Source organism: Zingiber officinale, unplaced genomic scaffold, assembly GCF_018446385.1.
Source record: "Zingiber officinale cultivar Zhangliang unplaced genomic scaffold, Zo_v1.1 ctg178, whole genome shotgun sequence".
Taxonomy (NCBI): domain Eukaryota; kingdom Viridiplantae; phylum Streptophyta; class Magnoliopsida; order Zingiberales; family Zingiberaceae; genus Zingiber; species Zingiber officinale.
Window position 1 is genome coordinate 240 of NW_024589868.1, and position 71049 is coordinate 71288.

Here is a 71049-nt window from a genome sequence, read left to right on the forward strand (position 1 = left end):
AAATAAATATGTGTAACGGATTCTTTGCAACTAACCGAAAAGAAAAAAAAAATGTAGTCATTTATTTTAAGACTCTTGTGGAAACTATTTTTTAGGGTATATTTGATAGTTATATAAATTAAGCGGATAGATTATGACATGTTTATTTTATTTGAGGTAATGAATATTAAAATTAATTATCTATATAATTTGTTTTTAAAATAAATATTATGTAGATAAAATTAAACTACTGCTAAACTAAGAAAATATATAATTAATTTTGATTATCTCCATTTGATTTGAGATTTTAAATCTGATAAAACATTAAACATTGTTTTAAAAAATTATTTTTATTTAGTTGTAGTAATAAAATGATATCATTAATGAAATTATTTATTTGATTTATCTAATTTTTCTATTAATTTAAATTATTTAGTTTATTTAAATTATTCAACTTAAATCAATAATCCAAGTCATTTGCTTGAAGAATTTATTAGCGCAGTTTATTTTAAAATTTGGTTCAATTTCTTTACTAATCATTTGTCAAGTTTATTTAACTCAAATGACTTAATAGATTCGACTACCATTACCTAATTAATTTATTCATCTTGAGTTAATGAATGTAGAAAAATAAAAATCTATTTTTATTTCAAACTATCTAACAGTATTCAATGACTAATTAATAATATGGAATAATATTTTAAAATATTTGATTATTATTGCGCCTACACTAAGACTATGTTTGGTAGAAGGTAATCCGCCTAATAATATAATCAAATATTATAAAATACGAATTACATTCCTTATAAAATTTAATGAACGCTAAATAAAATAATTTAATTATCCTTATAATCAAATATTACAAGCTTGATTCCTTTACTTCTAATCTTAGCTTAAAAGTCACGTTAGAGGTCTTGCGTGATACATAACAATTACTATTTATAGATCGTTATCATAAAAATAAGATCCAACGTACCATAATAATTTTTTAGGACATTATTTGTTATGGGTCTCGTATATTACAAGGTATATCAGAGATCTTGCGTGATGCATAGCAATTAATATCTATAAATCTTTATAATAAAAATAAAATCTACCGTAGCAATGAAAGAGAGTAAATTTTCTTTTGAAAGGGTCCCCTTAAAATATAATTGTTATAATGTGTTTCTATCCTGACATTGAACCTATTAAATAAAAATTATTATATTATATTATTTTTTTATATTTATATCATTAAAAATTAAAAATATATTTATTATATTTAAAAATTACTGATTATATATAAATTAATTTTATAAAAACTTTTTTTTTAATTAGTCTCATATATCCATAAATAATATTGCGAGTGAAATTGACCTCAGATCAAGGTTGACCAAATTGATCGAGCTTGGATTGGCTTGAGCTTAGATTTCGATATTTTATAATATACGAGAGAGAAATAAAGTTGGTCAAAGAAGACCATATACTTACTTGAGAAGTCCAAGGGGATGTTGACAAGAGAAAAGTCTAAGTGGGTCAAGGAGGATCATACACTTGGTGATCAGAAGTTCAACGAAAAGTTGGTAAAAGAAAAGGTTCAACTGGGTCAAGGAGAACCGGACATTTGGTGATCGGAAGCTCAACGAGAAGTTAGCAAGAGAAAATTTCCATGTGGATCAAGAAGAACCGGACATTTGATGATCGGAAGTCCAATAGGAAATTGGCAAAGAGAAAGCCCAAATGGGTCAAGAAGAATCGAACACTTTCCTTGAGTGCGGAAGCCCTAGCATGTTAGGTTTATTGGATGCTAACAATGTGGAAATCTCAGTAGGTCAAGGCTGATTAGATATTGAGTAACGGAAAGTTGATTGGATCCTAGTTGAAGGACTTTATATAAGCTCATTCCGGGCGCTTGGAACCCTTTCGAGTGTCTAGACTGTTACGGGCGTGACGATCTCCAGTTGAAGCTTCATTTGTCAAGTTTATCCACTTCCGAGCGCTTGGACCCCCTCCGGGCGCCTAGACCTTTGAAGTAGATTTGGCCAGTCGTCGCACTTCAACTCAGCTTCGAGATGATTTTTACGGTCCTGGCGCTTGGACTGACTTCGGGTGCCTAGATTGCCCGGGTGCCCCAGGCACCCGCCTAGGCAAGATGGTTCGAGCGCCTGGACCCTCCTTTTTGGCAACCTCTTCTCTATAAGAAAAATGTTAGTCAAAGTACCAGAAAACAATTTTTTTTTTTTTTGCAAAACAAAGTGAGCCTGATACAGTAAAATATGAGTAGTAATTAGATCATGTGTTCTTGAGATCAGGATCTAGTCAAGGTCTCAACTTAGGTTTCCCAAATGGACCTAAGTTGGACCGACGCCTATAGTTCCCTCAATCGGAAACGCGTCCTCACTTGATCTCTCCTCCAGTTGCTTATCTTCACTTACCACTTGCAGTTGTTTGACTTACCTTTAACCCACCAGGTCTTCCCATCAGTTGGCAGGTCCCGCGAACCTAACCGACTTTGGTCGATTGTCAAGTCCCGCGAACCTATCTGGACTTCCCACCAGCTATCGGGTCTCATGGACCTAGCTGGATTTGAGTCTGGTGTCAAATCCTTCAGACCCGTCATAAAACAGCCTGGTCTCACGAACCTACCTACACACTTAGTAAAGCAATTAGATCACAAAACACTCTAACTTTAATCCTCTTATCATTCATCAAAACATGAGTTAGATCATTAGTACAAATTGCACCAACAATCTCCCCATTTTTGATGCAATTACTATCTGCGTTCAAGTTAGAAAAAATAACAATATTAAAAGACAATATGTAAAAGTAAACAAATGATCTTAATTAGTTTGGTATATATTTTTTTATACGCCTCGAAAGGGCACATACTTTAGCTACTATCGTGAATGGAAGGAGCAGGTACAAGCAAAGCGACATCGAACAAGAGTATAGTGGAGACTAGACTATACTGGCAGTAGTAGTAGTAATAAACTCTACCCCTCAACAAAGTGGTGAATGAAGAGTATACATGACCCCTTCAGCCATGTTAGACTAGACTATAATTCAAGGCATTGTTAGACCGCATTTATGCTATTGACGTTGCTTTGATGCATTTATAAAGAGTGGCATGCATATAAGATAAGACTAATTAAGGGATCGCTTTAAGTTAGTATAGCAGGGAAATTGTATCCAAGGATAAGATCGACCCCCACGGAGCGGGAGAGAGAGGAACGAGTGAAACTATATTCGACAAGGGAGGGCTCCACCAATAGGGAGAGAGAAATATGACTTCAGGATAGGATCGACATTCCCATAAGGGATAGAGAGGGTTTCGATAGATAGGCTCGAGCGTAAGCGAGAGGAATGATTTTATGGGATACTGAATTAATAATCAGTTCTCGCTTGACTTTCATTTAGGGTTAGATCTTTCTACATTTTTAAGAGAGATGAAAGATGAATAAATGTGACTCACTTGCCTCCTCATCTGACTACGCAAGAGGAAAATGATTGAAAGAGGGAGATTGCAAAAGTCGATTCAATCGATAGTGAAAAGAGTGATTTTCATTTTCATTAATCAAATGGTGTCATAATTTGAATCCAGTTTTGTCGAAATAGGTAAACGAGACATACCTTTTTATTGACGATTTGTCGGATTCCTCATTCCATAAGGAGTGAGAATGACAGGGCAAAGAATGCAAGGAACGAGCAAAGCAACGCCGATGTGAGAGATCACTTTATCGTAATGAAGGGAGAAAGGAGTCTACCCCAAAGGAAATTGTATACCTAATCGAAAGTGACGTTACAATTAGACTACATTATATTAAGTTGAGCGATAGAGATGTCTCCACTCCTGACTCTCAGGAACTTTGAACCGATGTGAGCAACGAGCTAATCTAATTAAGTCTGAAATAGTACCTGCTACTGACCCACAGAGTGAATGGCCCGTTTGATAGTCATAAATGGTCCCGTCGGATAATCGTAAATTTCCCCAAAGGCACATTTAAACTCCTGTAATTTATATTCCCAGCTAGTTGGCACCAAATCATGAATGGCTATGGGAATTTCCATGAACTCTTTCCAAGTCGTTCTACAAAATATATAAAGATCTTTCCAGTCATGAATGACTATGAAAAACGTAGAAATATCTACTCATGCATGCAAGTTTTAACTTTACGAAATTCTTCTAGTGGAGTTGCTTTAACTAAAATTATTTCAAATTCATATTTTCCTTTTTCAAATTTATATTCTTAGTTTTAAGCTTATATAAAGATTTGGACATAGACTTTATTCTTAAATATTGTTGATCAGGAGTTAAGAGACATACCTAACTTACTATGTTAGATTTGAAAGTAGATTCTCCCCCTGCATCGCTGCATTCATATGATGTGACTCCCCCTTCATCGATGCTAGCTTCCGAGTTGCTTGGTTCTTCGTGACAATCCATCAATGCTAGTCCAGCATAGGCTTCTATATCAGATTCGGATAAAAACTTTCATTCCAAGTAGTCTTGAGATTCTTGTGCTTGGTTCGCCTTAGCCCTTTATCTTTCTCCTTCTTGAGCTCTGGGTAGTCATTGTTTTATGTGTTCTTCTTTTTGACAATTATAGTATCGAACCTTTCTTTTACTTCTTGGATTTTTCCTAGTTTGCATCTTGACTCGTTTCTTGCACCTGCCCATCTAGATTCATGTAGTTCTAATGTCGAAAAAAGACCTTCTAGTATACTTATCTCTAGGTCCTTTGATATATAATAGGCATCTATGATCGAGGACCACTCTGGAGTTCTAGGAAAGATATTGAGCACGTAGCAGATTGAGTCGCGGTTGGTTACAGTTTCGTCGAGATTGATCAATGTGGTGATCAGCTCCTTGATCTTCACGTATAGTTGAGCTAGCGTCTCACCTTTTTCCAGACGGAGGTTTCTTAGTTGATTCCGAAGATTGTTCCATAGTGCAAGCTTCACTTCGGATGTGACTTTATAGATCTCTAGGAAATTTCCCCATGGTTCTATAGCTGAGGAGTAGCTTCCAATGCGGTTGACTTCTTGAGACGGTAATACGCTTAGCAAGTGGTATTCCGCTCAGCTGTTGGCTACTAAGTTATTTTGCTACGTTTTAGTCCACATGTATTTTTTTTCTCCTCTCCTTATTGATCCTTAGGAACTACAAAACCGTATGTGATTATTACAAGTATTTTGAAATCAATTTTTAGGAATACCTCCATTCGACATTTTCAGTGTGTGAACTCCACCTTAAACTTTAGTGGATTGATGTTTGGTCCGACCATCGATTTTTTTGCTTTTATCAGCAGTTAGTCCTTCTAAAGCATCCTCGTTCTTGTACCACTTGTTGGTCCCGGTGCGACCATCAAGAGAGGGTGAATTGTCTGAAATGATAAAAATACCCTTTTTGAAACTTTCAACTATGATTAAAACAAACTCTTTAATAAATGAAACTAAATTGCATAAAATAAGTATGAGACAAAAAAAAAGGATTCATTTAGTTTGCAACCAGGGAGGTTACTAATCCAAGGCAAGTGAAACTCAACTAGTCAACTTCTTGTTCAACACAAGTCGGAGGTGAAGAAGCTTCGTATAAAATGCTGAACACACTTTGAAGAACATAATGGAAAACTCTAATACAAAAAGTGTTGTGTACAAATGAAGAAGACTAGGGCTCTGTTTATACTCTACTAGTCGTTTGTTAATGTGGCATCTCCAGGAACCTAGACCCTCTCTGGGCACCCCTAGCTGTGCAAACTTTATCTCCACCTAATGGCTTTACAACAACATGTAGATTGAATTTTTTCATGTTCGGACGCTTGGACTATGTCTGGGTGCTCAGACCATTGCTGCATGCACTCAAAAGTGATCCACAACAACGGCTCTACGACGAGGTGCTCGTTGGGCGGCCTAGTGGTCTTGGTGCTTGGACTAGGTGGTCCGGGCACCCGGACCAGTCGGCCTTTTGCTGACTCGTCTGGCGCCTTCTCCGGTCCTAGCTTCATCTCCGGTCGCTTGGATGATCTTCCGGCCTTCCAGAGTTGAGCTCACCCAAATACAACTTCAGCCTTCTCCTTGAGTAGTCTTTTGTTTAGGCTTCTCGTCTCTCAGAAATGTCGTACACTTCCTTCGTCTGCCAACGTACTCTTCCACAGCACTTTGTCCCTTGAATACATTGAGCCCGTCGACTCCCTTCCCATGTCATCTTTCTAGCTAGCTACGTCTTCCGCTCGACTTCCTGTGTTCCTAAGCTATTCCACACTTAGACATAAGGATTAAACACAACATGACCCAACTTAACCTAGTTGACCACATTAAAACTAACCCGAGGTACTTATACCATAGTTCTTGTGAGTTTAATTTAAAGTTATACTTTGTAACAAATTTTATATTTATTACCAAACTTGTGTAATTTTATCCCAAATTATTTGTGTATGCAGAAGCATGATCTTGCCTGACAGCCCATATGTATAGAGGTCTTTTTTAAGACCCACAAGACAAAAGATGGGGCATTTGTCGATTCTCGATTCCGAGTCTCACACGTAAGATTATTAACTTTGTTATATTTGTTCATTTCTATCTTGATTAACTTTAGTAATTGTGACAAATTGGATATTAATCAATATTATATTTTTCCACACAGGAGCAAATGACAGAGAAAGTGGCTCAAACATCTTAGCCATCATCAGAGGGGGAGTCACTGTTTCTTCCACCGACACACTAAATGAGATATACTATGATGTTGTCAGTGGAATGACAAAAAACTCCACCCTCTACGGCCTTGGCTCGCAGGCCAAAGTGACATTTGATCGTTTGAAGACTCCTAAGGCTCATGCTAGTGTTGGCCCCGGTGTAGCCGGCAAGAGGGGACTGAATTGCCTACAGAAATAAAACAACTCCTTTCTCATTCTTTCGACTTTGATTAGTAGGCACAATTAATTTAAACTAAATAAAGTGAATAATTAAAATAAAAAACAAACAAGGAATTACTTAGTTACAACCTATGTGGTTGATAATCCAAGGCTTTGAAAATGCTCCACTAGAAAACTCCTTTGTTGAAGATGGAGTAGCCTCTTACAGACGTTGGCAGCTCACAAGAAAGATTAGGAAGTGATTACAAGACTTATAGTTCAGTTGTTATTGAATTTCTAGTTTCAGAGGTCTTTTTATAGCCCCTGGAAAACTATCTGTTTCTTAGAGGTGCCTTTAAGAGGATCCAAGGTGCCTACAAGAGGATAAACTTTTATCCACAACTCAACATCGCTGCTAACAAATGTGCTCGGTTGAAGATATCTTCAGTGAGCTCAAAGATGCCTTCGCATTGTTTATGTGTGGTGCCTCCCAAGCCATTAGAAATATCTTACATGAACCAGATAATTACGAAGGCACAAGGGTGACGTGGGCATATTTTTTACATGTACGGAGGTTATGTGACAGGCAGAAAATCCAGATGGTAAGCCCTCAACGAGGACGGGTGTCAGTCACTCTGAGACGGTTCAAAGCAGCGCTATAAATAATGGACTCATTGGAGCCCAAGTTGACTCCGAGATCGATGGCCGAAGAAATCCTGGAGCAAACCCTAGGAACCCACGAGGCCCGCGCCATGTCCTCCGTCCCCGGCGGCGGCGACGATCGATCTCCGATGGAGGCCGGAGATTCATCCCTCTGGCGGTCCCTCTCTGCCAGCCGCCTCAACGCACAGGCAGCAGAGTTCGTCCCTCGCTCCACGCAGCTCCCTGCTCCCTCCTCAGTGCCGATTCGCCATGGGCATGCTACTGCGGCGCACCCTGTGAAGCACGTATTCCACCAGGCGCCTCCGAACCCGACTTATTTTATTCCCAGCTCGAGTTCGTTAGAGTACTATGGGCCTGCGCAGCCAGGCGGATTTAAGGATCATGAGGGCGGACATACCAGCGCTGATCCTGAACGAACCCCTCAGGAGAGGGACGGAATTCCAGAGGAAGTTATCCAAAAGATCACGAAGCAGGTACGGTTGACTCTGCCTCAAGCATTAATGAGTTCCTAAGTTTGATTTCCTTATCGATATTGGGTTCATGTATGATATACTAGAATTGACATTCCTCGAAACATACACGGTGTTTCATTGGTTTTGTGAGTAAATTTAGGAGACAAACCTTTTGAACTGCTTGAGTGTTACTAATACTACAACACGTGTTGTTTGATAACATAACATCTAGTAGAATTATCAAATATTACTTGTTTGATAACACCACTGTATTAGACATATTCCAATTATTTAGCTCTCATATGAAGTTTTGTCATTTACATAGGACTGGTTTACTTGGAGAAAAGGGAGCAGAGAAACTCTAGTTGATAGAAAGATAATTCATTTTTTTAGCAGTAAATAACCAAGTTTTTGATCGTCCATATTTTCTTTCATCACCAGTTGTCATAGGGAATAGATCCTTAGTGGTCATTTACTTGGATGGAAACATTGTTTGTCGGAGGGTGTTAGAACATCATTTATGTACATTTTTTGTCCTCCCCTTCATCTTCCATCCAAAGTGGACCATAATGTATGATGTTTAGAAACAATCAAGGGTAATATAGGTGAGAAAAATAGGAAAGGAAGGAAACTGATGCAGAGAAAACAGAAGTAAGAAATATTAATAGAACAATTGAACCCTTTATTTCTTGTTTCTATCAAATACAAGTGGAGCAAAGAGATAGGATCTAGAAATATGTACCTTGCATTGCCATTATATCCACTACTGGTAGAATGAAGGAGAAAAGGTTGTTTGTTCATTGCAGCCACTTATCCAGTTTTGGATGAAATGGAAGAAACTATGTTCTTCGTATATCATGAGTTTGATCAAACAATAAATAACAAACTTTCTCTCATCTTCTTGTTCAGCTGTTACAGTCTAAAATACCAGGTTGTCACAGTTTCAATTTCAGTGTTTCTATTTCCTTTGTTTTAGAATCTTAATATAAACAAATATTTCTAACTTTTTAACTGTTAAACATATCCCTCCTGGGGTTTGTAATACCACACAATATTTTTGTTTCTTAGTCATTTATTTGATTTATGATCATTATCATCTTATTTGCTTCGTTCCTTTTTCAGACTGGCAACATTTTTTTTCTGTCTGTGTTTGTCTTATTTGCTCTCCTCAGTTCTCAGCTCTTTATACAAGCAGATTGCTAAAACTGGAAAGAAGACATATGTAGCTACGTATTTTTCTTTGTCCAGCAACTTTTCTCCAATTTTTGGTGAAACGGGTGAAAATATACCTTCTTTTAATCCTTATGGGTGAAGGAGATAAGATTAGTTCTATCCATTCTAGCAACTTGTCTACAGTTTTGCATGAAGTGGAAGAAACTATACACCTATCCTTCCATGTCATGATTCTAAGCCAAACAATGAAAGACAAACTTTCTTGTCTGCTTGCTCAACTCTAACCACCAGGTTGTGACACTTACATTTTCAATGTTTTTATGCCCTTTGATTTGCAATCTTAATATGGACGTGCATTTCCATCTTTTGAACTGTAAACTTATTCCTCCTAGTGTTCCTATGATCATGTACAGAGTATTCTATGTTTTATCCAGTCATTTTATTTCAGATCACTACTGTGTTATTTTCTTCTTTTCCTTTTCAAACTAGCTACTATTTCTTTTCTTTCTGTGTTTGTGTCTTATTTTGCTCTCCTTAGTACGACAGCTTTTTTGTTTAAATAAGAATGGGATATGGGAAAAGTGGCTTTCAGTAGGGTTTAATAAATGCTCAAAATGGTTAATTGCAGAACATATAAATATACAATACTATGCTTCTTTACATATTAGTACTTTATCATTACCATTTAATATGAAGTTGATTTTAGCTAAGATGGCCTTCTTATTTGTTAAGTTTCCAATTTGGATCTAACATTCTGCTACTATGCATAAATCTCTTTATGATGGAAGAAGTTGAAGTTCCCTTGTTGATGTATTGTGGTCGTCATCCTTCTTGATCATTCTGCACCATAATCCAGCCTTTTTCATCCTTCCAAATTACTAATCTGTTCGGCTTCCACTAAGTTTATCATCATTTATGCCCTAAATCTTTGTTGAACTAAGAATATCCATGTACTCTACATCAAGTTTTTTGAACCTCCATTTTATTGTGTCAAAAATGCTCACTTTTTATCAGTTGTATGCATTTCATTGTATAATTATTTGTGACGTAATCTGTCTCTTCTTGAAACAAATATTTTTGTCATGGACAGGTTGAGTATTATTTCAGTGATGCAAACCTTGCTACAACTGAACATTTGATGAGGTTTATCAGTAAAGATCCTGATGGATTTGGTAAAAAAAATCTTTGAACATTTATTTTGTTCTTTTTCTTGTTGGCTTTTATTGTGATGTAATAAACTTTGTGGCTTCTTTTTGCAAGGAATGCCTTGATTGTAGATTTTTTGTTTTTAAGGATGACCTAAAGCTACTGGCCACAACCCAACTCAATTGTTGTGTTGGTCAACTGAGCTTGGTACCTTAGTTGCAGTAACATATTTTTGTTCCTTGATTAATTATCATAAATAAAATAATCACTATGCTGCACTTGAATTATACACTATCGGAAAAGGTTCAAAATTTCATTTAACTGTCTGATCAAGATGGTATGATATTGGTATCAAATTTTCAATATGTATGATTCACAATAAAAGTCTAGGTTAGATGCCTCAATCTAGTTTGTTCCAACTTCATCCCTCTAATCTCCTTATGCTTAACCAATTTTTCTTCAAAAATAGAAAATATATTAATTTCATAGTCAATTGAGTTAATACTGGTAAAAGTTTTATATTTCCCTATGCTGTTCTTATTTAGATTATTAGATTCATATAGTTTATAATCATTGTTATGTTTAAAGTCGTGAATCAAGCCAAAATATCTTTGGTTGAGTACTTTTTTTTAAAAAAGGATCTGAATTAGATTAATGACTTGAACTCAGTTCTACAGGGTTTAAGACAATCTCCGTGAGTTAATTTCATTGCAAGGAACACATCCTTTACATAGGAGCAATAATGATTTTTTCTCGGTAGAGATCAGTAATGCTGCCAGATATTTTATGTTTTTTTTATATTTAAAAACTGAGTGAAATATTTTGATAGTATAGTGTAGACTATGGTTGGAAGTGTCGAGCCATGCCGATCAAGATGGGCGGAATATGCCACTTAGCCTACTGATTGGCACAAGACCAAATTCAATATAGGAGTGGGCAGAGATAGAGAGGGAGAGGAGAGACCGAGGGAGAAGAGGAGATGGGAGAAGGAGAGTAGTACTATCAAAGAGAGGGGCAGCGGTAGGTAGGCGGCCAATGTTGTGGACTTGTGGGTCGCGGGAGAGGAATCAAGGAAAAGCCCATGGAGAGTGAAAGGTGAATGGAATTAAATAATTTTAACCTTTTAAAAATACCAGCAAACTAATTGAATATCATTAATCATACTATCTTATGTTTAAACTTGGTTCATTTTAAGCATACAATCTATATATCAACATGACATTGACGCACTTAATTCTGCTGAGCTATTTAGCTGAAAAAATAAAACTTGTGTTCTTATCCACTTGACTGGTTATGCAAACAACATGGATATTCTGAATATTATAGTTTCCAAACATCTATGTTTGAGGAATTAAGAAGTAAGTTCTGAAGAGAGATTACTTAATCATGTGATTGCTTACTCTCTGCAGTGCCAATATCAGTTGTAGCAGCATTTAAGAAGATCAAATCCTTGGTTAGCAACAACTCACAGCTTGCTATGGCACTCCGAACATCATCAAAACTGGTAAGTTTATCTAATAAGCTACTTAATGCTCCTTGATTTTTTTGAAAACATTTCAAGTCTCTCTTTATTGGCTTTAGTCATTATATTTGAGTCAAATTACAGGTTGTAAGTGATGATGGGAAAAGAGTTAGGCGTCAACAGCTATTTACAGAGTCAGACTTGGAAATGTTGCAGGTGAGCATTTAATCTGGTCTATGGGCATTTTTCTGCTTGATCCTTGGTCTTATTCTTTTCACTTTTATCTTTTTTATTCCCCTAGTCTCGCATTGTTGTGGCTGAAAACTTGCCTGAGGACCATTGTTACCAGAATCTTATGAAGATTTTCTCATCTGTTGGCTGGTAAATCATCTTGTTATTTTTTTAATACTGTATGGATATGCTATTTAAACAACTTGATCTATGCTATCTAGTGTGAAGACAATACGTACATGTTATCCACCATCTGCCAATGGAACAGCTCCTGCAAATAATAAATCTACACGACTGGAAATGCTCTTTGGCAACAGAGTATGCATTTTCATCTTTTTGTCTTACAATTGCTAGGTTGCATTGTTAAATAAACATGAAGATTTATGTTATACATGACCACCCTGAAAAGTCTTTTCATTTTATCTGCCAACTACTAATACCATTGATTTAACGGATTGAAGATATGATAATTTACTACCCCATGGAAACGGGCTACATATTTGCCAGGATTATTTTGACTATGGGGAGCATTTTGACTATGAGGCCCCCAAGGAATGATGATACGATAGGATTGTTAATGGCTTAGGAGCAAAAAGATTTGAGTTTTGAAACTATGGGGAACATTTTGACTATCTTAAAACCCTGGGGACGTGTACAGCAAACCTATTCAAGGAAACTTCATTATGTTTGTCATGAAGTATATTGTTCTTGACTTGTAGTCCCATGCAAAATTCTCTCATTCAGCTAATGTATGCTGTCTGTAATCTTCTGATGACGTTCTCATTTCTTCTTTTTTTTTTGTCAGTTGCATGCATTTGTGGAGTACGAGTCTATTGAAGATGCTGAAAAAGCAGTATGCTTGATAATCCAACTGCCTTTTAAACATTTTGCATTTTTTAAGACTTAACCAGGTGACCATTGTTTTTTGTCATGCAGGTTGCTGAACTCAATGATGAGAAGAATTGGAGAAATGGACTCAGAGTTAAATTGTTTCATAAATTCTTGGTAATCATTGCCATTGATCATGTTGCTTTCACTTATTGTAATTCAAAATGTTCTCTTGATCTACAATCGCCATTCTCCACTTCCATATCAAGGGCTAGTTTTAGGTGACATGGAGATTCCAAGCTGTCTTGCAAATTGTTATTGCAACTCTTATGATAATTTAGGTTATCTATGAAAATATAGTTAGGACTTGTTATGATCATTTAGGCTTATCTTGCACTACTATCCCGCACGCTTCCGCTGAAAACTATCTCAGCATTTCTTTTCCTGAGCTGTATTGCATCCATTCACACGATCCAAACTCATGGCCACAACAGGTCCTCATACTAGGTCCTCTACTAAGTTAAAAAAAAAGTTTTTTTTTTCTGATAAAGTTTCTTATTTATTGATTCAGCAAGTCCCGGTTTTTTTATTATTTCTTTCTTTTGTTTTACTGGAGTTTATGCTTAGTCAATGCATGGCTTGATTTTCTTGTACAAATGTTTCTAACTGTTATTTATTCGAACTAGATGAAACATGGGGCAACTCGAGGAAGAAGGGGACAGGAAGGTGATTTTAACGGAGAGGAGGATGTTTCAACATCAAACCAATCAAATGAAAAGCTGGTTGGTGATGCCTATCACTCATCTGATGTGTCACATGATCATGAGGTAAGCATGCTCGATTCATTTGCACAATCAACTTCTACGATCCTATAAATTTTCTGAGCTTTCTTTTGGTTTTGGTCAATATTGTCTGCAAAGTCCAGTTGACCTTTGAATATATCTTCTTTAATAAACGTGAAGCAATTTTACTAGATATCAGTCATTTTGTAGCTGTTCAAATATGATATTCTAGGTCTATTTTCCAAACTCTGGTTAAATATGTTGGACAGAATGATGAAAATTTCAATGAAAAAGATGGTGCACTAAGACGAGGGAGAGGCCGGGGCCGTGGAGGGAGACGAGGGCGCGGCCAACATCAGAACAATAATCGCGGAGGAGGCCATCTGGTTGGCACCCCACCATCTAGTCATTCTATCCATTCTGATCGCGAACAACTTGTTGCTAACAAGCAACCTCCTGGTCCTCGGATGCCAGATGGTACCAGGGGATTCACACTGGGCCGAGGGAAACCAGTAATCTCAACTAGTACAGTCTAGAGGCATTTTACGAGTGTTCCTGTTTACTCTTTTTTCTTTTCTTTTTTTTTTTTTTTTTTGCATGGTAAAAGATTCGTATCAGCCAATCCACGACTCACAGTGCCACTGTTGGTTTTGGTGCCAACACATCCATCAGTGCGTGTTAGACTTTTATTTTTTGGGGTTTAGCCTGAGTTGTTGGAGTATCTGTTATGGGTCTTTCCTTTTGATGGTCGCATCTCCAAAGGTTAAAAAAAGAAGTCAATAGTATGTTGGTCCTGTGCTCGAATCAAATCACTATATTAGAACTGCTGTTGAACATAATATATATGGTCAATAAGGCAAAAACATTGTCATATTATTTTGAGTTCAAGTTTATATATTGTTTACTTCGCAGCTTGTGGAATATTATTTTAGGGTTATATGCTTATATCTAGTATTCACAGTTTCACCGATTTGTGCTTCAGAGTTGGAATCTCTCATTTCAGTCGATCTTCATCTGAGTCTGTTGATTTGTCAACATCAATTTGATTGAAATTTTTATTTATTATAAATGGCTGAGCGCATGGCACACGTACGTGGCTGGCTGTTAATTTTAAAGATCACCAGTGTCTTTCCCAGCAGTCAAGGTAGTGACGCTTGAGCATACGAATTCATATGCTAACTGCGCTTCCTATTTATATATCACCACCCGCATCACCATGAACCTATCACCTACAGTTGTGAATTCAGCGAGAACAATATTAAGCTCGAACGGGAGAGAAGCAAGTGCAATGGCAGTGGAGGTGGTGAACAAAAAGGTGGTGTTGAGGCGATACATAGAGCTAGGGGAGGCACCGACAGAAGGCCACATGGAGCTTGTGACGACGGAAACTATCATTCTGAAGGTCCCTGATGCCTCGCCCCCGGCCGTGCTCGTCAAGAACCTCTACCTCTCCTGCGACCCATACAGCCGCTTTCTCATGTCCAGGCCCCAAGGGGGTTACCCTACCACCTCTCCTGGCTCGGTATATGCCATAATCGACTAGCTTCAACTCCAACCAGCATTATCTTTTAAATCCTTTTCATCCTTTGCAGCCCGTGCCTGGTTATGGAGTGGCTAAAGTCGTTGATTCTACACATCCGGATTTTAAAGCAGGAGACTACGTGTGGGGGTTGACTAGCTGGGAAGAGTACAGTCTCCTTACACCAAAAGAGTCCCTTTTCAAGATCAACTACAGAACCGATGTTCCTCTCTCTTACTACGCTGGCCTTCTCGGTGAGTTGCTAAGTCCCACTGGCCTGACCTTGATTCAGCCCATCAAGAGTGTGTGAGCCCAGGCTACTGCTATTGTGGTGTGCAGGTTTGGCAGGCCTCACGGCCTATGTAGGGTTCTATGAGATAAGCTCTCCCAAGGAAGGGGAGCATGTGTTCGTTTCAGCTGCAGCAGGTGCTGTTGGGCAGCTCGTAGGGCAATTTGCCAAGCTCATGGGCTGCTATGTGGTTGGAAGTGCTGGCGCCGATGAAAAGGTTATTTTTGACAGCATTTCTCATTTCTGAAAATCATTAATCTGACATCACTTGGACTTCAGGTCAATTTACTAAAGGACAAGTTTGGCTTTGACGAGGCATTCAACTATAAGAAAGAATCTGATCTGGATGTTGCGTTGAAAAGGTTAACTGACACACTGGATTTAACAACTCAATGATTAGAGAGATCGATCGATCGATTGAACGTACTCTGAAGCCTCCGATTTTAATTTGTTGTCAGATACTTTCCAGAGGGCATCGACGTATACTTCGACAATGTAGGCGGGAGCCATGCTCGACGCCGCCCTTGGCAACATGAAACTTCGAGGCCGAGTGACCGTGTGCGGAATGATTTCGCAGTACAACCTCGAAACGGTGCAAGGCATGCGCAACTTCGTCTTGGTCATTTCCAAGTGCATTCGCTTGCAGGGTTTCACCGTGCTTCAATACGGACACCTGTACCGGGAGTTTGAGGAGAAGGTCGTGAAGCACGTGAGAGAGGGAAGCATCGAGTACTTGGAAGACGTAGCGGAGGGTCTCGACTCTCGAAGCGGTGCCTGCGTCATTCGTGGGCCTTTTCGAGGGCCAGAACATTGGCAAAAAGCTGGTGGCTGTTGCACGCGAGTAATCTTAATTACTGCGTGCGTTTGTTACGAGTGATGTTCGGAACATTCGCTGATCGGATGGTTGTAGTCTTATACCTGTGGCTTGCTTACAACGAAATCTCAGGGCAACTGTAATGAAAGTTTATGGGAGGTTTTTAAAATAAAAAAAGTTGAATACAATTTTTTGAAATATTATAGATGTGAAGTTTGAGGTTAATAATTTAAGAGTAGTAGTGTAAATTTAATTTAATTTTTTTTATTGAAATTGATGTAATATGTATGGAGTCATATAACTATATGTTATGAATTAGATTGATTTTATCCAAAAGCATGAAGCTGGAAAGCTGGGAGATAATGACTTCATTGATTGAACGTGGACTTCACTCTAATCTGTAAAGCAAATGATGTCAATGCCAGGCTAGGGAAGGTATCCTCAATGTTGATCCTCCGATGCTTAAGTCAGTTTCTGGAATATGGAGAAAAACGGAGCAACAGTAGTAACAGTAGAACTCAAGAATAACGCCTACCTTAGTCGATGAAGAACTCCCTTTATATAGAGCCCTGGAGGACAATGTGCGCGCTTCTCGAGACATGGGCATGCCCTCCCACATGTCTTATGAAAAGGCCTTCTCAGGAAAGTACGTCTGACACATACCTTAACAAGACGTACATATATTTGATGTGATAGTAAAAGCTTCCGTCGTACGATCTACTTGTCGACCATATCTTGTGTCAGTGACACTATCTCACAATTGATATCGAGAGATATTACAGTGGTCTTGTTGCTTGGGCGAGCGAGGTAGCCGCTCGACTGAGACTCTGTTCTATCCATGGCTGGGTCCCGCTACTTGGCCAAGCGGGGTAGCCGCTTGGCCGGGACTCCTCCGCTCTGTCGGCCATCATAGTTCTTCTATGCAGTGGCCGTATGGTAAAATATTTTCCCTCGTGTAGATCAGCTATGCGGTCTCTCTCGGCGTCCTGCTGCTCCGTATTGAGCGTCGGCTGTCCTACGTATCATCCCGAGCCAGAATGGGGTTCGGCTCAGACCCATCTCCTGTCGATCGGGGCCTGACTGGCCGACCGGCCACTACAATCAATCATCCTCCATTCAGCCCTTTGTCACCCTAGCGTTGGTCACCTTGACTTTGACCTCCACCCTAATAGTTGATCTCGTACCAAGTAAACCTTCCTATATGGTCACATCATATATCACAAAAAATTTCACCTAGTGCATCTCTAATGCCATTAGAGAGCTAAATGAGATTTTTTTTATCCTAATATATCACATCAATAATAATATAAAATATTATTGAAACATAACTATTAGTTGGAGCTCTAACTAAATTTATTTTATTCAATTCATAACATAAGTTACATGATTTTATACCTATTATATTAATTTAGATACAAGAATTTTTACTCAAAATATGAATCTCAAATCTCATCTTTTTAATGATTTAAGACTTTTTATTTAATTTTTAAATGTGATGTGATATATTAGAATCATTAAAAAAACAAATCATTTAGAGAACTGCAACTATTGAGATGTCCTAAGCTATGGACCTTGTGATAGGCGTTGAATAAAAGTTCCAAGTTATTTGCAAATGACAAAGTGTATTTATTACATGCAAAGTTTTTGTTCCGGAGCGCGCAGTTTCTAACCAAACAGAGTCCTCATCTAGATCAATTCTGTTATTTTGTTTCAAGCACTCAAATTTCACATTTTCTTTTCTAAAATAATTAAGCACGATATGAAGTATGAGGAGGAGGAACAAATTAAAGATCCATCCTCAAGAACATGACCATAGAGACCACCAAATTAATCGCAGGCCAAGAAGAATTAATTAGCACTTAATTCAGCAAAAAAAAAAAAACTTAAAATAATCAATCTTCTCCCGCCATTGCCATTCTACAGAGAGGACTAGGCCCGAGCTTCTTCCTCTTCATGGCGTTCCTCTTCCTCATAAATTCCATCTGGTTCCTCCTCTTCAGCTGCATCATTGCTTCCTCCTCCACCACAAACCTCCTCATCAACGTATCATCTGTCAGCGACTTGCCCCTGAAAACTCTCCTCATTTCCACTGAATTCGCCGTGCCGACGACCCGAGGCAACGGCGGCGCAAAGGCTTTCGAGCTCGGATAGCTGAAGCTCCTTCTCGGGGGGACATCGGTGCGAAACACCTCATTGTAGGATGAGATCGGAGCGCAAAAACACACTCGAGTGAAGGAAGACGCGACCTTCAAAGAGGAGCATTTCCTCAACTTTGACTTGCCGGTGTTTGCTGAATCCATTCTGCTTTCTACTGCCGGAGACTTTCTCACACTCTTCCATAGAATCACAACCTCCATCAACCTTTGGTACCATGGCTTTCTGGAAAGATTGATCGAGTAAAACGTAAAATTATTACTAAGAAAGTATATTACATTGATTGACAAAGAAAAAGAATTACAAGTTACTTGGGATCGACCTTTCTTGAACTGTCTGTGGATTCTTTTGATCTTGCATTAAGAGGGAAGGAATGCTCGACAGAAATGGAGGGGAGGGTGATGGAGCTCATCTGTGGATTCAAGTCGCAAGGATTGAGCTGTTCATTGTTAAGAGATTCTGAGCACAGAGTGCTCCTTTTCCTCTGCTTTCTTTTGTTTATTGTGCGACACTTTTGCTTTGGCATGATTTCGCAGAATGAGAGGTTAACAAACAATTGGAAATATGAAATCGAGGAGGAAAAGTTCTTGTCTCGCTTTTGCTAGAAACCATGAGGACCTTCGAAGATTGAAGAAGTAATTTATCCACTTGGTGTTATGCGGCAATGCTGATGTGGGTCTTGCATGCTTAGGTGTTGTTGCTGTAACTACAAACACTAATTATAAGTTAATCCTATTCTAATTCCTTTTTGTAGGATACACTTAGGATGATGATCTGTAGGTTACGTTGTAACTAATACAGATCAACAAGGGAAGACATGATACAAAGAAATTTTTTGCCATTCATAAAGAAGAATGAAAGAATAATAGGTAGAAATATTTTGTTTTAATAATGATCCGGTCCGAAAACGGAGAAGACATAAAATTGAGGATGTGGTTTGAAAGGTGATGAAGTGAAGACTCCACGTAAGCCTGCAACACATAGTCGTTAGTGTTGGACCGGGAAGGAGTTTTCGACGTTGGCCTTCCGACACTCAAGTTAGTCTCCGGCGAGTAGAAAAATGGATAACTATAGATAAAGCGTGTAGAAAACGAAGTTGGCATACCTCCGCTTGTAGATGAAAACCTCCTTTTATAGTATCACCGTAGTGTTCGTGCACACATCTCAAAGTGTAGACACGTTTTCCTAGGCGTCATAGGAAAAGATAAGTCAAAAATTGTCTTTTATACCATTCATTAAGTAGCCATGCAACTTCTTGATGTGACAACTTAGAAGCTTCTAAAATATGATTTACTTGCTGGACATACTCTACTGTCAGCGGCACAAACTTCCAAAAGGATATGATGAGATAGTTAGTAGGTCTACAAGCGAGGTCGATCGGCCGCTGCTCGACCGATCGGTCTTTGCTCAACCGATTGGTTGTTGCTCGGCCGGGTAGTCCCCATCCAGACGTAATGCACAATACTATTGTCCTTCTTTTCAGTTCGGTTGTACTGTTATCGAAGGGTTGTCCTTTGCCCGATCGGACATGCCTCCCGCTTGAGGGTAACGGTCCGAGGGAGTTGTTGCTTGACTATCAGCCTTAATAGTGGGTTTTCCCAGAGCGACCGTTTTGGCACGACTAGAGCCGACTAAGTTGTCACACCCGGCTGAACAGACGAGACCACCACTTTACTTAATTGGTTTGCTTTATGAGTCTGGACCTTTGACTGTTTTGACTTTGATCTCCATGTCTGTTATTTTTCTTCTACTTATATCTACTGGTAGGTCGCCTTCAGCGCCGCATCAAATAATAATAAAAAAAAATCAAAGATAGCATGGTCTTAATCTTAGATAAAAAAAATTGATTCTCTCACTATACATAATGACAAGCATAGATGAGTAAAGCATTGACAATTTGATAAAGAATTGGATCATATAGCAAAAGGCAATTCGCTCGCCCCCAGCGCCTCTGTCAACCCATCCTTAGGCCAACACGGAGGAGGTAAATCACAGGTGGCTACTAGCGATTAGTGCAAATGGCCAAGACATGGGAGAGGTTATGCTCGGTCACGCCGAGTTTCGATCCCAAGACCTCATGTGACAACACCCCATGTCTTAACTATCGCACCGCCTCAAGGGGACATAAAGAATTGGATCATGAGTCATAATTTGGATCATGAGTCATAATTATGTGGTGAAGCCTAAGAAGGGCTAAAAGCAATTAGAGTCAGTAGGGATGGAGAAGGCATGATCATTAAGGGGGTTGTTTTCTTCATGGTGCAAGTGATTGTGCTCATTGCATATATGGATTCCAGTAGCATGATTGAAATGAAAGCAACTATTAGATCTCTGATTTAGATTAGGTGGCAAAAGAATATGACAGGGAGGATGCAGCTTGTACTCAGCAATTATTGATGAAGGAAAATCTAGTTTTTGAAATCTGATGTTTCATGATTATTCTCAGATTGATGATGAACAAAACCTTTACAGAGAGGTGAATGCATCAGGTTGGATTAGTGGCTTAAAGATGTGAGATCTGATCTCAACAGATGACCAACTCTCAAATGCTTGCTTGAGCTCAATCATTTTTTATTTTTTAAAGAAATCGAAAGAATCATGATATCATTCATTTGTCTGGGTGTTTTTATTGATTAAAATGTTGTTTAATGTCATCCTTTTCACATGATTTGAGTAGAAATAAAATGAAGGAATTGAATGGAATAAAATACTTCATCTCTCTGCATTCCTCCAAGTAAGCAACAGAATTTTTTTCCTTTCCTTTATTTTCTCTCCTATTTCCATCTACCAAAACACAATATTAGTTTCGAGAGTGGTTAGACGGCCTGATCTATAGTGGGACGGGCCAGGCCGACCATTATTTTGACGGATTAAGAAATCTTCAATCCAATCCAAGGTCGATTGTGGATTAGACGGGTCATGAGCCCGCTAAAAATTAAAAAAATATAGAAAAAATTATAAATTTTAAATTTGGATTACGGATTAAATGGGTCAAGTCTAAGTGCCCATTGAATTTTCCATTTGAATTTTAAATTTTGAAAAAAAAAATATTTCTCAATTGGACAAAGCCAAACTTGTCATGGGCCAACCAACGTAGGTCACGAGCCCAGACGGATTGGTCTACTTAGATCTATCTTTAAATAAATTTATAAAATTTAATTTAATTTAATTTACTTAATTATTCAGTAGGACGGATTAATCCAACGGATCTCAGTTATCTCAAATTCGATTTTTGCATAACATTTTTTAATTAAATAACACTAAGTTAATGGTACTCACTAGTTTTTTTTTAATATATTATCTTCTGTCATTATTGCAGCTACTTTCTTTCTCTTCTTAAACGACGTTTTTAGACTTGAGATGGGGGTTATAGGTTATATTCGGTAATAAATTATAGATCTTTGTATCAAAAGTTATGATTTTTTAAAGTTCTAGACTCATTTGGGCTGCAACCATGTATAAGATGGAAGATGATCGTGCCAAGAAAAATCGACTGACCGTGTTCTTGTTGGTAGGCTTGGTCGCTCCTTGTCAAGGCACGCAATGGAGCACGAGCGTGTCAAGCTAGCTGTATTCCTGGATCCCCTTGCATCATTAATTGTTCATATTTTATTGTGCCCAAAAGGTTATTCATATATCTTCATAATGACATGATATTATCCACTTTAGGATTAAATTCTCGTGACTTTACTCTTACGCTCTATCCAAAATGTATCATACCAATAGAAATATTATGTATTCTTTTAAACCTATCTTTTTTAAATGCCTCCCATATGAGACTTTTGATTGAATTCTAACATATTTTATACCTTTGGATGGCAAACTTTTGCAACTCTACTAATGACTTTGGTGCATTGGTCCCTCAGTGAAATGATATCCAAGGCATAGGTTAAGAGGATGAAAAAGTGTGATGATAATGGATATAATAAAATCAGGAACCAACTTTGTTGCTCATAATGGCTGTTCTCATTATCCATCAAGAAGGGAAGCCCTGACGAAGAACATGCTCTGGTGCACTTTAAGACATATGAGTGAAGGTCTTTCATAGTATATTTCTACCATAGCAACCTCTGCCTCTTTTTCTTTCATAGTATATTTTACTTGCATGAGTCAAGTTCTTCATCGATTCATCTCCCTTTGCATTTGGTAGGAAATGATAACCTACGTTCAATCATTCAATAAAGCGAGTCTGCAACAAAATCATCTTTGCTTTTGCAGAGATTGCATTACTTTTGATCGCTACCAGTCATCATATGTACTACAGGTTTATCATCACCAGTGTTCTAAAAAACTCACCGAGCTTTTCCCCTTTCTTTGAGCAGAACTGAAACAGCTAGCGCCTAGCTTTTGCCCACAGTACTTTGAAGGCAATTTCTCCAGCACGATCTTTATTTTTTCCTCGACAAACTTCTAATGATTAGAAAATTAGTGTTGGCCTTGTCATTTTGTGAAACCTCATCGGTGGAATAACTAAGGAGCGAGATACTTGTTTGGGCGTTTGCCTGTTTAGTCTTTTAGTTATTGCCCCTGATGCCTCGCTTGTTGCTTTCTGTTCATCTTTTTCTCAGCTTCATTTAATATTCCAAATTGTTTAAATTAAAACTCCGTTTCTCTGAAGATAATTAATTAATGTGGAGATTCTTTAATTTGGGGTTTGACTCCGTTATGATCTTCTAATTCTTCCTCTAATGGCTGGTCTGTTCCTATACATTTGTCTGTGGTTCACCAACTTTAGGACAAAATGAAGTTTTCTCTTAGATAGATTGATGCAGTGATAAGAAGAGGTCCTACCTCGTAGAGGGTAGTTGTCATGGTAAAAGTTAAAGTTAAGACTGTCAATGCTCAATTATTATCTGCCGATCGAACGGTAATGCCCCGACCGAGAAGAAAGATACCCGATCCAACCCCACCTCTGACTCAGGCATGCGCCGAACAGTCGACGATGAATAAGGGAGTAGACGCTAGAGACGATGTGTATAAGCTGGGCTGAGCGGTTACCCTGTTCGGTCAGGCGGTAGGACTCGACATTGGTACATTGGATCTTCGACCGAGCGGACGTGACACAGGCACAGTGAAGCCTCAGTCGAGTGGACGTGACGCAAGTACAGTGATGTTCCGGCCAACCGGACATGACACAAGCACAGTGGAGTTTTGGCAGCAGCATACTCTGTTATCTACCGACATCCTTTTAGGAGTTAGTGATGCTGACACCGGGTATGGACAACCTGAAGATCGTATGACAGAAACTTTCACTATTACCTCAGAGATATGCTCGGCTTGTTAAAGTACTGTGTCAGAGACACTTTACTAACAAGTCTTTTCAAGGAAAACTTGGAGAAACGTGCTCGCCTTCGAGAATGTGCACGTTCGTTATATGAGCTCTATATAAAGGGTGGTTCAAATATCGATGAAGATAGGTAATACGTGATATACACTGTTCTCGTTACTGTTCATTCTTATTGCTCCGCCTTCTACTTCATCATCGGTGACTGACTTGAATGTCAGAAGGTTAAAGCTGGAGATCCCTTTCCTGGATCGACACTGACATAATTAATCTATATTACAGATCAGAATAAAATCTACATGCGATCAACAGGAATATCATATCCCTAATTTTCTATCTCATAGGCTTAAGACAGGATTATATATATATATATATATATATATATATATATATATATATATATATATATATATATATATATATATATATATATATATATATATATAACACAGCATTTTAATTATACGGAGACAAATGGCAAAGATTTGATAGTGCGATGCAGCACTTAATTATTTCTAAGGATGTTTTTTAGTAGCCAGCCGATTGAAGTTGACATTGGATTGGCATCACGCTCGACTCTGACCTTCATCAGAGTTCGAATTACCAACTACACTACGCTATAGTGTAGTGTATTAAATTACCTTACGTATACGAAATAATAATGTAATTAAATATTAAGCAAAGAAATATAGTTTTAAACGATGAGACTTGAACTCGATCGATTTGCCTCTTAATTATCCGAAGGCAACAATTTGACTGTAAATGCGCTCAGCGAGGCGGCGCACTCCTAGGCGTTGGATTCCTTGAAATTGTTGGATGCTGTGCCGGTCGGTCGTCGGAGACGGCAGCCGGCAGCCGGCGCTCGGAGAAGGCTGCGCTGATTCGGCACGCGGCAAAGGAAAAGGAAATCGACAACACATCACCTGGAGAGATCAGCTCGGATTCTGTAGTATTTATTACATATATTCCTTCTCAAAGTTTAACGAAACAGATTAAGATGACAGAAGACGCCTTTACGTCTATTTATTACTCACCTTCTCCGGCCCCGATGGCATAAACATAAATGGCATGACGCCGAGAGACCAGATCGACTGAAACTTAATTAATTAACATGCAGAACCCACCACCTCCGATCACGTCCGCTCGCCAACTCGACCTCGACCTCGATCCTTTATTATCCGTCGAGCCTGCCAAGCCGTGGGCCGCCGACCTCCTCCGCGACTGCGCCCGCGCCTTCGCGGACAAGGACTCTGCTAACCTGCACCGCCTCCTCTGGATGCTCAACGAGCTCGCCTCCCCCTACGGCGACTGCGAGCAGCGCCTCGCCTATGCCTTCCTGCAGGCCCTCTTCTGCCGAGCCACAGCCTCCGGCGACCACTGCTACAGCACCTCCCTCGCCGTCGCCGAACGCGCCGTCTCCTTCGCCTCAGCCCGCCGCCTCGCCCTCAAGTTCCAGGAGGCTGCCCCGTGGTCCACTTTCGGCCACGTCGCCGCCAACGGCGCCCTCCTCCAGGCCCTCGACGGCGAGCCTGCTCTCCACATCGTCGACGTCAGCGACACCTTCTGCACCCAGTGGCCCACGCTCCTCGAGGCCCTCGCCTCGCGCGCCGACGCAGACGCCCCCCGCGTCCGGCTCACCGTCGTCTCCTCCACGGCCGCTGGCGTCGTGGCCGAGATCGGAGCGCGCATCGAGAAGTTCGCGCGGCTTATGGGCGTGCCGCTCGAGTTCCGCGCTATCGCCGCCCCCGCGCTGCCGCGCCTCGCCGACGCGCTGCGCCCCGAGAAGCTCGAGCTCCGCGAAGGGGAGGCCGTCGCGGTGAACTGCGTCGGCGCTCTTCGGCGAGCCGGGTGCGGGGATTCGCGGGACTCGTTCCTACGGGCCGCGGCGGCGCTGCGGCCGAGGGTCTTGACCGTAGTGGAGGACGAGGCGGACTTCGGCGCCGCCGGCGAGTTCATGGAGTCCTTCGAGGAGTGCCTGCGGTTCTACGGCTCCTATTTCGAGATGCTGGAGGAGAGCTTCCCGGCGACGTGCAACGAGCGGCTTGCTCTGGAGAGGGAGTGCTTCCGGAGCCTCGTCGGACTGCTGGCATGCGAGGGCGGCGCCGACGCAGTGGTGGACGGTGAGCGAAGGGAGAGAGGGAGGCAGTGGTGCCGACGGTTGGAGCGGTGCGGCTTCGAGACGTTCGGCATCAGCGACGACGTCATCGATGACTTGAAGGCGTTGCTGAAGCGGTACCGGCCGGGATGGTCGCTGCTGCCGGCGGAGGGGGAGACGTCGGGCATGTACCTAACGTGGAAGGAGAATCCAGTCGTGTGGGCTTGCGCGTGGAAACCCAAATAATCTGGATTAACTGTCACTAATTATAATTAATATTCTTGGGCTCTAAAATATAGACTGTGATTGATGTTTGCATTTATTTTCAAGTTAATTTGCGAGTTCAATTTGTACTTAAAACTGGATATATACACATGCTATATATGCTTCCTAAGATATTGCTAATGCCTTGGAGTATCACGGCACATTAAATTATTCCTCGTAAATATAATTAATCATGAGATGAACAGATTAATTCATTGGTGCAAATGTGGCAGCTATAAGTGTGACTGTGTGAGCAAATTACTCTTCCCAATTCTAGGAACAGAAGTGGCTGACCTGACTTTGGATCAGACATGGATGCACTGCATCCCCTACAATGAGTGGGAAAAAAACTAATTATTGGTGATACGGTACATAATAATGGGATCCGATAAGATTAGGTAGTCAGAAGTCAAGAGAACATGATAGTCAGAAGTGGGCGTGATAGTCCGAAGCCAAAGGGACAGGGCAATCAACAGGTATGAAAAGAGAAAGTAAGACCGAGTGACGACGTCAACAACCTGATTTTCGGACGAGTTCTCACAGACCAGAACTTCAGATCTGAGACACTTGGGTAGATAGTCAGGGTGATACTTGACTTGGATTTGATGGGTTGGGCTCTCACGGCCTGGTTGTACTTAGGTCTAGTGTTCTCAGTAAGCTAAACTTCCGGTCAGCTAAATCCCGATCAACTCTTGGACGATCTCTCCACGACTCTCAACCCTCTAAGGTTTAGGCCAGGTGTTATGCCCAATTGATCATCCCGAACTACCCTATTCATGCTCGATCGGGACAGAATGCGCTACATGACAACAAGATTAGAGAATCGTAACCGTCTGTCAGAGAATAACTGCTAAGTGTACAGGGAATATTCCAACAGTCTACAGTCATCTACGAATGGAACTTTCCTTCAGTTTACAAGAGGATGTCACGTGTCCTCCATCACCCGACAAGTCCTGATACCCGACATTCTCTGACATCAGTCAAGCTCTAGAAGGTACGCACTGTCATATAAAAAGGGAGATCTTCTCCCTCACACAGATACGCTCTCTTACACATTCGCACTTGTCTTCTACTTTTTTTTCTCTTTCATACATTGTTTTTCTAGGGGGAAAGTACTTGACTTGAGCGTCGGAGGTCTTGCTCTGGGGACTTTTTCCTTGATTTCTTGCCTCTAATGTCCGTATGCTTGTTTGAGTGTGCGTAGAACTCAGGTACTTTCGGCTCAGTCATCGTTGTCCATCAGCACCACGTAGGAGCCCATTTTCGAAAGTGCATATGAGAAAAGTGTTTCAGTCGCTCCTCCATCAACGCCAACAACAATTCATCCGATCTTCATCTGACTCAAATTTCAGACAAGATGAATTGGATTTAATTTGGAGGAGCTTTTTACTGCAGTGACGGTGGTATGCCAAAATCATGCACGTTCTCTTCAGCTAGCTGCATGGATATTGGATCGGCAAATGAGCAAGTCTGAGATTAATTAAGCTGGCCGTGTGCTTGCGTGCATGTGCTCTGTCCAAATTTGTATACATAGAGGTGGAAGTTTGCGGTGTCCCATGGGGAAAGGAAGATAAAGGTTAGTTGCAAACATACAGATAGATGAGTGAGGAAAAAAAAAAAAACAGAGGTTGCTGATGGTGTCATTTCAAAATTATGTCTTAGTTTCGAGCAAAAGGTTTGCATATAGCTCCAGGCACCAGATCCTACTCTACATTGATTGAGGAAATTGTTTTACCTTGTCAAGTGTCGTTGCTAATGCAAATGCATTTGCCCTCAGATTTAGCCCCCCCTTCCAACAGTCATGCAAGCATCTTTAAAGGCCATCTATCTATCTATATAGTGTCTCGAACATATTAAAACGAATAGCACTAGACCCAAACAAACAAATTAAACAAACAAACAAACACCAAGAACTAGCAAAGATGCATGAGGACAACTCGAGCCTTCTAACGACGTGAGCTGCTTCGTTACAGTCATCATGTAAACTAGTCAATTCACCGATAAAGTAATTAACCACGGAATTCATCTTTATTTTTTATTTTTTTGGGTGAATTACATAGCTAGCATGATTTAAATCGAAGGAATGGGAGAAGTCTTGGTTTGTTGTTCGTGCTTATCTCTTTGGAAAGTAAGTGAACAGGTTGAAAACGTTTCTGTTCTTGTTTATTGATCCGGTGGTAAGAATCCGGAACCCTATAACGAGGGGTCAACACCACGGGGAGGTCAAAGGGCCCAGTGGCCCACCGGAAAAGGACGAGCCGACCGGATTTAGAAGAAAGGGACATCTGGTAGTAAAAGGCACCCTGGTAGGGACCAGGGTTCCGACGCTCAATGAAACAGTACATAATGACCGAGCGGAGGGACGGGCCGCCCGGCCGACGCAGGGAATTAAGGCCGTCCGGACGACGTTCTTCGCCCGGTCGGCCGGACGGACGTCCCGGCCGGGTGGTGGGTAAAGGAAGGGAACACCCTCTGACAGCCGTCAAGTCGTATGGCTACGCCATACCCCGGAGACGTGATTGAACTGTAGCAGTATGGTGTCAGGTAAGCTCTCTGACAAGTACATACCGAGGTATGGGTTGCTGACACGTCTGTGCCTCGGTGAACGTGCATTAGTTCTCTCCTCGCTCTATATATATAAAACCTCTTACTTCGCCGCAGATACGCGAAAAATCATCTCTGGAGCCACCTTTTGCATTATTTGCTTACCTGACTTGAGCGTCGGAGGGTCGACGCCGGGAACCCTTCCCGGCCCGACTTCTGTGCAGGTTCGCCGGAGATTCGTGCGACCAGACGGAGGCCTACGTCCTCGACTAGGAGCGTGCCACGTGCCCAGCGTCCTTTGGTTCGGTGATTCGGACAGGATCAATTTGGCGCCGTCTGTGGGAACGCTCCTGCATCCGATCGGGAACAATGGACGAAGCTGGACGACAACACATGGTAACGCTTTTGAACGAGGAACTCGACGCTCTGATCGAGACAAGGGCCGCTAAGCTCGTGGAGCAAAAATAGAAGGCCGCATCCGAGCGGCCGGAGCAGCAAGCAACATCAGCATCTGGTGGCCGAACGGAAGCACCACCTGCCACCGTCGCATTTCATCGGGCTCTGTTCCGAACCCCTGAAGCCTTACCAACTCACAGAGATAAGGGGTCTTCTTCGGAGGAAATGCCTCGACGAGATGACAGGAAGGGGAAAACCCCCCGAGCGGACGCGTCGCCCGAGCGGATCAATCGCCAATTTTCAGAGGCCATTCTACGAGACCCTCTGCCCAAGCACTACACGCCCCCGACGATCGGCGAGTATAATGGGACAACCGACCCGGATGATCACCTGGGTAAGTTTGATAACACGGCAACCCTCCATCAATACACAGATAGTGTAAAGTGCCGAGTTTTTCTCACCACTCTCTCGGGATCGGCTCAACGGTGGTTCCGGAGGCTGCCGGACGGATCCATCACAAGCTTCAAGGACTTCCGAACGGTCTTCCTCCACCACTTCGCCAGCAATCGGCGTTATCAAAAAACAAGCGTAAGTCTGTTCGCCATCAAGCAAGAGGCCCGGGAATCGCTTCGAGCTTACATCCAGCGATTCAACCAAGTGGCGATGGATATTCCAACGGCCACTTCGGAAACCATGATGAATGCCTTCACAAAAGGCCTAGTGGATGGAGATTTCTTCCGATCGCTCATCCGAAAGCCGCCCCGGGATTACGATCACATGCTACATCGGGCTAACGAGTACATTAAAGTGGAAGAAGCACAGGCGGCCAGGAAAAAAGAAACTCCCGTCGAGCGGCCTCCTCCAGCCGAGCGGAAACAGCACGCCGCTCATCAGCCGCCTAGAGGACCAAGGGCTGAAGCAATCCGATCTTCCCATGTCCGGTCCCATGTGCAGGAGGTAGCCGCCGCCCGCCCCAAACCGAAGAAGAGGTGGACCTCGATGTTCTGCTCCTTCCACCGGACGGATACGCACAACACAAGGGATTGTCGAAGTCTTCCCTTCGTGGCTCATCCTGTGCCACGGAGTGCTGGACGGCGATCTCCCTCAGTCGATCGGCGACAGAGAATTCAGGAAGCCGATCGGACGCGAGTTGATAGGCCACGGCAACAGACTCCCGATCGGCATCACTCTCCCAGGCGTGAGAATCGCCGAGCGTCCAGAGAACGGTCCCGACCATCCACTCGGGAAGAGGAAAATAAAAGCAACACTTCCCGAGGCGAGATCAATGTCATCGCTGGCGGGCCGACCGGAGGAGACTCCAATCGAGCTAGAAAGGCGAGCGTTCGGCAGCTCCAAATCCATGCCGTCGGTTGCAGCAGAGAGCGAGCAAGTGGACCTGAAATCAGTTTCGGGCCCGGGGACTTGGAAGGAGTTGAAGTGCCTCACGACGACGCTCTCCTCATCAATGCGATAATAGCCAACTACACTATTCACCGCGTATTTGTTGACACAAGGAGCTCAGTCAACATCATATTCAAGAGGACGTTCGATCAGCTGCAAATTGATCGAGCCGAGCTGCTACCTATGACGACCCCGCTCTACGGGTTCACGGGTAACGAAGTTCAGCCGGTCGGCCAGATCCGGCTGGCTACTTCGCTGGGAGAAGAGCCTGCTCAGGAGGACGAGAACAACAAACTTCGTAGTGGTTGACTCTCCCTCGTCCTACAACGTCATTTTGGGACGACCGGCACTCAGCGAATTCCGGACGGTCGTCTCAACTTTTCATCAGAAGATCAAATTTCCCGTGGAGGACCATGTGGGAGAAGTACGAGGAGACCAGCTAGCAGCTCGGCGATGTTACATCGAGATGGTCCGAGCAGAGGCCAATTCTGCTCAAAAAACGCCCCAGATCGAGGTAAACGCCATCACCGAAAGGCCACCCACTTTAATTTATGAGGAGAAAGAAGAAGTGTAGATTCATCCAACCCGATCAGAGGCCACAACCTTTATTGCGTCCGATCTGGAGGAGAAGCAGAAAGAGGAGCTGATCCAATGCCTCAGGAGAAATCATGATGTCTTCGTCTGATCGACACATGAGTTGCCCGGAATTTCGCCAAACATAGCGCAGCATGAGTTGCATGTCCGACCGGATGCTCGGCCGGTAAAACAAAGAAAAAGAGATTTCAGCGCCGAGCAGAACGCCATCATCCGGACGGAGGTGGAGAAACTTCTGGAAGCCGGCAATATACGTGAGGTGTAGTTCCCGAGCTGGCTTGCAAATGTAGTATTAGTCTCCAAGCCGGGCAACAAATGGAGGGTGTGCATAGATTTCCGGGATCTTAACAAAGCTTGCCCGAAGGATTTTTATCCTCTGCCCCGGATAGATCAGCTGGTGAACTCCACGGCCGGTTGTGAATTAATCTGTATGCTAGACGCCTACCAGGGCTATCACCAAGTGTCGCTCGCCCGTGAAGATCAAGAAAAAGTCAGCTTCGTGACGGCCGACGACACTTATTGCTATAATGTGATGCCGTTCGGATTGAAGAATGCTGGAGCCACATATCAGCGCTTGATGAATAAGGTATTCAGAGAGCAGATCGGGCGGAACCTAGAAGTTTATGTGGACGACATTCTAATTAAGTCTGTCCGAGCGGTCGACCTCTTCAAGGACATGGAAGAAACCTTCCGAACGCTGCGTAAGTATGGAGTCAAGCTGAATCCTCAGAAGTGCCTGTTCGGAGCGAAAGGAGGACGCTTCTTGGGATACATAGTGACCGAGCGGGGCATCGAAGCTAATCCCAGCAAGGTGAAAGCTCTGCAAGATATGCCGCCTCCCAGAAATACAAGGGAAGTTCAGCGATTGACCGGTCGGATAATTGATCTGTCTAGATTCATCTCTAAAACCGTCGACCGGAGCCTTCCTTTCTTCAAAATCTTGCGCAAAGCCACAAAGTTTCACTGGGATGAAGAATGCGATTGGGCGTTCGAAGACTTGAAGGCATATCTCAACTCTCTTCCGGTGTTGGCCAAACCAACGGCGGGTGAGCCGCTTTATATGTATTTGTCTTCAACCGAGCATGCGGTCGGCTCGGCATTAGTAAGGTCGAGCGGAGAAGAGCCTGTGTATTTCCTCAGTCACATTCTAAAAGATGCTGAATCTCGTTACACTGGGCTCGAGAAACTAGCATTCGCTCTGGTCCTCGTCGCTCGGCGCCTTCGTCCATACTTCTTAGCGCACACGATCGTTGTCAAAACCAATAGCCCGCTCGGGCGAGTGCTACTAAATCCAGAGGCATCCGGACGGCTCATCAAATGGACGACGGAGCTTAGTGAATTTGACATCCAGTATCAGCCCAGATTGGCGATCAAAGCTCAATCCTTGGCCGATTTCGTGACTGAGGTGCAAAGGCAGGAGTCGGAAGCTATGTGGAGAATATATGTGGATGGATCATCTACTCGGCTCGGAAGCGGAGTCGGAATATTGCTGCTCTCTCCCCAAGAAGAAAAGATGCACTTATCCGTCCGGCTGGATTACAAAGCTACCAACAATGAGGCAGAGTATGAGGCCCTCATAGCTGGCTTGCAGGCTGCCAGGCATGTGGGAGCCGGTCGGGTAACTATTCACTCGGATTCGCAGTTGGCCGCTCAGCAGCTCTCTGGCACCTTCGAAATCAATAGCGCTCGGCTTAAACTCTACGCTGAAGCCTTCGAGAAGCTCAAAGCTGAGTTTAGAGAAGTTATTGTCCAGAAGATACCCAGAGCGGAAAATCAAGCAGCCGATGAGTTAGCCAAACTTGTGAGCTCAATAACGCCGGTCGACATACAACAACCCATCGAAAAAGTACTGTTGGTAGCGCACGTCGACCGGATGAAAGGTCTCACATTTCCCAGCGATTGGCGGACACCCATCCTAGAATTCCTCCGTTCGGGCGCCACACCATCCGATGAATATGCAGCCCGGCTCCTCAGAAGGAGAGCCGGTCGGTTTACACTCATCGGAGATCAGCTTTACAAGAAAGCTTTCTCGCGCCCGTTGCTGAAATGCGTAAGCTCGGAGGACTCAGCTTACATCCTCCAGGAAGTACATCAAGGATCATGCGGGGGGCATCCGGGCGGGCGCTCGTTGGCCAAGAAGATCCTCTTGGCCGGATACTTTTGGCCAACTTTACAAACAGACGCCGCTCGGACAGTATCTACCTGCCTTTCATGCCAGAAGTATCACAACTTCTCCCACCGACCGGCCGAAGAAATGAAGGCGTCAAGCGTTTCATGCCCGTTCGACCAATGGGGAATGGATATTGTCGGTCCATTTCCGATGGCGGCCGGACAGAGGAAATTTTTACTAGTGGCGGTCGACTATTTCTCCAAGTGGGTGGAGGCCGAGCCGCTGGCAAAGATCACTGAACAAATGGTTAAAAAATTCATCTGGCAACACATCATTTGTCGGTTCGGCATCCCTCGCCGACTAGTGTCCGACAACGGGCGGCAGTTCACAGGGAAGATGTTAGAGGATTGGTGCAAAAGCTACGACATTGAGCAACATTTCACGTCCGTGGCCTATCCTCAGAGCAACGGTCAAGCTGAAGTGGCCAACCGGGAAATTCTTCGTATTCTGCGCGCTCGGCTCGACCATTTGGAAGTTGGCCGAATGAAGTGCCGAGCGTCTTGTGGGCCATCCGAACGACGCCAAAAGAAGGGACAGGAGTCACACCGTTCCATTTGGTATATGGCGGCGAGGCAGTCATTCCGGTTGAAGTCGGCGTTGAGTCCGCCCGGATCCAGAGCTACGATGATGACAACGCCGAACGGAGGAACATGGAGCTGGATTTGGTAGAAGAGGAGAGGGCAAAGGCGTCCGTTCGGCTGATGGCATACCGGCAACGGATGAAGCAGAACTACAACCGACGAGTAATCCCCAGATCGTTTCAGGTCGGCGATCTCGTTTGGAAGAAAGTCAAACCAGTCGGCGACGTTGGCAAGCTTGAAGCCCCTTGGGCAGGTCCCTTCAAGGTTATTGAGAAGCTCCGTTCGGGAGCCTATTATTTGGAGGATGAAGACGGACGGCAGCTGGAGCGACCGTGGAGTGCAAATCACCTCCAGCCTTATCGGGCTGGATGAAAGGTGCACGAATGTAATTTATTCTGGTGTATATGCTAGCTGCCTATGTACTTGTGATGCAGGAAGCAAAGAGATGGAAACACATTGAGCATTCTCCGCCGAAAGGATTACTGCGTAAGACCCCTTGCCGTTCGGCAGGGGCATATAAATTATCCGGGCCAAGCGCTCAGAGAGCGAAGGCCCCCGAGCCGATCGGCCGGGAGGGGTATATATTTAAACTCGTAAGCGAATGACCCGTGCTGTTCGGCCGGGCATAAATATTGTTCGAGCGCGGGATATGATACAAAGCCGCTCGGCCTGGTAAGGAGTTAGCCTCGGAAGGCCGACGAGCCCCGTCGTTAAAAATCGAGAGCCGCGCCGACCGGCTATAAATAACCGCGCCGTCGAGCACAGACGTTAAATATCGAGAGACGAGTCGGCGTCTATAAACGTCCGAAGGGAAGCAGACGAGCCCCGTCGTTAAAATCGAGAGCGCGCCGATCGGCTATAAATAACCGCGCCGAGCACCGACGTTAAATATCGAGACGAGCCGGCGTCTATAAACGCGCCGAGAGGAAAGCCGACGAGCCCCGTCGTTAAAATCGAGAGCCGCGCCGACCGCTATAAATAACGGCGTCGAGCACCGACGTTAAATATCGAGACGAGCCGGCGTCTATAAACGCGCCAGCGGAAAGCCGACGAGCCTCGTCGAAAATCGAGAGCCGCTATAAATAACCGCGCCGTCGAGCACCGACGTTAAATATCGAGAGACGAGCCGGCGTCTATAAACGTCCGAGCGGAAAGCCGACGAGCCCCGTCGTTAAAAATCGAGAGCCGCGCCGACCGGCTATAAATAACCGCGCCGTCAAGCATCGACGTTAAATATCGAGAGACGAGCCGGCGTCTATAAACGTCCGAGCGGAAAGCCGACGAGCCCCGTCGTTAAAAATCGAGAGCCGCGCCGACCGGCTATAAATAACCGCGCCGTCGAGCACCGACGATAAATATCAAGAGACAAGCCGGCGGCCGAGCGGCTCTCATCCAGCGAAAACCCCTTTGAGGTAAGGCGCGAAGCAAAGGATGGTTAATCGGAATTAAAGAGGCAAACAAGTTTGCGCTGAGCGGCTGATCAGGCGCGTAATGAGACATTAAAGATAATTCGCTTGTCTGGCATGGAGAGGTGCCGAGCGGAATGGTTATAAAGAATACTTAGTAAGTTCTTGCCACAATAAAAGGTGAAAGGAACAGAAGATCATCTATTACGCAAGCCAAAAAAGTCATTACAGAGATAGTCTGGGCCGAACGGCGGGAATACAATAAAGTTTATAAAAACGCTCCTCACACATCAAAATCAAAAAAAGCGTCGGGGATGGTGTCCATCACGCTCGCTAGATCCTCGGGGGGGATGGTCAGCTCGGCAGGCAGGTGACCTTTGGTCTTTAGATATCCCACCGCCGCCTTGATCGCCTCCTCGAACGTGAGGGATATCTTGTCGGTAAACTTCTCTCCGAAGCCCTCCGAGCAAAGGAACGCTTTCCTCACTTCGTCAAAGCGGACCGACTCCCCCTCTTGGTATTCCTTGAGCGCGGCGTGGGCGGCATCGCTGGCGGCTTGGAGCTCTGCCAAATCTCCGTCGAATCTTTGGAGATCCGCCGAGCGGCCCTCCTTCTCGGTGGCCAGCAGGGCGTCCAAGTCTTTGATGCGTTGTTCCAACCCCCTGATCTCCACCTTCATACGGTCCATATCATTGATGGCCTGTTGCTTCCGAGTGGTCGCCGTTTTGATCTCCTTCTCTCGTTGCTTGATCATCGTTTCAAGCCGAACGACTTTGCTCGCCAAATCGTTAGCTCTTTTCCGTTCGGCATCCAGCGATTTTTTGGCCTTCTCCAGAGCGGCAGTCGACTGCCCGTTACCCCCCGCGGTTTTTTGTTTTTTCAACTCGTCCTCCAGCTCGGCCAATCGATCGCTAATAGCGATCTGCTCCACCCAGTTCTACCAACAAATGTCCACAGGTTAAAAACATAATTCGAATATGCAAATAAAGAAAAGGAGAGCATACCCCGGTGGCCTGTTGAAGGTTGCTGTCGCCAAGCTGCCCGGGAGTCATCTTGGCTATGCGACGCCGAGCATCTATCCAAGCTTGGGCAAGAGGGCCCGTCAGAGTAATCTGCTGCTCGGGGACCATTGGCCGATCAGCAGCAGCCATGTACGCCTCTGAGGGGAGGCGCAGAACGGTCTTTATCAAATTCTGGCCGCTCGGCTCGCTCTGAGAAGCAGCGGCCTTATCGGACGGCCCACCGGCAGAAGAGGAGGGAAGCTCACCCATACGCCTGATACGGCGCAGAGTTCTGGAAGGGCTGGACGGCGGCACCTCAGAACTGGCCCTCGGAGAACCCTGAGGGGTTGGGGTACTCTCGAGGGAAACCGTCCCGGACAGCACCGGTGCGCCCGCGCTCCGCTCGAGCTGTGGCTCATCAAGTTTAGAAGCAGGGGCAGATTCTGGTCGTCGGCGCTTCCGAGTGCGTAGCGGCACATCATCGGCCGAACGACCCTCTACCTCAGCCTCGGTAGGAGGTTCCAGGTCGCCCGCGGCCTCATTGTGAAAGGCAGGGACATCTGAGGCTTCGGGGACAATTGGTGCCCCCTCACCTTCTCCGCCGGCCGGATCAGATGGAGCAAGGCCCCGCTCGGCGGCCTCCTTGTTCGTCACCTCCTCAATCTGAGCGGCCTTCAGTTTGAGCTTCTCGGTAGCTCTGGCACGCCACATGACTTCAGCTGCAGAAACAAAAAATAAATCAGTTAGAACAAAACAAATGGGAAGATAAGGAAACTTACTCATGCTGTAGGGCAGATCGGCTGGGATAGAAGACAAGCCGAATATATGCATTACTCCCGGAAGGAGCATCTCGTCAATATGATAGCGCTGACCGACTAGCCGTTCGGCTGCATGGAGATAGTCCGCGTCGCCTCTAAACTTGCCGAGCTCCGGTTGCGCGGGCATAGCCGTCTGCCACTTGGTGCGGAAAGTCAGCCGCTCGGGAAAACGTATATAGAAAAAATGCTCCTTCCAATGTTTGTTGGAGCTCGGCATATGATCAAAAAGCACGAAGCCTATCCTAGACTGAAAAACAAAGGTACCCCACTCGGCTTGCTTGGGATAGTAGAAGTAGTGGAATATTTTTGGGTCCAAGGGGATGTTGTTCAGCTTGAACAAAACTATCACTCCGCCCAGCAGCCTAATAGAATTGGGAACTACCTGGCCGAGCGGAATGCGGAAATAGTTGCAGACTTCTAAGAAAAATTTGTGGGGTGGAAAACGCAGTCCGGCCAGAAATTGGTCTCGAAAGAAAAGCACTGTGCCGGACGGCGGTTCATGAGGCCGATCGGCCGGTGTGACTAACACTATTTGGTGGTCGGTCGGCAGGTCATAAGTCCGGACGAGACGCAATGCGTCTTCCTCATCAAAACGGCTCTCCATGGTCGTGTACCATAGACCTGGAGCGCCGCCGGTCGACTGTGAAGTGCTAGTCATGGTCAAGGGACGAGAATATAGGATTCCGAGGGAAGGGGCGAGCTAAGAGTGGAGAAAAGCCGATTGAAGGAAACGGGTAACAAAAAGAAGAAAACGCTGGGAACAAGAAAAAAGGCCTTACAAACAAAGAAGATGATCGACGAAGGGCTGAGGTTTGCCGAAGAGTTGAGGGGCGAGGTCGACGGAAGAGAAAACGAGCAGAGAAGTGCCGGAGGAGAATGAAGCAGCGAGGCGGCGGCGGAAGCGGAGCCGCAAGCTTTATATTGCCGCCAGGAAGCAACCTCCACCGTCCGATCCAGGTCGTTGATAACGAGGTCATCATCCAGCCGTTCATTTCAAACGGCGGCTGTCCCATCGGAAGTGACGCGACCGCCATGCGCTGACAAGCGCACGATCGCCAGGCGTCAGCGAGATACTGGCTGCATTTAATGAGCTCCCCTTACCGTGCGCAGTGCACGTGATAAACAGTGGGGGGGGAGCATTGGACATGGATTCCGAGAGAAGCACAAGGCACGGACAAGATACTGTCGAACGGATGAGCATCCTTATGCCTGGCCGAGCGGACTAATGCAAGGATCATTGCTCAGTCAGATCGGCAGTCCAGTCAGTCGGACTTCGCCTCCTTCGACTAGACTCGAGGGGGAGGCAAGTGATCCGGTGGTAAGAATCCGGAACCCCATAACGAGCGGTCAACACCACGGGGAGGTCAAAGGGCCCAGTGGCCCGCCGGAGAAGGATGAGCCGACCGGATTTAGAAGAAAGGGACATCTGGTAGTAAAAGGCACCCTGGTAGGGACCAGGGTTCCGACGCTCAATGAAACAGTACATAATGACCGAGCGGAGGGACGGGCCGCCCGGCCGACGCAGGGAATTAAGGCCGTCCGGACGACGTTCTTCGCCCGGTCGGCCGGACGGATGTCCCGGCCGGGCGGTGACGCCATACCCCTAGTCTGGCAACGGGGTGTCCTGTTGTCCCATCGAAGACATGCTCGGACTGTAGCAGTATGGTGTCAGGTAAGCTCTCTGACAAGTACATACCGAGGTATGGGTTGCTGACACGTCTGCGCCTCGGTGAACGTGCATTAGTTCTCTCCTCGCTCTATATATATAGAGCCTCTTACTTCGCCGCAGGTATGCGAAAAATCATCTCTGGAGCCACCTTTTGCATTATTTGCTTGCCTGACTTGAGCGTCGGAGGGTCGACGCCGGGAACCCTTCCCAGCCCGACTTCTGTGCAGGTTCGCCGGAGATTCGTGCGACCAGATGGAGGCCTACGTCCTCGACTAGGAGCGCGCCACGTGCCCAGCGTCCTTTGGTTCGGTGATTCGGACAAGATCATTTATGTTTTACATTTATAAGATATAATTAAAAATATATTATTTTCTACCTCTTGCTCATAAATATTGAATATTTTAGAATAATATGTTATCGTTCATTATTTGAGGCCGGAATGCCGGCGTCATCGTTAATATATGAAACGTAGGTTTAATGAGAATTGAAAATAATTATTATGATGCTTTAAAAAAGTAAATTGCTTTTCCCCCCTCCCCTGACACGCGCACCTCCCCTCCCCCTCTCTCTCCCCCCTTTAAATGTCCGTTCTGCCCCTCTATCTTTTTTGATTTTTTTTTTTGATTTTTTTAGTTTTATTTTTAAATTTAATTTAATTTATTAATTTTTTCATTCATACTTATAGATTTTTAAATTTTTATTTAATTTTATTTTTTTAATCAATTTTATTTATTATTTTTCATTAATACTTATATATATTTTTAATTTATTTATTTTTATTTTTTAATTAATTTTGTTTATTATTTTTCATTAATACTTATATTTTTTAAATTTTATTTAAGTTTTATTTTTAATTAATTTTATTTATTATTTTTTAAATACTTATTTTGTTTTATTTTTAATTAATTTTATTTATTATTTTTTAAATATTTATTTAGTTTTATTTCTTTAATCAAATGCGTCGGGAGAAGAATTTGGAGGTAATTTTGATTAAGATTTTTATTTTTATGTATTTTCATGTTTTTTTTATTATTACATGTACTCTTCATTTGAAAAAATTATTTTTGTTCCTAAATTATGAATGTGTTCACTATTAATTATTAGCATTTTTGTTAGTTTTAAATATAAACTAAAAATAAACACAAATTATAAACATATAAAAAATTATTAAAAAAATAAAACTGATAAAAAATGATAAAAAAATTGATTAACAAAAAAAAATCAATAAAAAATAAAATTTAAAAAAATCAATTAAAAAAATAACAGTATTATGAAAAATAATAATAAATTAAATTAATTAAAAAATAAAAACTAAAAACTAAATAAAATTTATATAAAACTGAAAAAATAAGTATTGATAAAAATAATAAATTAAATTAATTAAAAAATAAAATTTAAAATATACTGAGAGTTATTTTTAAACAAAATTAATTAAAAAATTAAACTAAATAAAAATTAAATAAAATAAAAAAATGGAAGTGGAGGACACATGCGTCTTTTGACAAGAAGAGAGGGGAGAAAAAAAAGAGGTGTGTGTCAGATGCAGGGTGGGAAAAGCAGCTCTCTTTGAAAAAGCTTGGATATTATAATGAAGCAATGATTGAGCATTGTAGCGATGAGAGATGAGGAATGTGTGAGCACCCAGCAATAAATGCGAGGAATTCTCACCTGTAATTATTGTTGTACTTTACTTTTGCAGTTTGTAGTCCATTAGGGGAACTTTGACAAGAAAGGGTCAAAATAATAGGAAGGAATTTTCTGAAAAATCAAATCTGCGTGACTCAACTTGTGCGATAAGATTGCAACATGGCCAGTCCTTTTGCTGACATGGAAATGGTAGGCCTGTTTGAGTTTAGCGAGACAGCAACTAGGGGAAAGTACAAAGATCGAGCGTCTGCTCCCCTCACCTCTCCACTCCTATGCAAGCACCAACGTGGCCATGAAAGAAGCACTGTGCATGTGTGTTTTATTGTTGCAAAGATAAGGATATTATTGATTTGAGATCAGTCCGCAGTAGTCTTCGATGAACATTGTGAACTCGATCGTCGAAACCAGAAGCCCGAGTCGACTTGTGCATATTTAGAGGTGTAATTGAATCGAATCGAATCGAACTCTTGAATGTTTAAATTTGATTCATTTATAATCGAGTTGAACTTGAATTTTATTTAACGTATATATTTATAACTCATGAGCTTATTTGAATTTTTATCGAACTTAAATTAATATAAATTATAAATTTAAATATTTATTAAAAATTAAATTATATATTTAAAGAATATTATAATATTCTTATTAAAATTTATAATTTTATTCTAATAAATAAATTTAATATATTTGTCTATATGTTTCATAAGTAGAGTGTAAAATCTATAAATTTAATATCAAAATTATTATTATTTTTATTTAAAAGTTGATTCATGAGCTTAATAAACATGTTCACGAGTTGAATATTATGAAATTTGAGTTTGATTTGTTTATCTTAACAAACCTCATTAAACAAGTTCAAACGAGCTTTTACCAAATCAACTTTGAATAGTTCACGAGCCACTTGATTCATTTACACCCCATGCACGTTTGAAAATTAAAGCTTCAAAATTTCGACTTTAATTAAACCAACTGATACAAGTTTTTTATGTGACACGAATATGCCCCCGGGACTATGGTGTAGCTGCAGGACATTCAGATTGTCACCCAGACATCCGTGGGTTGAACCCAGCTATGACCGATGAAAATTTTTTATGATGTCGAATCCGTCACTCCAGGTTAAACGTAGTACCTTCCCTATACTTGCCACTGGATCAAGGCGAGCGTACGTGGCACGAATCTCGGCGTGATTTTGGATAGCTATAGGGGTGTAATCAAGTCGAGCCGAGTCGAATTCTTGAATATTGGAGCTTGACTCGTTTATAATCGAGTCGAACTTTATTTAACGAATATATTCATGGCTCACGAGCTTATTCGAACTTTTATCGAGCTTAAACGAGCTTAATAAATATAAATTATAAATTTAAATATTTATTAAAAACTAAATTATATATTTAGAAAAAATTATAATATTATTATTAAAATTTATAATTTTATTCTAATAAATAAATTTAATATATTTATCTATATTTTTCATAAGTAAAGTGTAAAATCTATAAATTAAATATCAAAACTATTATTATTTTTTATTTAAAAGTTGATTCATGAACTTAACAAATTTGTTCACGAATTAACAAGTCGAGTATTATAAAACTTGAGCTTGACTTATTTATTTTAATGAGCCTAATTAAATGAGTTCAAACGAATCGAGTTTGCTCACGAGTGGCTTTCATTTACCTCTCTAGATAACTAGCTACTAGCTTCCGTCCGATGCGTGGGCAGGTGATCGGAGCCGCTGAGGTAGTAGATCAAGTGCATATGGTTGACATTGACCAGAGTGATCAGTCGCCGCTCGCGGTGCCTCTTCTCGCTCGCTCTTCCGGTAAGAAATTGGGAAGCAATCGCTGCAGGTCGATACGTATAGCTAGGGCTTCTTTTCTGAGGCTCGGTGCTTTTTTTTTTCCCTCCCCGAGGATGGCGTTGAAGGCGTCTGTGAGCTTTGTGCCACTACCGTCGTCGTCGTCCTCTCCGTATAGAGCTGCCCCCTCGCGGCGGGTTCTTTTGGTTACCAGAATGCTGAGGAACTCGTTCTTAAACGGAGGAGGTGCGATAGTTAATCAAAATCTTCTACCTTCTTTTTATTTGGAGTATTTTTTTTTTTTTTTTGGTTTTTGTTTGTGGAATTTCTTATATATTATTTTCTCTATTGGTTTGTCTCCGGGTGATTCATGACTACGTACAATGAATTTAGGTTTGTTGGTCCTTGAATTGGGTTATAATTGGGATATACGGTGTTTAAATTTTCAAAATGCCATTTAGGTATGTAATCAGGTAATTCGCTAGGGATTGAGTAGAAGCGAGGATTGAATCGAGTTGTTGTTCTTTGATATACACGAAACAGCAATATGCATCAGTTTTGAGATATTTAACTGTTCGACATAAAGGTTGGTTTAAATGCTTATGGATGTGATATATAACCGTGTTATAGACGCTTATCGATATGATGACATGGTGGCAGGATGCAATTTCAATAATTCAATTTTGATTTTGAAGATTTAGTAAAACGTTAGACCTTTTTTTTAACGAATGATAAAAAATGATAATGAGATAGGCAAGTATTGATTGATTACCTAGGTGAAGGAGAATTTAGCCGTAGATTTGGTTTTGTTATCATCATCTATTGTATTTAAGAATAGTCTATATTCAAAAGTATGTTTGCTAAGGAGGAATGCTGTTGATTATTTAACCAATAGGTGGTTGCTCTAGAATTTTTTTTTCCCTATCATTAAAATTTATTATAAATGCACATTTTTTTTAATACAAGCAGTTAAATCTTCAAGACTCATTGTTTTTTCCTATTTTTTATAATAGTGGGATCCCTAAAAGCTAGAGAAATAAATTCGTCCAGAATTAAGCAGCTGAAATGTCATCCATATGGTGGAGGTTCTCTCGTTGTTCAGATGAATCTTTTTGATCGGTTAGCAAGGGTAGTCAAGGTCAGATTTTGCCTTACAATTTACTTCTATTCTTTTTAACTCCATAAAGCAGTCATTGACTAACTTTGTCCTTGTCAAAACCTTTCAGTCATATGCAAATGCTATTTTGAGTTCAATGGAAGATCCAGAAAAGATTTTGGACCAAGCTGTTCTGGAAATGAATGATGATTTGACAAAGATGCGCCAAGCTACAGCACAGGTACCCCAGTTTACTTTTTATTTGACGTATCTGTTCTCTTCTACATATGATGCACTAAAATCTAGAGTGGACGGTATCTGTTCTCTTCTGCATATGATGCACTAAAATCTACATACTGGTCTGCAAGCCATTTTTTACATTCATGGATAATGTTGCACAAATTCCATATCATCTAATGGAAAAATTAGGGAAAATGAGCAAATCTCTATTTTAGGAGAGCTCAGATTATGTGAAAATTATTGCTATCAATATTATGTAGGAGTATATGTTTATTAAGAATGACAATGTCAAAACAAATAGCACTTGCATCTTTTAGGTCTTCCATTGCAGATGCTTCAGCAACTAAAATTATTCTCTTTCTACATGCACCAAGTCATATTTCATGAGTCTTGTGAGCTGTGGCACTCGCATGTGCCTCCTCCTGGGTATGTGCACATTGGAGAGCCTTGGCTGTAAATAATGGCAAGTAGTCCACTAAGCATTTTTACCTTCTCTCGTTATGGTTCTTGCACCATATCTACATCTGGCTGCAAGAACATTCATATGTGGCCCATGAGTTAGAATCACTATTCTTCCATTTAAGTATTTTTCACATTTTTGATGTTCAAGGTATTAGCATCACAGAAACGACTAGAGAACAAGTATAAAGCTACTCAACAGGCATCTGATGAATGGTAGTATTGGTGTTCCAAATTAAGATGTAACAGTTGCTATAGCAAAGATACCCCATTGATTATTTTTTTTCTCTTTAAATGCAGGTATAGAAAGGCTCAGCTTGCTCTTGGAAAAGGAGATGAGGACCTTGCACGTGAGGCTCTCAAGAGGAGGAAATCTTATGCTGTAGGTATCCTCAGGAAGTTTATCATATTTTGCATTGTATTTATTCTTCAATATTCATATGCTATTTAGTAATTTTGTTTCTGTTATTGGTTTGGAGGTTCTTTATTTTTATTCTTCATTTTTTTTTGCTTGTCCTAAGATGGAATGAATATTCAGTATGATACAATTTGGTTGATGTTTTTTAATGTAGAGTTTTGGTGTTTGAGAATCATTATTCTTAATCTGAGCTTCTGCTAATGATCTGTTGTCCATGCCAAGAATCATGTTCTTCTAAGTTATTACTAGGGTAAGCATGTTGCCTAAAAAGGATTGTTGTCCTTAGAGCAATTTTCTTTTCTTAATTCTAAAAAGAAACAAACTGAGTAAGTTATCGACAACTCTCCTCATGTTTATTAACTAGTTTTTGGTTCTATATATTTAAAGGTTGAGAAGTCACCTTACATACATAAATGTCATACATTGGAATTGAACCATCAAATCTATGCACAAACAGTGCAAGCTAAGGGATATTACTTTAGTACTCATGTTGATGCAAATATCTGGGATTTTAAGTTGAAGTTTGTATTATTTCTTTTGATCAGAAATTTGATCTTATTTTGAATGGTCTTATATTTTCAAATAAGCAAGATGTCCATTACAACTGTTCCTCATGATAAGTGATGGCCAAATCTGAACTGCATCCCAAACTTATGGATGTCCTGATATACAGACTGTACAAAACTGTTGAAATTGTCATGCATCTCCTTGTTGTCTCCTTTTTGGCCCATGTAGTATAAGCCATTTGATCCAATGTCCTACAGTATAACATATGAGTACTATAGAAATTGTAATACATCTCCTTGTCGTGTTATGTTCCTGATTCTCTTTATTTTAATTCATTTCAGGACAATGCTAGCTCTTTAAAAGCTCAGCTGGATCAACAGAGAGCTGTGGTAGATAATCTTGTCTCCAATACTAAGGTCAGTTCTTGCTAGACTGAATCTTGCTGATTTGCTGTTTCCTGTCACGTAATTTGCTCTATGAGGTTGGTTTTCTTTTCAGGTTAATTTTTCTGAGAATTTTTTCTCTCTTACCTGTATTTCTGATTATCTGGCTATATACACTTTGTTGACATACTTTTAGTGGTATAACAGAGAGCATACGTGATCCATTTCCTAAGATCTTGATTTCCTCTGCATCCTTTTCTTGTTAACTAGACATTATTGATGGTACTTTTGAATGGAAAGCAACTCTCAATCTTGCATGATCTTATATATATATATATATGATCTTTGTCTACTGGAAAAATTAGAAAAATCATGTCCTTACTCATGCTCAAGAAGCTCCTCTACTAGGTTAGTTAGTTTTCATGATCTATCCAAAAAATCTGGTAAGAAGGTCCTAACTGTGTTTATTTTATTCTTTCCTTTTCTTTCTTTTGTTGTTGTAGCCTTTAGTAATGTTTAGTAATGTTCATTTGTTTCAAACTGAATTGAACCACTAAGCTAACCAAAGATACAAGATTAGTAAATTTACAAATGTTGAAATTTTGGTTGTTCAGGTTAGTTTTCTACGAACTTATAAAAAACAGAACCAAAGCAAAATTTTGTTTCGATTTGAAATTGAAACTAGGCTAAACCCAATTTTATTTGCAAAAAAAAAACATTAAAAAATGTTAACATTTTAGTATGTTTCATTTTTTTTTTTTTGGGGGGTGGGGGGGTGTTTGAAATAAATAATGAACACTTATTCTGGTATTTCATACTTTGCCAGCACTGTTGGATGCTGTCAAACTAATGTGATTTTCAGGTAATGGGTTAGTCTACTAACCCATGTCTTTTTTCCCTTTCTTAATCATGGTTAATGATTTTATCCATCATACATCTCCATCTAAAAATCTCCAGATAGATTTAGGAAAAATATAATGACGTTTTTTTTAAAAAAAAAAATTTATGCCCTATGTTGTGTTTCCTTTCTCTTTCTGCATTTCCTATACATACAATTCTTCCAATTCAATATGATAGAAAAACAACACTTGCATGTCAGAATATGTACACATCCTAATTTATATTTAATAAAATCACCATAGCACCAAGTAACAAAAGCCAACACTAACCATGACACAAAAATCTCACAAAGAAAACTTTAAATAATTATTTTGCTTTAAAAAAAAATCACATCTAGAGCAACCAGCATATAATATTACCTAGAAATCAATCTGAAAATGCAAGACACAAGTTACAGAATGATAGCACAACTAAATGAGTAAAAGTTTTAGTCACCTCCAAATGCTGGAATTGCAGTTATATAACTTAATTTAAAATGCATGCAACATTCGCAACAGATAGGAACATATAAACGATTAAGACCACCAAGGATATCTTCTGAGCCGGATCTCTAATGGCCATTAAGGAACCACCTTTGGCTTGTGCACCTGGAGGCCAAAGGAAAAAAGGGCATGAGTACAAAATAACTCTGAACAGAGAGAACGATGAATGAAACATAAAGAGAACAAATGAAAGAATAATCATCAAGTTAATTCCCATTTAATCTAGTTAAGAATTTCAATTCCTCCCATTAGGGATATAATCAGGCCTTAATTATAATCAAATAGATTCAGATTTGATCCTAAATTCATTGACTTGGATGCACAACTGTTATCACGGTCTAACTCATGAAGAACCGAGCCAAGTTCAGTATGGTTCCACTGTATCATTCTGAGTGGATATCAAAACCCATACTGAAACGGAAATTGTAAACCTTGTGTTCAACACTTTAGTAATTTAGGTCAAGCTTGTTTGTAATGATGTTGAAAGTTCAAGTTATGGTATGCCAAGATGCATCTTGCATGTGCTTCACAATTTTTTTTTTCTCAGTTTGATAAGTGCAATATTAAGATAGTTAAATGTGTTTTCTGAATTCCTTTTTCTGTAGCTTTTAGAGAGCAAGATACAGGAGGCCAGGTCAAAGAAAGACACTCTGAAAGCTCGTGCACAATCTGCAAAGTCTGCGCTCTATTTATTCTAACAAGAGACATTCTAACACTTGCATGATCAGTCATGCTAAGTCTTGTGGTTTTATTTTTCTAGAACTGCAACAAAAGTTAGTGAGATGCTGGGAAATGTCGATACAAGCAGTGCACTTTCAGCATTTGAAAAGATGGAGGAAAAAGGTAAGTTGATTTAACTCCTGTCGTAAAGTGTAATATGGCATCTATTTTTGCTGTGTAAGATCATTTCCTAGCAATCAGCTTTGCATGAGCTGTTTGCTGTAAACTCGTGTGCACATTCACTGGGATTTTTCTGTAACATTCGAGATGCTGCTTACGCTCTCCAACTTAATACTGAAGTAGTGGTAAATCATGAACTTTAGTCAATTTTCCTTTTGTGAAATCTCATATTTTGTTTTCTTTTGAAAATTAGAAGTCTTCTTTTTTCATGTAAGTATTTCTATTGTGAATTTTTTCTTATGGTGATAATTTACATATAGTAGGTTCAATTTAAGAGTAGGCAAACGAGCACACATCTGAAGTTTATTAATCAGATCTTTACTTCTCTTTTTAGTATTGGCTATGGAATCCCAAGCAGAAGCACTTAATCAGTTGACAACTGATGATCTAGAAGGAAAGGTAGAAAACAGTTAGTCCTTGCAAGCAAGATTGTTTTGATGCTTTAATGAACACCATGTTTTCCTTCTGCAGTTTGCACTGCTTGAGAGCTCATCAGTAGAGGATGATCTTGCAACGCTGAAGAAGGAATTGTCAGGGAGGTCCCCGGTAAAAAATTTAACTATTGTGTCTTGCAATCATAGCAACCTCTGAATAAAGTTTTCAGATTTAAGGTTTTTCTTTCAAAAAATATTTTACTTTTTTTATGAGTTGTGACAATGCCCTTTAAATCAGCTTGTTACACATCTGAAAAACCAATTGTTCCTGTTTGTTTAGCGTGACATTTGCTAGGAATTATTTGCTGCAGCATTTTACTTTCTGACATTATCAGAATCAATTACCGTGATATTTGAATAGGTGATTGAGGAATAGTTTATTTGTCCATTTATGTGCATTTTCATCTACAGAAAGGGGAGCTCCCTGCTGGTAGAACTGCTGTTAGCAGCTCAAATATCTCTTCCCCTTTCCGTGATATGGACATTGAGAGGGAGCTCAATGAACTAAGGAAAAAAGCCAATGAATACTAGTCAGTACATTACTAATCCTGAAGTTTACTTGAGTGAATCGAAATGAGACTGCAACTAGAGGAATCTTTATAATGATTCATTTGTTTCAAATGAATTTAGTTGCTAAGCTCTCTTTTCTGCTCTGTGTATGCTTAATTTGGATGTACGAGGAGCAACATACCAGGGCATGTTCTCTAGCAACCTTCTTCTTTTATCGCCATTGTATATGACTTATGTAGTATACATATTATTATAATGGACCAAATCAGTGGTGCATTTCAGGCAGATGGTGAATTTGATTAGGTCGCTAATATAGCGACCGATTTTAAATTCGGTCCCCATTTTAGCGATCGAATTTATGGTCCCTAAAATAGGGACTGAATTTAAAATCGGTCTCTATATTAGGAGCCAAATTTAAAATCGGTCACTAATATAGGGATTGAAATAAATCCGGTCTCTATAGCGGCCGAATTAAATTCGATCGTTATTTTCATCAATGTTTTGAGAGTGTTTTTTAGTGACCGGTCTGTTTCCATAATAAAAGCTTTGGCTCATTGAGTAGAATTGACAAGTAATACAATATTAATTGAGGAGACTTGTTTGATCTACTATTATGATAGATTTGGGTGAAATTTTTTTTACCAATATTTAACTGTCGCTCTCACTTAATTTGAATAAAAAGTAATCTTATATGCAATATCGTGTAGCCTTGAAGGAACAAAATAATATAATATTAATCCGAAATACAGTAGAAAATAAGATATTTTATTTAATAATTGGTCAGAATAAGTTTTTTTAGATGATAAAAAGTTAAGATGGATTCGGAGAATATTTATGGGAGGATTGTTATTTCAACTTTATTTTGCAATTATGAGCAGAAGTAATGGCTTTTTTTAGGTAAAAGTGTTAAACAGGCTTTTTAGAAATCGCTGATAACTAATCACTTTACCTCTTTTTATTTTTTCACTCATATACATACAACATTTAATTAATCTCTTCTTTTTCATTTCTCATAATTCTCTTCTGCTCTTCTCTTCTCCCCTACAACATTTGTTTATTTTTAATTTTAAAACTTTTAAAAAATTTAATATATATATATATATATAAGAAAATTAATAAAACATCATTTTTTTAATATCTTATATTTTTAATATATAATTATAAAAGAATAATAAAATAAATTAATAAGTTTGATTTTATTAATAAAAATAACAAAATAAAATAAAAATTACTTTGATAATGATTTTTAAAAATCAACACCACAACTTAAATCCCAACATAGTTATGGTGTTGGTTTTCGAAGATCAACACCTCAATGTCATGAAAATTTTAAATCATTTTGAGCATTATTGGGAGTCTTAAGATAATAAACGATGACTTATTTGGACTCAGGATCACTTAATAAACATATAAGAGTTGGAATGAGTCTAATCAGAATTTTCTAGGTACATCAATGAATTTTGACCAAACTTCATTGATACACGTAGAGGACTCGGATTTCTAAATACTTAAAATGAGATGAAAGAGGTGAGTATGTAGAAGGGAGATATGATGAGAAATCATGGTCCTGAGGCTCCTACACGAAGTTATAGATCTATGCTAATTGGCATAAAGTCTAAAACTTTCTAAATCGTTTGAGCAATGGAAAATCTTTTACGATGATAACGGAGGGCACTTTTTGACTCTAGGAAACTGCAAAAACCTGTAGGAGTACAAAATGAGTCCGATCAAAGCTCTCTAAATTCATTAATGAGTTTTGACCGAAATACATTGATGGAGCTAAATGACTTGGATTTTTGAAAATTTACAATGAGATTGAAGTGTGGAGTGTGTAGAAGGTATATATGGTGTCTAATCCTAGTCCTAATACATGTAGGTGAAGTTATGATCACGTGCTAATTAGTACAGACTTTGGTGGCGATTTCTAAAGACCAACACCATAGTATTGGTCAAAACCAACACTATGGTGTTGGTTTTTGAAAATCAATATCACTATAGTGTTAGTCTTCATAAACCAACACTACTATGGTGCTGGTCATCGGAAATCAACATCATAGTCTGTGATAGTTGACACGTAATCATAACTTTGCCTAAGTGTATTAGGATCAAGATTAGATATCATATGTACCTTTTACACACTCCACACTTCCATCTCATTATAAAATTTCAGAAATATAAGTCATCTAGATCCATCAACGGGTTCAATCAAAATCCAATAATGAACTTAGAGAGCTCTGATCGGATTCATTACAACTCCTATAGGTTTCTATAGTTCCTTAGAGTTCAAGGGTATCTTTAGTTATCATCGTAAAAGATTTTCAATATTACTTAGAAGATTTAGAAAGTTTCAGCTTTGTATCAATTGACACAAACCTATAACTTAGAAGACTCATAACCAAGATTTTTTACCATATCTATCTTTTACACACTCAATATTTCCTCAAAATGATTTGAAACTGTCATAACACTATGGTGCTAGTCTTAAAAAATCAGTACCACAGTAATGTTGATATTTAACCTATGGTACTGGTTTATGAAGACTAATACCAAAGTAATTTTTATTTTATTATTTTATTATTTTTATTAATAAAATTAGCTTTATTAATTTTATTTTATTATTCTTTTATAATTAGATATTAAAAAATAGAAAAACATTTTAATGTTTTATTATTTTTATTCTTTATTTTTATTAACGTTTTAAAATTAAAATTAAAAATAAATAAAATTATAGTGTTTAAATTAATTTTAGTGGAAAGAAGTGAGGAAAATTAGGAGAGAGAAAATAGAAGAGATTAAGTTAAATGTTGTATAAAAATGAGAGAGGAAAGAGATTAGCTGAAGAGTTAAAAAATGGATTAGTTGAAGAGTAAAAGGATAACTATTATAATTGTATAATAGTTATAATGATACGGCTACTTTTAATTGTATATATATATATATATATATATATATATATATATAAAAGGATGAGTGTACTTTTAATAATAAATCAAAATAGAACGATCTTTCATGATTCGTTAAAAAAAGTATCTTTTTAATTTTTATCCTACTTATATTCATTTGTTCAGCTATTTAAGTTGGTGGCAAAAAAAAGTTATACACAGACCTCGAATGCCCAACCGATTCACCTGTCTAAGTTGAAAAGATAGATAGATATGACTCCAATTTAATTTTTATTTTTCGCTCCTATGGACATTTATAAAAATAATTAATTCATTATTAAAAATCATCATCTAAATCATCAACACAGCTACACGCAACCATTTCTACAAACGGTCATGATCCGCAATCTCTTCTCTCGAAATGATTTATTGATTAATATATAAAATATTATCATAAGATCTAAAGTTCGAATTTTGATAAAGTTGAAGTAAGTATCTTCTTTATGTACTAATCATTATTTTAAAGACTAGTAGCTACCGTGATTTACCTCCTGGATGTTGACTCTGAACAGATTGATGGAAGTACTGGGGGTGAACGTATTCTCCTTTTATCATTATGATTCAGAGTATCCCATATGATTGACACCATGGTCATCAGGAGAGGTAAATTCGAGGAGGTCATTAGGATATCTCTGATCTAAAATTTTTTGAGAGGTTTATAAAATTTAATAAAAAATTTTGAACCATCTGGTGAAATTTGAGACTTATTGAATAATATTATATAACACTATTTTATCACTATTGTAATTTATAATTAATGATAAAATATGTTATATTGTAATTTATAATCTAGGAAGATAAATGATTTGTAATGTAGGATTTATATACAAATTGTAAAAGGATTTTTTTTTTATCGTAGATAGAATAATAGATTTTTTATTTTTATGTGACATTAATATGACACATTGGGATAAAAAAATCTGGTTTAACCTTAGAAATTCATTAATTACAATTAACTAATATATTAAAAAGTCCATATAAATTACAAAGTTCCTATTTTATTGCTGCTTTTTCTTAATTTTAGCAAACTCTTTCATTAAATACGATTGGATTATCATTTCAGTGAGTAACACTTTGATTACATTATTTTCACGTTTTTGCCAAACTAAGACAGCATACCACTCTATACTGGAGCCCTTGCTGGCGAAAGAATTTGAATGAACAAAAAACAGAAATGAATTAAAATCCACAAAACTTGCTGGCGAAATTTTACAACAATAAGATTTAACTACAGAAATTGAACTTGAATAAACAAACAAATTACAGAATACTTATCTACAAAATGGTAGCATTGTAGCTTTTCCACCAAAGTTCATATAGGTCTAGTATTGCTGAGACTTATTTTGAAATTAAGATGAAAAAAAAAAAAAACCTTAGACATCATATACATCGTGGCTCTGTGCCTGAACTGGTGGTATAAACTAAACTAATCTTCCAACCATGCTCACTTGAAAAAGAATTTCCAGATATCCCTATCAGTGACCTCGGTAACGATATGGATGCCGAAAATGCCTTCCTCATCCACCAAGGCTCTTAACTGCCGCACAACACCACTGGAACCTATGAAGTTTTTCTTCACAGCCAAATACAAGACTCCATACGGTGGCCGTAAGCACTGTAGAAAACCAAGCAGAATTTGGTTCATCAGTTATGGAGCATGAATTAATGAAACACAAATAATTCAAATCGCTCATTTCATGTTAGACACAATAAAACATCAAGTCATAAAAGGCTATGATAAGGAGGAAATTTTGCTGAATCCTTGTAGGAGCAGAAATCAGTGATTCATATTGTTATCGTAACTAAGAAAGATGCAAGCCCCTGTTAGTACGAAGTAAACAAACTAAAATTCTGGCCTATCAACTAATAAAAAGTTGTGATGAATCATGGTTCTTCATATTCACTATGCCTCATTTTATATTATAGTATAAGCAAAGCAGCCCACAATTCAGATCATCGGATATCAAGTCGATCATCACCAGAGAGGACTTGTTTTCTCAATAACATCCTCGATGTTCTTAACTCTACTAGATCAAGATGTGATAGAAGGAAGCTTCAGAAAATGCTCTTAGATTCACCAGAGAGGACTTGTTTACCAGTTTTTTCTATCACATTGGGCAGTTTGTGGGTCTGATGATCTAAAGACATTTCCATAACTAATTATAATGATAGAGAATTATCCTACACACCTTTGTTATAAGTGTATATAGTTTCCTCAAGGAATTTACTGATTGAGGAATCTCAGTGATTAAAATGACATCATAGCCAGCGTCTCCTGGGTGTGTCTCACTTCCTCTTTCCCAGGCCCGGCTTCCAGAAAGCTTTCTTGATCGTCTTGAATCAGCTTCATGAGCAAGCACACTGTCATCTTGACTGCTACATGCCTCCATAAAGTCATCCTCAGAGAAGCTAAGGCTAGCCCCCTGTGACAAGTCAAGACCTTCCACTCTCACCACTGATAAGACTGTATGGAGCTCCTCCCAATCCCCAGCATAGAAATGAACATCAGAAGTTAACTGCTGTCGTGATGGAGTGAGAGGGCTCTCTGGTTGGCGACTCTGCTTGTCCCTAGCCTGCTCAATATTTGCAAGGACATTTGGTATGGTTGCACATCTTATAGTTTCTGCACTCAGATCATGAAAATGAACTGTAGAAGCACCCTGCAACATGTTTGAATGAAAAATTAGGCTTCTAGAATGTTTTGGAAGGCTTGATTTACATTGGACCATTATAATTTACAGTCAAACACAAAACATGTATTACATAAGCCATAGTTCAGCATCTAAACCATTAAACGAGAGCTCTAACTCATGAAAGATAAATGAATACCTTAAGGCAGGCGAAAGTCCCAGCTAAACCATAACCGCAACCAAGCTGCAGCAATATCAACAATAATCAGGAAAGCAGAAGAGAGAAAAATTTAGGAAAAAATGCTGCATCTGCAAGAAAAAATAACATGGCAAATACTAAAGCCTTCTATTCAGGAGACAAATCAATAAATCACAACTTCTGATAGCAAGTGACTTTGTAGCAAATATTGACTAATAAATCACAGCTTCTGATACCACCAATTTGAATTTTTTGTTAGATCTCTGTCAATGTTAATTAACAAAAGCATTGATTATATGATCAGAGAATTAGAGGCTTCAAAATATGCTCCTTGACGACCAGGAGTGTGAAGCCCCAAATGGAACAAGGCTACTGTATCAAAGTAATTCATACAATAAATTGAATGCACTACATATAAGTTTTGCTACTACATGAAAGCGATCCTCTGCAAAACCAATGTAAAGAAGTGGTATTATCTTGCCTAGAAACTAACTGGAGCAGCTTAGGAGAACAATTAAGGTTTATGCTAAAATTAAGGAGAACAAATGAAGCAGCATGCAACTGTTATTAGCATTAGCATGACAACAGGATGAGATGAAAAGCGATGGCATAAATACTTAGCATTTGTATAATAAGAGAATTGTGAATTGTGATCAAACATATAACTGCCAATTCACACAAGAAGAAAAAACTAAGAATTTTGCAAGTTCAGAGAAGGCAAAACATTCCAAAAGGGTAATCCATTCAAAAAATAATCATGCAAAAACTCATGGTTGTTCATAGGAAAAGAATGAGTAAATTTACCAACGTCTAGATGGTTACACCAAATTCTCTCACCCAGATTATGAAACTAGTTCACTATGATCACAAGAAAAGAGGAAAATTATTGCAAAGCTTCATCAATATAAATGTCAGTAATTGGTCCTAAGAGAAAAAAACCACAGAAGACAGTACTTGAAAATTCAAAATTGGATCATAGGCGTAATATCACATTCATGCATAAGGAATATAACAACAATGAAATCCACAAAATGGGAATCATAAATGGATGAAGTTCTTTCAAATAAAGTGATGAAGGCAAATTGAAGAATTCTATAAAGAACTTTGGTACATCTTGAAGCAAAATTTCCAAATTAATCAACTTCCTTTACAATAGGAGACACCACAAAATAGTGTGCAACCAAGCATCTAAGTATACTATAGAAAAGAGAATGAATAAAAATAATAATAGCTTATCAATTGAAACAAACAGGAAAGGACTTGTAAATGTAGGCACCTCTAGAATCCTTTTGCCTCTGAAACTTAGGAGCCCATCACGAATCTCTAGTTTAAGAATACTTAAGAGATCTGTTGAACTCTCCCAGCATTTAAGAGATCCTGCAATTCAAAAACGGTGAACATATATATAAATATTTTCTTTTCTGTGAGACAAATTATGCAAAACACCACCTAACTATTACACTCACCATCAGATTTGGATGATGACGTCTCCAAACTTGAAAATCCAATCATATCTGTTACACTGATTCTTCCCTGGTTAAAAAGTTAAAATAACAAATAAGTTGGATAAAGAAGAATATAGCATGTAGTGTGTGAAGCATGATGGTAGAATATGTTTATCAGACTTCCCTACAGCTGGAGTGCATACCTTGAAAAGTTTGAGCCCTTGCAGATCAACATTTTCCCCAGCATATTTGTATGGATGTGCATTCTGTCACATATCCATAGGAGAAATGAGAACTTGTCTATAAATTCTAAACATGAATGTGTTGATCGGAAAGACTTAAATATAGCAGATTAAATCAAAATGTCAAATACAGAAGCCCTTCATGCACAGCAGCAACACAATGGCAAATTACATGCCTCAAAAACATGGTAAATCACTCTAAATTTTACGAGTTAAAACAATCACTGAACACTAAAATAGATATACAAAGGCCAACAAGTTGGAAATAAGTACCTTAGAAGGAATAACTTCAACAGCAGGAGAAGGAAGGTGTAAATCCCTCTCAGAGACAGCAGGAACACCAGTCTGGCTAACCTTGTCATGCGGCATCAACGCCGGCAAGCATTGCGCAAGGAGAGACGGTGCCCTCATCGTATTATATTTTGAAATTTAGAAAGCGAACTGCCATTGCCAAAAAGAGACGCCAAAATTAGATCAAAGTACAACCAGAAAGCCCTATTCATGGACCTTCAATCAAGAAGAAAAGCTCAAGAAACCTTCCAAGTTTTCCCACATAAACGAAAGCAACCAAATCTTTAACACAAAATATCTCGTTTTTCCAGCACAAAGATGAGATCTTTGAAACAATCAGCAAACCTAAACGGAACGAAACCAAAGAGGAACAAAAACGCTACCTAGATCAGAAGAATACGGCAGATAGGGAATCGGGGCGGAGATCCGATCTCCTCGTGGCAGTCAATTAAAGCCGCGAACGCCAAGGTCAGCGGCAACTTCAACGAAGAATCCGAAACCCTACTCGATTCGCTCCACCAAATCGCTCTGTAACTGTTGAAAGTCAAAATAACACATCTTATAATATCGATCGATGATATTGATTGATTGGTACACACTGGTCGGTGAGAAAATGAGAAAGAGGGTATCATGTGGTAGGGATTCTCTGGTCCCGAATCCCTAGATCAGTCCTCATCTTTTGCTCATTCATTAGTTGGATGGGTTAGATCCCACTTGTTTAACAGTGAAGTCCAGTCCACCCACCCCTCGTATCATGATGGCAAAAGTTGAATAACATGGAGGAAGTAAATCATGAATGACTATAGTTTTTGGAATAATGACTAGTCATCATGGACGGCTACTAATCTTTTGAATAGTGACTAGCCCATAAGGGAGGAGCGCAGATCCTCTGGACCCATTCTTCCCTGGTCCCTCCCTGGACCACGAAATCCATATAAATGGATGAATCATGTGTAGCTCATGTGCAGATCCCACGCAAAAACGCAAAAACGCTGAAATGCAGAAAGCGCAAAAACACAGACGTGACGGAGCCCTAACCTCACCTCTCGCGATCCGACACCTCCGCCGGCGGTGTGTTGCCATCCTCTCGCGCTCAGAAACGCTCCTCCTGTGATCTCCCTGAGCAAAACCTAGCCGGTGACACCTCTGCCAGCTACGACCCAATGCTCGCACCACGCAGACTTGCTCCTCCGAGCCAGTTCTCCTACTCCTCCTCCGCAGAAAACGCATCAGGCGACGACCCAATTCTCCTACTCCTCCACAGATCTGCCTCCTCCGAGCCCGAGCCCTGTCTCAAGATCCTCAACCTCTGCCGCCGTTAGGGCTAAATTGCGGTACTATTTCACCCTAATCTCATCCTCAGATTTGGTTGCCTATAGTTTCAGATTGCCATTCTAGCTTATTGTCTTCTTCTTCAAGGTTAATTAAAATGCAAATTTTGGTACTTCTGTCCCGTTAGCTACACGTTTAAATCTGCGTTTAAATCTGTTGAACTATCAAGTATCGGTTGAATTGCTTGATGAATGTTGTCCATTTATGCTTGTTTGTAAACTCAAGTCACATGCAATTAGGTTATCAATTTTTGGGATTCTTCCAATCTTTCTTTGGTTTGTACAACCTATAGTTTCAGAGTGAAGTTCTAGCTGCTTGTCTTTGATGTCATCTTATAGAAAAGAAATGCAAGGTTCTCTACCACATTTGATGTCTATTTCAGCTAAGAAGTTTTGGTCGTAAAACCTCACTGTAAAAGTTTACCTGATGCTCTTTTTTAGCTGAAATAGATTGATACCTCATATCATCCAGCCTTATCTTAGTGGATGGAATCTCACTGTATCCACCGTCAAATATTAACTCCTTCCACTGTTTGGTCTTTATGCTTTTTTGATTAATTTCCTTTATAGGGAAAATTAATCATGTTAGATGCTGAAACATGTTAGATGTTTGTTTTGTCGCTGTTTTTTAGAAAAAAATTTAGTTAAAAATTGGTGTTTTTAGATCCTTCTTTTGTCACTGTTTTTTAGTCCTAAAAAATAATTTTAAAAAAATTACTTTTTTTTTTACAGGATCAAAGTAATTATCATGGATGGTGAATCTACGAGTTGTCCTCGTTTGAGCATCCCCCTTTTGGCAGTTGAACTCTTACATAACTTTCTAAATTGTTGCATCCCTCTTTTGGCAATGGAGATGCGTTTACTTTTTGTTGGAAAAATATTGTTAGCTATATTTGATGATTCCTGATGTATCATGGTTTGATGATTTCTGATGTATCCTGGTTTGATGTATATATATATTGTTTGAAGAATGTAATGGACTATTCGGAGTAAGAAATATTGCACAAGAATTGGTAGTATAAGTTTTGTGTTTTCAGTATGTGCATAAATCTTCTATAGAAATTGGATATAATAGTTGTTCTTGTAGATTAAATGTTCTATGAGTGTAACGTAAAGATAGAAAAAAAATTCTTTATTTGACGAATGTTTCCTATTTTATTAATTCCATTGTTAGTTTTTTAAATACACTAACATAAATTTGCAAGAAATGACATGAAAGTGCAAGATACAAGTGAGAAAGTTTATCTTAATTGTGGCAAAACACTTACGTTTAAAAATTCCTTTATGGTTAGAGCACGTTAGGATGTATTCTATCAAATAATCTCTCTCAAGTGACAGCTCTAGAGGGTAAGGACAGGTTCAAATGGAATAGCTTGGCTTGTAGCTCCTCTTGTTTAGTGTAGTTGTATGTGGGAAGGGTCGTTTCTGGAATGTTAAGATGATCCAATCTGAACACGAAATATCTCATCTTTATGGATTGTTGCAAATTAGACCCAGCATAGATTTTTAAGATGATCCAATCTGAACTGTAAAGGATTACAAATCTTGCGTCATGATAATTCTCTATGCTCTATCTTGTCACCATTCAATCCTTTCCATCTTTATACAATGATGTTTTGTTTGATATTTTTTTTTACCGTGCATAGATTTTTAAGATGATATAGTTCAACATATTGCTCTACAATTGTCCAATAAAAGCTATTGAGAACCTTTGCTGAAAACAACTAAAATATATTATGTCAAGAAACAAACAAACAAACAACTCAAAAACATACCTCAGTCATCTCAGGCATAATAGGCTTCCTACCCAACAATTCTGTTAAAATAGAACCGGCACTCCACAGGTAAATTCCCACACTGTAGTCTGTGGCTCCCAAGAGCAACTCTGGGACTCCAAGTTAACAAATGCATAACAAACCACTATAAAAAGTATAACAGAACTAGTTCACTTTGTATAACAAAACAAGTTACATCACTTAGAATTACATCAAAATGTCAAGTTACATTACAAAATAAGTTACATCAACCACATCCTCATCATCATAATCAGGTACATACAACTATCTTCATTTCCTTCAAAATTTAAACGACGACAACTCGTAGATTCACCATCCATGATAATTACTTTGATCTTGAAAAAAACAATTTTTTTTAAAATTATTTTTTAGGACTAAAAAAACATTGACAAAAGAAGGATCTAAAAACACCAATTTTTAACTAAAATTTTCTCTAAAAAACAGCGACAAAACAAACATCTAACATTTTTCAGCATCTAACATGATTAATTTTCCCTATAAAGGAAATTAATCAAAAAAAGCATAAAGACCAAACAGTGGAAGGAGTTAATATTTGACGGTGGATACAGTGAGATTCCATCCACTAAGATAAGGTTGGATGATATGAGGTATCAATCTATTTCAGCTAAAAAAGAGCATCAGATAAACTTTTACAGTGAGGTTTTACGACCAAAGCTTCTTAGCTGAAATAGACATCAAATGTGGTAGAGAAACTTGCATTTCTTTTCTATAAGATGACATCAAAGATGCTTAGACTTTCATCAAGCAAAGACAAGTAGCTAGAACTTCACTCTGAAACTATAGGTTGTACAAACCAAAGAAAGATGGGAAGAATCCCAAAAATTGATAACCCAATTGCATGTGACTTGAGTTTACAAACAAGCGTAAATGAACAACATTCATCAAGCAATTCAACCAATAGTTGATAGTTCAACAGATTTAAACGTATAGCTAATGGGGCAGAAGTACCAAAATTTGCATTTTAGTTAACCTTGAAGAAGAAGACAATAAGCTAGAATGGCAATCTGAAACTATATGCAACCAAATCTGAGGATGAGATTAGGGTGAAATAGTACCGTAATTTAGCCCTAACGGCGGCAGAGGTTGAGGATCTTGAGATAGGGCGAGGGCTCGGAGGAGGCAGATCTGCGGAGGAGGAGTAGGAGAACTGGGTCGTTGCCTGATGCGTTTTCTGCGGAGGAGGAGTAGGAGAACTGGCTCGGAGGAGGCAGGTCTGCATGGTGCGAGCACTGGGTCGTAGCTGGCAGAGGTGTCGCCGACTAGGTTTTGCTCAGGGAGATCACAGGAGGAGCATTTCTGAGCGCGAGAGGATGACAACGCACCGCCGGCGGAGGTGTCGGATCGCGAGAGGTGAGGTTAGGGCTCCGTCACATCTGTGTTTCTACGCTTTTTGTATTTCAACGTTTTTGCGTTTCTACGTGGGATCTGCACGTGAGCTACACGTGATTCATCCATTTATATGGATTTCGTGGTCCAGGGAGGGACCAGGGAAGAACGGGTCCAGAGGATCTGCGCTCATAAGGGAGACATTTACCTCAGCTTTGTCGAAATTCAAACCTCAAACTTCATGATAGCAACACCTCATGTGCTAGTCACTAGACTATCCCGAGAGGACAAGAAAGAGGGCATCATGATAAGAGAGGATGAGGAGATCAGAATAAGTAAGTATAATAGAAAAGAATAGAGATTGAAAAGAGAGAAAGTATGATAAAAGAGAAAATGTGATATAGAATAAGGAGAGAGAAAGTACGATGAAAAAGAACAATCATAGAAAAAATGTGACGATAAAATGAGAAAATAAAAATATGATGAAAAGGAAGGAGAGAAAAAATGATATGTAAGAAAAATTGAATAAATATATTAATATTATTATTATTATTTAGAACATAATTTTTATTCTCATTTCTATCCAAATCAAAAGTGAATGTTGATTTCAACCATCCAAAATTTTTCAATTTTATTTTAAAATTTAAATATAAGATTTAGAAATGAATCATCCCAAACACTTAAATTAAACGCCTCTATCTGGACGCACGTGGGAATGGCAAGCGTGGGAAGCAAGCCAAACCAGAAATCTTTTGCGGGGTGCCACGTTTACTTAGGCCGACAGGAACCGTTTACGTGAACTTGAACGACTCCCACGCGTTGTCGCCCTCCTTCCTCGAAGGCGATTCATCTCCTGCACGTAATTTAGAAGGAAAAACAAAAGGAATGAGTTTCTTGGAGGGAAAGAAAGGTAAATTCAATTTGCTTATGCATTTGAATAAAAATTTTCCAGCGAATAGGAAAACGTCAAGTAATAGATAGACTTTTGAACGACACCAAATGCAATTTGCTTTTGTCTTTTCTTCGAGTAAATTTCCAAGGAGTTAGAAAATTTGTTTGACTATGAGGGGAAAATTCATGCGCAAACTAACAAAATGACTTTTAAATAAATTGTATTGAGTCTAATCTAGACACGATTAATCATTAATAAAGGTGCTTATTGGCGCCCAAAATTTAACCAGAGAAGTTGAAGCACCAAATTGTCTGAGAGGTGGAGGTAAACAAAAGGGAGAGAAGACCTTGCTTCATCGCCCGTAAAGGTTTTCTCTATCACTTGGATATATCAAACACTTGATCTACAATTGAATGCACGGAGCAAAGCAACAAAAATAAAATTTTAGACTTAGACTACCAATGAAATGATGAAGAATAGGAAGTGTTGGATTCACTCGAGACTGGATCTAGTGAACTCAAATGCCAAGAAACAAGCTGCATTGGCTGGGACAGTGCGAGCCATGGCGGGCCCAAAGCCCTCTGCAGAGGCCTTTAATACTAATGCGGTGATGATGAGGAGCTCTATCCTATTGTCACGATGAAAATCAAAGGAAGTCAAAGTCAAGACGATCAACGTGTATATGGCATCGATCGGTCGGGCGAAACATGCCCCGACCAAGGAGAAGGATCTGATCCATCGTTGCCCTCGACACAGGGAGCATTCAAACACCTGACGCTCAAGGGAGAATGATGTGTAGAAATCAAGCTGAGCGGCTACCCCGCTCGGCCAGTCAGCGAGGTACGACATTGATAAAGTTCAACTTCGACCGAGCGACTTTCCCGCTCGGCCTAGCAGCAGACCCGACATCAGTCGAGCATGCGGACAGTGGATTTTCGGCCGAGCGGCTATCCCGCTCAGCCCAGCAACAAAGAATGCGAAGTGGACTTCAGGCCGAGTGACTTTCCCTCTCGGTCCGGCAACAACAACACTTGGACAATGGACTTTCGGCCGAGCGGCTATCCCGCTCGGCCCAGCAACAGAGAATGCGACAGTGGACTTCCGGCCGAGCGGCTTTCCCTCTCGGTCCGACAACAAACAACACTTGGACAATGGACTTCCGGCTCGCTCAGCCCGACAGCGGACAATATGCGTACGGCGGAACTTTGGCCGATCGCCTATTCCACTCGGCCAAGCAACAGACACAGCAAACTATCTTTTGATATCCTTTTGGGAGCTAGTGCCACTGACAAGCGACATGGTCTGACAGAGGATCGTACGGCAGAAGCTTCCACTGCCATTTCAGAGATATGCTCGGCCTGTTAAGGTATTATGTTAGGGACACTTTACCGATAAGTCTTTTCAGAAAAATTTTGAGATGCGTGTCCGCTTTGGGAAGCGTGCACACGCGCTTCAGGAGCTCTATATAAAGGGAGGTCCAAGAATCGGTGGAGGTATGCGTTACATGTGATAGCTTACTGTTGCACTATAGTTCTTGTTGCTCCGTTTATTGCTTCTTCTTCTTCGTCGGAGATTAACTTAGCGTCGGAGGGATATCGCCGGGGACCTCTTCCCTAATTCGGTACTGACGCTGCTTGTGTTGTAGGCGAGAGCGAAGTTCACAAGAAATTAGCAGGAGCGCCGCATCCCCAGTATCCATCTCATCGACTTTCAGACAGGATCACTATAAATTAATTATCTCAAAAGATTTTCAAACCGTTAGTAAAGAGGTCAGTTTAAGTATTCATATTCTTAATACTTCTCGGAAATACTTGACTACTATCCAAGTCCAAGACATCAATTGATGAGATAATATTATTATTATGAGTAGCATTTGATGATTGAACTTACTCTACTGCCATCAAACCATGCTCGAGTTGTTAAAAAGTATTATAAACTATATATCTACATTCTTAATAAACATGATATCCAGAAGTGATCAAGCTTCTCATGTTTAATAGTCCAGCAATCATTTCAGTAGTAATATGCTTACTTAGGTCCTAATTAAAAACCTTACCAAGCTTTAGATTGATAGCACTAAACCAGGTTAAATGAATTTAGCAAGGGATTTTTCAATGGTTAAATGAATATCCATCTCATGTAATCCAACATGGCAAATCTCTACATGCCAAGAAAAAGATCCCTTTTCAACAAAGACGGGACTCATTGTTGAAAATAAGAATATATCGTCCTTTCCCAGCATAACATCAATATCTGAGACCAGAAGGAAAACTTTGGATCCCTTTTTTCCCGAGACGCTATAGAAAGGATACCATCGTCTTCAGTGATCGGGCAATTTGGCAATATAATTTTATCTTGTTCTACATCTTGCATGGTGCTGTTGGATAGAAAACTCATAAGATTAATATATTTCACTCAATCTACATGGACATGCATAGAACATACATACATCAGAAGTCAATACCATCAGGGTTGAGTAAGTAAAGGATTAGCTAAATACATCAGAAGTCACACAATGCACAACTTCATGGCTAAATACAATTTATACATAGTATAAAGGATTAGCTACTAAATTGCTTCTGTATGTCTCTACCACAACTCTAACGCTGTTCCTGTGTGATTCATTTCTGTATGTTCCAGTGAATGCTTCAAATTTGCATTACATAGAACGTACGTCAACTGTACAAACAACAGGGCCTTTGTAAGAAGCCTGATATCAGAATGGTCACCTCCTTTGATTTCAGACAACATCACAAAGGGAGCAAAGAAAGGGCTACTGCAAGTCACCGTTTGTCCCATCATTGACAACCACCTAATTCAAAATTTAGCCACTAATAGATCCTTGACAACCACCTGATTCAAAATTTAGCCACTAATAGATCCTTGTTTCGACTGGGACCTTCCTCTTCTTTTGGAGAAGCTTGAGTATCGCTGATTTTGAGCTTTTGCTGAACTTCTCAACTTTGAAGGAGTTGATACGGTGCCTCTTCCCACACCTCTTCTTCTGCATGCATCTATAACTGAACTGGTCGACGAACTTTTATCTGGGAGTCTCGAGTGGGTTATTCTTGTCCTATGAGAACCAGCAACATCAGAATTGCATTCACCCTTGAGAGGAGATCGTCGAAGAAACTCCTCAAGATCCAAGCTGTCATACAAGCTCCGGTCGTACGGCCAGAAGAGAGGTTCATCCCAATCACAATCAAGGCTAAAAACTTTGTCTTCCCAATCAATACAGTCAAGAGAATGAGAACCAAAAGACTGGAGTTTCAAGTAGTGCATAAAACCAGAAAAAGGGCATGAAATATCAGAATCAAAGATGCCAGCATCATCTTCCATGCCATGTATAAGTTCACAATCCTCTGTCTCGAGATCCAGTGAAGATACCCAGATTTCTGTTTTATCAAAATTCCAATAAGGTGAATCCACATATGAGGTAGGCGATGAAATTGAACTGTGACTTGGTGATGTATCATCATCCAGTGTGCCAGTGTCGGAACTAAGGCTCCCTGATCCGGAAAAATTTGACAAGGCTGATAGTTGTAATGGTGCATTTTCATCTTTCACTCCAAAATCCAATTGCTTGCTGAGAAGAAATAACTCACTCGTAGAGCTATGATTTGCCCCATCTGATTCATTTCCATTATCTGAGGCAGAACTTCCAGGGAGTGATGAGATCGATGATGACTGATCTTGCAGGAATAGATCAAAATGATCAAATTCGCAAATACTTGAAGATGACAAACTCTCTGACGATAACCACATGCAATCACTATCCTCGATTAATCTGTCCATAAAACTTAGCTCATCTATATCACCAGTGATTGCTTCTTCTGGTTCTGGGAAAATAGGAAAGAATTTCTTTTGCAGAGATTGATTTGAACCTGTCTTCATATTCTTTTTCAGTTTATTTGGGCTGCTATATTTTGGTACTGCTTTGAATACCTTCGTTGCTTGTTGTGGAGTATCATCCATAGCATTGGTGATTGCTTCTTCTGGTTCTGGAAAAATGGGAAAGAATTTCTTTTGCAGAGCCTGATTTGAACCTGCCTTCATGTTCTTTTTCAGTTTATTTGGGTTGCAAGCTTTTGGTAGTGCTGTCAATACCTTGGTTGCTTGTTGAGGAGATTTATTTTTTGAAGTGACACCCAACTTTTGATCATTTTTGTTGAGTTTGATCGATTTTGGAGAAGCAAGACTTTCAGTATCCTCTTGGTGAACCCGATCAATCTCATATTTTTTAACGCTAAATTCAGTTTTTGGCAGATTGCAATTATTATCCTTCGGCACTGCCCTTATTCTTGAAGTAACTCCCATTGCTTTTTCTGAAAATCGATTTCTATTCATGAATCCCATTTTTCTGCAACTATGTGATATAATTTCTGCATATTCAATAACAACAAATTAAGAATAAATTAAATACAAAGATTAGCATTAAGCTTCCTAAAATATAAAAGGAAAGTGAAATCAAAGTCACGAAGAGCCCAATTGCATATGATGCATGAATGCAGATGAGGCTGAAAGCTATATATAGAAAAAGTTGAAGAAATAACTTTAAAAGACGATTGATCAACTCAGAATTAGTGTCTAGGAAGCGAATAAACTTGCTATGTGTCAGATTTGATAAGATTCTGACCCAAAAAAACAATTAGTATAACCTTTAAGAAAAAGATAAATTCCACATAAAACTTGTATCCAATCCAAGTTTAGCAGTAAAAACCATGATATGTGGAACATAAACTATTAATAACTACATGAGAGACAGGTATAGAAACAAAACTAGTTAAAGAAAATAACCAGACCAGGATGAAAACACACACTCTTTTAATAATTACTTTGAAGAGATACTTGGAAATTATTCTGAAACAACTTTTATATATACTTATTTTTTTTATAAAAAAACTTATGATTTCTTTCTAAAAAATGATTTCAGGGATAAATATACAAGTTGCGGGAGTAAATGGAAAAATAACGAATTAAAAAATTCAGACTTATCTGATCTGTCGAGATGGTTGTGAACTCAAGGATGAAGGCCGGGCTGCTGAGCAGAGAAGGCTGAGCTGCTGAGCAGAGAAGGCCGAGCTAGGAAGCCAAACTACTGAGCAAGGAGGCCAAGCAAGAAGGCAGGGTTGCCCAGCAAAAAAGGGTGAGCTGCCTGAGAAGGGGCAACTAGGTAGGCCGTGCTGGGAGGCCGAGTTGTTAAGCTGCAAAGCTGTAGGACATGGAGCTTTGCAAAGCACAATTGAAGCATGTGTTTAACATTGCTTAGAGGCTTAGATGAATGTGTTTAACATTGCTTTCTTAAAATAGATTTGTCCCCTCACTAAAAGTGCTTAGAGGTTCAGATGAGCATCTTTTTTTCATGATACAATGGCTCAACCATGTTAACAATCAAATACTCATTGATTATGACGAACTACATAGTACCCTACACTATCACTAGAAGTCAAGGAAGAGAAAGTTTATAAGGAGAATTTACATGTAAATGAATGATTGCATTGAATTTTTATTGCTCGGGAAAGAGCTTCTATTTATAGACTCAAAATTCTGAGTCATTAATCCTGTCACTGAATGAGCATTACTTTACCATTCATTGCCTCTGTCAATTGGCTCGAAATGCCATCAATTAGTGATTAATGGCCATCCGTTTTGATTCAAGAAGCATGAAAAATAATCTCGAGTGGCAACAAATGAAAGTCGCACGTTCAAACAAATTCACAATATTTATGATTGTAATTCAATATAAATTAGTCATATTGCTCTAAAACGTTCAATATGAAACTAAACGATCCACCGATTTCATCCACTGTTTTCTTTCAATATGAGACTACTTTTTCAATCACATTGAAGCTAATTTAAATAATTTTTTATTTACTTTTCCAACAAAATCAGTATCGGAAAATTCTCATTTGTTAAAACATAATAGCATTGTGCTAAAACGCCCAACTGTTCTAGCAAATAACATGTTTGATGGACTGGATCTGGATAGAGTTATAAGACTAATGTGCAATAAGATTAAAAAATCGTTTAATACTCGAGATTATAACTATCTCATGACCCATTTAGTAAGTATTACTAATGTATCACATTAACCTTCCTTCAAACTATGAAGAAATAAGAAAATTAAATATTTGACACCAAACCAAAACCATAGCTAAGATCCAAACTCAATACGCACAAACATACGCACGAGCGAAGGAGAGAAAAAAGCAAAAAAAAAACAAGCTGTATGTATGAAAATGAACTATTTCCTACATCAACGAGCTAGATAGAGCAGAATATATGATATATCAACGCTAGCCATACATGATCCTAAAGCACCCAAAAAAACGCAGCTTTATACAGAAATCTACAAACAAGCATAAGAAAATCAGAATGAAGTAAATGAAAAATGGGAATGAAGCAGTCCATCAATGAACGAATAAGCATGAGCTCAGGAATCATCAATAACTAGTAGCCATTCTTTACCAGAAGACGAGAAAATCCTTAGCCAGGCGCGCAGGAGTCAGGACGCTGCAGCGAGAGAGAGAAGCGAGGGAGAGAAGAGAGAGAATGAGGGTTTTTTTGTCGCGTTTTCCATTATGTACACTTTTGCTCGCGGCGACGGACGAACACGCGTCCACAATAAACTCGATCCGCGGTTGCTTCATTTTCATTCGGCACCGTATATTCTTCATCAGACGGATGACAAAATAACAGCAATACCGAAAAGGTTTATTACCAAACAAACTACTTATGTTAAATATCTCCAACGCCGATACCCAGACACACCCATATGAGGGGACAAACTGATCATCCAATTAAATCCGTCTGTAGTTTGGGTAAAAGTTTCTTTCATTTTGATTCCATTAGGTTGATTTACCACGTTTAGGAAGGCAAATTATGGTAAGTGGCATTAAATTGGAAGGTCTTGTTAATTGATAACAAAATTTATTTTTTATAAACAAAAAAATAATTGCTTGCTAAAATTATTGGTCAAAAATAGTATTTTCTTATTTATTTTGTAAAGAAGTTTAATAGGTAGGGAGGAAATCATAAAAAATATGTTATATTTTTTTGTCTAAGGAAACCTATTGCTTTTATGAGAGGGAATTTATTATTTTTTTAAAAAAAATATTAAAGTTTACCTTTTCTATTCAAAATTATGAAAAAGTATTCCTATAAATTTGTTTACTAACAATAATTTGTTTAAATACCTTACATTTTTAAAAAGCGTATTTTAGGAAAGAAAAATATATATTTTGACAACAATTTGTTTTAATACTCCTAGTCGGCGCCATCATTTGGTATCCAAAATTAACATATACACTTTTTTAAAAATTTTAAATCAGTTCCCTTTTTTTCTAGAATAACTATACATAGTTTTTTAATACATAGAGAAAATTTAATATTAAAATTTAATATAACTAATATATTATTTAAGTAAGCTTAACAAATAATGAAAATCTTATTGTTTATAGATAATTTTATAACTTCTTTAAATATTTCATTTATTTTTGCTAAGCTTTGTCATCTTTTCGTTCAATTTTTTTTATATTAAATACAAAACAGTGTAAAGATACCGCCATTTGGCCAAAAGAAAATTCAAACTAGGGGTCCTTCGAGAAAAAAATAAATATCAGGGCTTTGATGGGAAAAGGTTCCGAAATAATGTTTTCCCCCACACAGCGAACAGAATCCTCTCTGGTCCACTAACAACTCGACACGCCGCATTTTTTATAATACTTTGCCTGCCATCCACGTGCACCCACCCCAATGGGGCAGCCGTCGCGGCCCAAGTGGATTGCTAGTAAAAGCCGCAGTGAAGATTTTAAAGAGACTGAAACCAACAATACGAGACGGGCAACAGTCTCTCGTCTCATCCGTCCGATGCTGGATCCTCGATCATCTGTCCGTCGCTTTCACCAGATTGTTCCCATCTTCTTCCGCCCCTCCGGGTCCTTCTAACTGGCTTCCATATCGGAGGAGAAAGGGGAGCGTGAGAAGGCGAGAAAGAGAGAGACGATGTGGTCTGCAAGGGAGGGCAAGGCGCCGCGGAGGAGCGAATCGATCCCCAACTCTAACGCTGCTGGAGCCGAGGCAACGGTGGTGGGCCCCTCCGCGTTCGCCGTTGACGGAGCCGAAGAGGACGAATGTCTTCGCGCTTCGGCATCTCTCTCCCGGGAGGAGGTGCTTCGCCGCCGCTCGCGCCGGTTGAAGCAACTGGCGTTATTATATAGACGCCAATATTGGGCCCTAATGGAGGAGGTCAGGGTAAAGCATCGGGATTACTACTGGGAGCACGGTGTTAGCCCCTTTGTGGAGGACGAGGAGAAGGAGGAAGGGGAGGATAAGGAAGGCGGGAAGAGAGGACGAGCAACGGAGGAGAATGGCGAGGAGACGGAGGTCGCGAGGGTAAGGCGTCGGGTTCAATTAGGGTTTGACGAAGGGGACGGTATCGTGGGGAACATAAGAGAGAGGAAGCGGTGTGCGTTTGCCGGATGCAAGTCAAAAGCGATGCCTTTGACGAGATTTTGCCATCCGCATATATTGGCGGACAAGAAGCAGACGCTTTACAAGCCTTGTTCTTTCGTAACAAAGAGGTATGGACTCTCAAATAATTTCTTGTTTGACTAGGTTACGAGTTACTAATTCTTATAAGATGGTTTACGTTGAAGTACTTGGTTGTGGTTTATGTAGATCTTCATTTTTATACTCTTCTATGGCAATGCTATTTCATGTAGGCATAAATTTGTGGACATGGTTGTGTGCGCATTACAAAGCTCTTCTCTTTATTCATTAGCTGAAGAAGTATGTTTAATTGCATCTTTTAGGTTTCATATGTTTATATGACACTTTTTCCAAAACAAACGCTCACAAATTTAAATTTTATTTTGTATGTCATGTGTGCTAGCACTTAGGCATGCGTTTTTATAGGTAATTGCTATCTATGACATTTGGTATCCGTTGGCTCCGTAAATTCTGTTTATTTGATGCAATGTGCATTTTTAAAACTGTATTACTTTTAGCAGTCTTCACTGAGAATACAAACAATATAAGTGTATGTGAATATTTTGAATTTTAATTGTACTGAACTGTGTGCTGGTTCTCACAAAGTAGTAAGTGTGATCTTCAATTGTCTCAGTGGATATGACTACCAGATTGAGTGTGAAATTGTATCTAGGGCAGATAATAATATTGCTCTCTCAATTAGGAATTATCCCCTTTCCATCATAGGCCATACTTTAAATATTTATATTGTTAAAAATAATTAAGATACACATAATATAGTTATCAACACACCAAATTTAGATTTACAAGTAGAAAAATATATTAATCATACAACTCAAAACACATCAAAAGATTTTTTTTCCAAGGTAAGATTGCATACAATAGCAGCCCGGATCCTCTGGACCGCTTTTTGCGGTCCAGGGGATGGTCCCTTGATGTGGATTGGTGGGGATGAATGGTCCCCACCTATTTTATGAATGGGGACCATTCATTTCACCAATTCATGCTAAGGGACCATCCCCTGGACCGCAAAAAGCAGTCCAGAGGATCTGCCCTCATACAATAGACCTTTCCCCGGGATCTCGTATTGGCAGGAGCTTCGTGCACCAATTGCCTTTTAACTTTCAT

The 71049-nt window shown here is 39.9% G+C and overlaps 6 protein-coding genes and 1 pseudogene across 10 annotated transcripts in view; 5 read left to right on the forward strand and 2 right to left on the reverse strand.

Annotated features, from left to right (window-relative positions):
- The first annotated feature begins 7478 nt into the window (after positions 1–7478).
- LOC122036584 (la-related protein 6B-like) lies at positions 7479–14457 on the forward strand. Its single transcript, XM_042595952.1, has 10 exons — positions 7479–7945; positions 10188–10269; positions 11653–11747; positions 11850–11921; positions 12007–12086; positions 12158–12254; positions 12742–12789; positions 12873–12941; positions 13451–13591; positions 13816–14457. Exons 1-10 carry the CDS (start codon positions 7511–7513, stop codon positions 14080–14082), a joined length of 1386 nt encoding a protein of 461 aa, XP_042451886.1. The 5' UTR covers positions 7479–7510; the 3' UTR covers positions 14083–14457.
- A 110-nt stretch (positions 14458–14567) lies between these two features.
- Positions 14568–16384, forward strand: LOC122036585 (annotated as a pseudogene).
- Positions 16385–18060: 1676 nt separating this feature from the next.
- LOC122036586 lies at positions 18061–18848 on the reverse strand. Its single transcript, XM_042595954.1, has 2 exons — positions 18634–18848; positions 18061–18547 (listed from the first exon to the last, which is right to left on the reverse strand). The coding sequence occupies exons 1-2, from the start codon at positions 18846–18848 to the stop codon at positions 18061–18063; spliced, it is 702 nt and encodes a 233-aa protein (XP_042451888.1).
- A 5489-nt stretch (positions 18849–24337) lies between these two features.
- LOC122036597 (protein SHORT-ROOT-like) lies at positions 24338–26062 on the forward strand. The gene has a single exon (XM_042595969.1). The coding sequence runs from the start codon at positions 24718–24720 to the stop codon at positions 25945–25947; it is 1230 nt and encodes a 409-aa protein (XP_042451903.1). The 5' UTR covers positions 24338–24717; the 3' UTR covers positions 25948–26062.
- Positions 26063–41886: 15824 nt separating this feature from the next.
- Positions 41887–48601, forward strand: LOC122036590 (probable membrane-associated 30 kDa protein, chloroplastic). Of its 2 annotated transcripts, XM_042595959.1 has the most exons (12): positions 41887–42011; positions 42103–42233; positions 43001–43125; positions 43214–43324; positions 43934–43998; positions 44083–44164; positions 45049–45123; positions 47078–47148; positions 47233–47315; positions 47707–47771; positions 47844–47918; positions 48218–48601. In XM_042595959.1, exons 2-12 carry the CDS (start codon positions 42104–42106, stop codon positions 48335–48337), a joined length of 1002 nt encoding a protein of 333 aa, XP_042451893.1. In that variant the 5' UTR covers positions 41887–42011; position 42103; the 3' UTR covers positions 48338–48601. The 2 variants fall into 2 exon arrangements, with proteins under 2 accessions (XP_042451893.1, XP_042451892.1); XM_042595958.1 differs by having other exon boundaries at positions 41946–42233.
- A 3832-nt stretch (positions 48602–52433) lies between these two features.
- Positions 52434–56616, reverse strand: LOC122036596. Of its 2 annotated transcripts, none has more exons than XM_042595967.1 (8): positions 56449–56616; positions 56048–56215; positions 55736–55798; positions 55554–55620; positions 55364–55464; positions 54088–54132; positions 53448–53918; positions 52434–52873 (listed from the first exon to the last, which is right to left on the reverse strand). In XM_042595967.1, exons 2-8 carry the CDS (start codon positions 56183–56185, stop codon positions 52703–52705), a joined length of 1056 nt encoding a protein of 351 aa, XP_042451901.1. In that variant the 5' UTR covers positions 56186–56215; positions 56449–56616; the 3' UTR covers positions 52434–52702. The 2 variants fall into 2 exon arrangements, with proteins under 2 accessions (XP_042451901.1, XP_042451902.1); XM_042595968.1 differs by lacking the exon at positions 56449–56616 and adding an exon at positions 56311–56435.
- Positions 56617–69258: 12642 nt separating this feature from the next.
- LOC122036595 (thioredoxin-like protein 4B) overlaps positions 69259–71049 on the forward strand; it is a 6020-nt gene continuing 4229 nt past the window's right edge. For all 3 annotated transcript variants that reach the window (XM_042595966.1, XM_042595963.1, XM_042595964.1), the window contains exon 1: positions 69259–70013. Coding sequence is in view for 2 of the 3 variants with exons in the window: in XM_042595963.1 (XP_042451897.1) it covers positions 69436–70013 (578 nt within the window). In the remaining variant the exon portion in view is untranslated. The remainder of the gene's footprint in view (positions 70014–71049) is intronic.

Excerpts from the sequence above, each read along its gene's own strand:
- LOC122036584 (XM_042595952.1), top strand. The coding sequence starts at position 7,511 with ATGGCCGAAGAAATCCTGGAGCAAACCCTAGGAACCCACGAGGCCCGC. Across the intron at positions 10,270-11,652 it reads TAAAGATCCTGATGGATTTG|TGCCAATATCAGTTGTAGCA; the intron begins GTAAAAAAAATC and ends TACTCTCTGCAG. Across the intron at positions 12,790-12,872 it reads TTGAAGATGCTGAAAAAGCA|GTTGCTGAACTCAATGATGA; the intron begins GTATGCTTGATA and ends TTTGTCATGCAG.
- LOC122036586 (XM_042595954.1), bottom strand. The coding sequence starts at position 18,848 with ATGCCAAAGCAAAAGTGTCGCACAATAAACAAAAGAAAGCAGAGGAAA. Across the intron at positions 18,548-18,633 it reads TCAAGAAAGGTCGATCCCAA|AAAGCCATGGTACCAAAGGT; the intron begins GTAACTTGTAAT and ends CAATCTTTCCAG.
- LOC122036597 (XM_042595969.1), top strand. The coding sequence starts at position 24,718 with ATGCAGAACCCACCACCTCCGATCACGTCCGCTCGCCAACTCGACCTC.
- LOC122036590 (XM_042595958.1), top strand. The coding sequence starts at position 41,948 with ATGGTTGACATTGACCAGAGTGATCAGTCGCCGCTCGCGGTGCCTCTT. Across the intron at positions 44,165-45,048 it reads AGAGGAGGAAATCTTATGCT|GACAATGCTAGCTCTTTAAA; the intron begins GTAGGTATCCTC and ends AATTCATTTCAG. Across the intron at positions 47,772-47,843 it reads CTGATGATCTAGAAGGAAAG|TTTGCACTGCTTGAGAGCTC; the intron begins GTAGAAAACAGT and ends TTCCTTCTGCAG.
- LOC122036596 (XM_042595967.1), bottom strand. The coding sequence starts at position 56,185 with ATGAGGGCACCGTCTCTCCTTGCGCAATGCTTGCCGGCGTTGATGCCG. Across the intron at positions 55,465-55,553 it reads GTCATCATCCAAATCTGATG|GATCTCTTAAATGCTGGGAG; the intron begins GTGAGTGTAATA and ends TTTGAATTGCAG. Across the intron at positions 52,874-53,447 it reads TATATACACTTATAACAAAG|TGCTTACGGCCACCGTATGG; the intron begins GTGTGTAGGATA and ends GGTTTTCTACAG.